Here is a 72,089-nt window from a genome sequence, read left to right on the forward strand (position 1 = left end):
ATGTAGTGGGGCCCGCCCAGCACTCCCATCGTCTTTGTCGTAGTGGGACCCGCCCAGCACTCACGACAGAATCGTTGTTACGGAGTACACTCAACGTCAACAACGGAATCTAACCAGTGTGCACACGGTAATCTCTAGCCTTAGACTCAAGATCTCAGTCATGTAGTTAATGAAAATTTCATAAATCATCTAAAAATATTAAAACATGTCTGCTTATAAATTTTATACAAAGCTCGAACTTTACTCAGCTCTTTCGTGGAAAACTGTAGTTCTTAAAACAAAACTTCTTACTAATTCATGCTTTGCTTAAAACATTGTGGTTTAAATAATTTTCAAACATTTAATAACTACGTGCTAGCATAAATTTCTTTAAGAAATCTAGTCTCGTAATGTATACTTGAAAATAGTCATGAAATTCAAATACCTTTCATAGCTTCGTAAGTAAACATTTATTGCATTCAATCATAATAACAGTTATGGAAAATATTTCAAAGTTGGTTTTGTCACTCACCGTCTTGGGCTAGATCCTTGGTCTATAAGCTCGGTTTAATTCTTCTCGGCCCGAAGACATGTAAATCTGATTCCCCGTGCATAAACTCAGATAACCCTCGAAACAGAACAACTTTCAGAATCGCGTGCACACGACCTCTTTAACTTGTCTCTACAATTTAACTGATTTCTAGTCGTTTTTGGTTCACAATTTCTTCATAAAAGTTGTAGTAAATTGAATAAGCTTTCCAACCATCCTAAATAGAGATCCTAACTTCACCGATACACTCTAAAATTCAAGAAAAACCAGAGACCTCCTGATTTCGAGTGAAAACCAACTGCCATGTTTTATTCATCAAAAAGCACCCAATGAATATCCGAATTTGCTCCAACTTTCTTCATAAAGTTTGTCTGAAAATGTGTTAAATTTCAGTAAATGTAAACCTCACCTCTTAATTCCTTTGGAAGAGTTCAAACCGAATTAAAAACCAGTAATGTGCAGAATGAACCAAAATTCAGCCATGGATACACTTTGCTTGAGTTCTCCTCGTCTTCTTCAACCTCAAAATTCTAGTAAAATTCCTCTTCTTCTTCCAAACTCTCTCTTAAATGTTCTCTGCAAATTGAAGAAGGAAAAGAATGGAAGTTGGATGAGAATTTGTCTTCAAAATGCTTGGCGGTGAAGGGAAGAGAAGAAGAAGAAGAAAAGAAAAAATGAAATTTTCTTCTCTTTTTTTTCTTTTTATCCTTTCTTTTCTTTATTTTCTTTAATTAATTTAATAAAACCATTTAATATATAAATATATATATATATATATATATATATATATATATATTTACACTTTCCATTTTCTTTTCTTTTTTTCCACATTTAAAGAAATTAAACCAAGAAAATATCGGGTTTACAGTCATGCCTTAGGGTAATCCAAGAGGTAGATCTAGATGAAGCAAAGTGGGCTCAAGTAAGGTACGAGCAATTGAATTTCATAGAAGAAAGGAGACTAACTGCACTATGTAGAGGACAGTTGTACCAAAAGAAAATAGCACGAGCGTATAACAAAAAAGTTCGACATCGCCATTTCCAAGAAGGAGATCTAGTTTTAAAAAGGATTTTGTCTTTTCAAAAGGATCACAGAGGAAAATGGACTCCTAATTACGAGGGACCATATATAGTAAAAAAGACTTTATCAGGAGGAGCTTTAATTTTGACAAATATGGACAGAGATGACTTGCCTAACCCGATAAGTGCAGACTATGTGAAGAAATACTATGCATAGAGCGACGATTAGCTTTTGGTTCTAGTATTTTCTTGTCAAGTCATTAATATTTCAAGGATATGGGCTTGTACTTGAGGTTTCAGTACTCATGTACGTTATTAGGCTATTACATGTTTCTTTTTCTTTCTTGAGAAAAGTAAACAATGATTTAAATTTTTATACCTAATTAACATGTTCATCCATATATGGCTTTTCACATTGTCTACATAGGTGCCATGGTATACATTCTTGATGTGATAATTTAATATATGACCTCTAGCTTGATTATTTATTCATTTGTCATGAGGCGCTTGTTTTATCCCTGACCCTTGACACCATATCGCTGCGATGACGCTTGTTTTATCCTTGGCCTCCAGCTTATTTATTCTTTTGTCATGAGGCGCTTGTTTTATCCCTGGTCCTTGACACCATGTTTCTGATATGATGCTTGTTTTATCCCTGGCCTCCAGCTTATTTATTCTTTTGTCATGAGGCGCTTGTTTTATCCTTGGCCCTTGACACCATGTTGCTGAGATGGTGCTTGTTTTATCCCTGGCCCTTGACATCTTGTTGCTGCAATAACGCTTGTTTTATCCATAGCCTCCAACTTATTTATTCTTTTGTCATTAGGCATTTGTTTTATCTCTGACTCTTGACACCATGTTGCTGGATGACACTTGTTTTATCCTTGGCCTCCAGTTTATTCATTCTTTTGTCACGAGGCGCTTGTTTTATCCTTTGCCCCTGACGCTGTTAATTTATTTAAAATATCTTAGTTTGATGAGTTAGTGGCTACACCTTCTAATTCTTCGTCAACCTAATTTTATCCTACATTTTTATTATTCTTTAAAATATTAATTGTAGCAATGGTTAAGATATTTTATTCATTTATTTTGTTAAAAAAAAGAAAAAGTTAAATTTTTATAATAATATAAAATCTTATAATAATTGTTATTATTATCATTATTTTTTTAAAAAATATTTTATTAATGAAAGTATCTATCTAAAAAAAATCAATTTATTATATTAAAAAAATAAAATATTTTATTAATATCATATTTGATTTATCATTTTAGGAAAAAAAAGTAAAATAATTTATTTCATACAAAATTCTTTTAATTTATCTTTATCATTTTAGGAAAAAACAAAGTATTTTATTTTATTAATATCATATTTGATTTATCATTTTAGGAAAAAAGTAAAATATATTTCATACAAAATTCTTTTAATTTATCTTTATCATTTTAGGGGAAAAAATAAAGTATTTTATTTTATACAAAATCTTTTAATATCATTTTTTTACTAATTTAGAAAAAAGAAATTCAATAAAATAACCTAATTTGATTTTATACTTATTTTTTTCCTAATTTGTGGCACACATCGGGATCTATAAATAGAGATCTTTTGTCATTTGGAAAGGAGAAAAAAAGATTATTAGAAAGAATCTCTACGAGATAAAACAATTTTTTCGATTGCTTAAAGAATCTCTGCATAAATTTTTTTTTGAAGATATATATTTCTCTACAAAAGGTGGGTTATTACTTCCTCTCGCTTTATTTTTTTATGCGTTATTTTCATTTTTATTTATTTACTTGTCTTTTTTTTCTTTACCCTAAATCTAATTCGGTAAAGGAAAAACTTAATTGAAGGTTGCATTGGGTAGGGATTTATTCCCAATGATTCGCACCTCATACAACAAGCAATTTCTTCGGGATTGGATTCTTATTTTTGTTCTTCTCTTATTTAAGCGTAGAGAGAGAAAAAAATGTATAAGGAAAATTTCTTTTTTCTTTTTGTTACCTTTTTATCGTTACTCTAAAAAAAATGGTCTTTTAACATTTTTCTTCTCTCTAAGAAATAGATAAAAAGAAAAAGTTATAAACAAAAAATTTTATATTATTATTATTATTATTATTATAATATTTATTATATATATTTTCTTTTTCTTTTTCTTTTAGGGTGGCGGCAACCTTGTCGTCACCCACTGTTTATTTTATTTTCTTTCTTTTTTTAAAATTTATTTATTCTCTTATTAAAGTTTATTTTTTTATAATCTTATTATTATTATATATACATACATACATATATATATATATATATATTCTTTTTAACCTTTTGTTTGTTTTTTTTTTAATTATATATATATATATTTTTATTTATTTATTTATTTATTTAGTCTTCTATATTTATGATTTTTTTAAAACTTGTTGTTATTTTTATTATTATATCATTATTATTATTTCCTTTCATAATTTTTTTTTATTTTTTAACTTACTATTATCCCTCCCTATGTCCTCTTTTCTTCACTTATTTATTTAATTTCTTTTTTACATATTTATTTATTATTTCATTTAGTTATTTTTTCATTTTTTCACTTATTTTATTTATCGTTATTATGTATCTTTTCTTTTCCTTTTCTTTTAACTTATTTTTTTATTACTATCGTTATATTTAGTATATGCATGCATTAATATAATAAATCATTTGCCTCATTTATTGTGTGGCATATCTGATTTGGTTTATGGTGCATTATTTATATTTGACCATCATTAAAAATTTCTTAAAGTTTTTAAATATTTTTTAACCTTAATTACATGTAATTTTGAAATCTATTTTAAAACTTTTTCTTTTTAAACCATTTAGAATTTTTTTTTTTGCTTTAAAATTATTTCTTTTAAATTCAAAATTAAATATATATTTCATAAGGTTTCCTAATCTACTTTTTTTTTTTATAATAACCCACGCCGATTTCTCTAAAACTTCCTACGATTGAATCTAGAAATTTCTGGGAGTCCATTATTTCTAGATTCTTGAGGTGAGGGATCAATATCTTTGGGAGTCCGAGATTTGATCCCATGAGAAAATATATTTAATCAATGTTTAAAAAAAAAACTTTATTAGAAGACTAGCCTATGATATAATTTGAGAAATTGTAATAATTTCTCATTCTCTTAAGGTGAGGAATTTTTCTCAATATAGTCTAATTAATGGGTGTATCCTACTTATTTTATGGGATCATTGCTCCAAATATTGGAGTAGTGAGCAATGAAATAAGACATAGTTCTTTTAAAAAAAATAAATTTTATTCAAGACATTAAATTTGGCCACCGTTTTCTAAAACGGGTGTTACGGAGTGCTAACACCTTTTTCGTACACAAATGACTCCTGAACTCAACTCTATTTTTTTTGTAGACCAGTTTTTATTTTGTTTAAAATGATTTACTTTATTTTGGTGTCCAATCACAATGTAAAAAAGATTGGTGGCGACTCCTCATTTTTCGTTTTTAAAATTAAACCCTTTTTAAGGACGTCGGCCGCTCCGCGTCGTCTCGGGTACATGGCGACAATGTGAATGAATATTAATTTCTAGATCCATTATGATCCTTGGGTGTCCGAATGACTCTTCAAGTTCCAACTCTTTATTGAAAACCGAAAATCTAGTTTGTAAACAAGCATTTAATCCATCTTGAAGTCTTTTAGCTCTAACTTTTGTCATTGAGCCTTGAACCATAATGATTGCCTCTTGATTGGTTTGACTTTGAAAGTTCTCCCATTAATTTCCAGCATGTGCTTCATTTTCCTCTTCATTTGAGTTGGTGTGAGCTTGTTGAGTCTAATTTTCTGCTTTGTTATTCAACATTTTATCATTCTCTCCCTCTTCGAAAGGATTCATCCTCGAACCAAAGTTACCATCATCAAACAAGGATAAGTTAGCGATATTAAATGTAGCACCCACATGATACTTACCCCAGAGATCAACTTTGTATGCATTATCGTTGATCTTTTCTAAAACTTGAAATGGTTCGTCTTCATTTGGATATAATTTGGACTTCCTTTGGTTTAGAAAATGCTCCTTTCGAAAATTAACCCAAACCCAATCTCCTGGTTTTAAAATGAGCGATCCTTCCTTGATTCACTCGTTTATCTACCTTGTCATTGTGCTTTTCAATTCTCTCTTTTACTTGCTTATGAAGCTTCTTAACAAATTCAACTTTTGATTTAGCATCAAGATGTACAAAAGTTGTTAGTTGGCAATGGCAATAAATCAAGAGGTGTCTTAGGGCTAAAGCCATAAACTATTTCAAAAGGGGAACATTTAGTTGTACTATGGAGAGCCCCTATTATAAGCAAACTCAACAAAAGGAAAAATTTCCTCCCACATGTGAAGATTTTTTTCGAGAATTATCCTAAGCAAAGTTATTAATGTTTGATTGACAACATCAGTTTGGTCATCAGTTTGTGGGTGACATATGGTAGAAAACAACAACTTAGTTCCCAGCTTTTCCCACAAAACTTTCCAAAAATGACTTAAGAATTTGACATTTCGATCACTAACTATTGAACTTGTAATGCCATGTAACCTCACAACTTTCCTAAAAATATAAATCAGAAACATTCTTTGCATCAATAGTTTTATGACAGGTAATGAAATGTGATATTTTGCTAAAACGATCAACAACAACAAAGATGCTATCATGTCCTTTCCTAGACGTAGGGAGACCAAGAATAAAATCCATAGACAAATTAGCCTAAGGTGCATTAGAGACAGGAAAAGGTATGTACAATCCATGTGGCCTACACTTAGATTTAGCTTCTCGACAAGTAATGCATGTATGATAAACTTTGTGAACATCATGCTGCATATGTGGCCAATAAAAATGACTCTTGAGTGCTTCATATGTTTTAAATTCAGAAAAATGACCCATTAACCATCCTCATGTGCTTCTTTTACAAGCAATTCTCTATATGAACCCTTTGGAATGCAAAGTTTATCTTTCTTAAACAAAAAATCCATCAAAAACATAAAAAAATTATTTATTGTTGTTCCATTCACACATTTGAAAATAAATTACCAAAATCATCATCATTTTCTTACATTTCTTTCAAAAACTCAAATCCCATTAATTTAGAAGATAAAGTGGATTGCAAACTATATCTCCTAGATAATGCATCAATAACAATATTTTCCTTACACTTTTATTGTAACGACCCGACTCTTTATGCTGAATCGAAGTGGTTACTGAATCTAGGATCAGTGTTTAAGTCATAAAATCTGGTGTAAATAAATGCAAAGAAATCTAGCAAATGTGTTTATGAAAGATAGTTAAGGTAACATGTAGAAATACGAGTTAAGTTTAAAATCCCTAAGCGGGCCCTATCTACAAAAATAACCAAAGTAAATATGCAGAAAGCCGAAACATGAATTTAACTGTAAAGTAAAACATGTGCGGAAGCAGGAAAACCCCTATGGCTCGCCACGGTCACTTCACGTCGCTCGCCAGCTTGCCTTTGCCCTTACCTCGTCCTCTACCTGAAAACATAAAATGAAGAGAATGAGTATAAAAATACTCAGTAAGGGACCCACTACTAGTCCCACTAGGTGCCTGTTGGCTTCCCTATCGAGTCCTGAAAACTGGTACCCAATCTCTGGCACGTTCCCGAACACGTGCAACATGCGCTCCCGTAGGAACGAAACTCTGGTCTTCGGTGCCCGGGGACACCTAGGACAGTCGGGATGCGAGGACCCCGTCGAGTCACTCGAGTCATGTCTATATCATGCTAGACTGGCGTCCCGTCGGACCACACAGTCCTCAATAGGTGGTGATCCCGAAGGACACCCATGCAGGTACGACTCTACTGGGTTGCTAACAGGGACCCTAGTCTTAACATACATATACATCTCATCATCATACAACTATGACGAAATAGTGAACACTAGCTCCCTTCCCTTCCTCAACAGTCTCTACATCGTCAGAACAATTCCAAACATTTCGGTCATATGCTACCGAGCATTCGTATCACAACGTCCTCCTACAGTCAGCAGTTCAACACAACATACGGCCACATACTACTGAGCATTAATATCATAACATCGTCATACAGTCAACAGTTCAATACACCATACGGTCAATCATCAGTATGCATATCTCACAGTATGCGAAATCTTACAATTTGTTCATGGGTCTAGTAGTAGAAATCTCTTACCTCGAGATGTTGCTAGATGAGTTCCTACTGAGGAAGTCCTAAGCTGCAGCAGCTATTTGGTCCAAGTTGCTTCTTGAGGAAAGTAATTAAATTAATTAAATTTCCAAATTAACTCATTTAATTACTGGGCAGGCTAGGGAATTTGGAAATTTACCAAAAACTAGGTGGAAGGAGCCAAAATTGTCTTGGCGGCTCGGCTGGAAGAAGGACAGAATCGGCTCGGCTCAGTCCTGGCGAAAGGGGCTTGCGCGAGCGGCTCGGCTCACGTCAGCAGGGAGGCGCGGCTCGGCTTGGAGTAGGCGCGCGCGCGGAGTTCGGGTTCGGCGGGCGGCGCGGGTCGGTTTTGGACTCGGGCCGACGGGCGGGCGCAGATCAGCCGAAACGCGGGTTCTGCTTCACGGCTGGAGGCGCGCGGCTGACGCCGTCGACTGCTGCGGGTCGGTGACTTGGCAGTGCGCGGCTTCACGCAGTGGTTGGCGGTTGCGCACGATGGGACTGGGCGGCTCGGCGACGCGGCTTCAGCTGCTCTCCCTCGGATCGATGCGGCGCGGCGCAGGCACGGGTGTAACGCGGCTTCGGGCGACGGCTGGCGTGCGACGGCTCGACTTGACCTGATCTCCGACGCGGCTGGGACGATGTGCGTCGACTCGGCGGCGGCGGCGTGGCTAGGGTTTCTCGGCTTCTTCTTCTTCTTTCTCTTTTTCTTTTTCCTTTTTCTTTTCCTTTTCTTTTCCTTTTCTTTTCCTTTCCTTTTCCTTTTATAAAATAAATTCCCCTCTTTTTCTCTTCTTTAATAAATTCCAAATTTCACTCTTCTCTCTCTAATTTACCAATATTTCCCCCAAATTCCTCCTTTCCCTCAACTTCCAAATACCAATTAAATCTTTAATTACCAAGTATAATTAAAGTTGAAATTTGCTTAATATTTTAAAAGGGGAAAAATTCACATCTTGATGACATAAGTTTCATTATTTAATTATAAACAAATAGATGAATAAAATAAAAAATAAATAATTGAATTTAAAAAAATGAACGACATGAGATCATTGGGGTGTTACATACTTCCCCCCTTAGAAAGCTTTCGTCCTCGAAAGCTCTACTCCTCGAACAGCTCTGGGTACTGGGTCTTCATGTCCTCTTCTCTCTCCCACGTGGCCTCTTCAACTCCATGGTTCTGCCAAAGGACTTTGACTAGTGGAATATCTCGACTACGAAGCTTCTTGATCTCTCTTGCCAAGATCTCGACAGGCTGCTCCTCATAGCTCAAGTTCTCACTGACCTGTAGGGGCTCGAAGTCCACGATGTGCGTCGGGTCTGCGACATACCTCCTCAACATGGAGACATGGAATACGTCATGCACTGCTGAGAGGGATGGGGGCAAGGCCAAACGATAAGCCACAGGGCCAACCCGTTCCAGTATCTCAAATGGCCCCACGAAACGTGGACTCAACTTCCCCTTCTTCTCGAACCTCAGAACGCCCTTCATCGGTGCTACCTTCAAAAAGACCATATCTCCCACTTCAAACTCGAGGTCCTTACGTCGTACATCAGCGTAACTCTTCTGTCTGCTCTGTGCGGTCAGCATACGAGCTCGGATCTTCTGTATGGCTGCATTGGTAGTCTGCACTAACTCGGGGCCTAGCATCCTCTGCTCTCCAACCTCGCCCCAGCAGACAGGGGATCTACAGCACTTGCCATACAGACCCTCAAACGGAGCCATACCAATGGTAGCCTGGTAACTGTTATTATAGGCGAACTCCATTAGATGCAGGTGGGAGTCCCAACTTCCTGAAAACTCTAGCACACAGGCCCGCAGCATATCCTCCAAAATCTGGTTCAGTCTCTCCGTCTGACCATCAGTCTGAGGGTGGAATGCCGTGCTGAAGTCCAGCCTCGTACCTAATGCAAGTTGGAGCCCTTGCCAAAATTTCGAAGTGAAACGGGCATCCCTGTCTGAAACGATGGATACTGGTACTCCGTGCAGTCTTACTATTTCCGTCATGTATAACTGCCCCCACTTGCTGGCAGTGTACGTGGATTTCCCTGGCACGAAGTGGGCTGTCTTCGTGAGTCTGTCGACCACAACCCAGATCACCGTGTAGCCCTTCAAGGTCTTGGGCAGTCCCGTGATAAAGTCCATCGACACACTCTCCCACTTCCACCCTGGCACACTCAAGGGTTGCAACAACCCTGCTGGATGCTGCCTAGGTGCCTTCACCTGCTGGCACACCAAGCACCTACTGACGAACTCTGCTACATCCCTCTTCATGCCCCTCCACCAATAGACACTCCTTAAGTCCTGGTACATCTTCGTACTCCCAGGGTGCATGGTAAACGGGGAACTGTGAGCCTCAGTCAAAAGCTCTGTCTTAACTGCGCTGTCTTCCGGCACACACAGGCGCCCCTCAAACATAAGGCCATCATCAGAGGATATAGAGAACTCTTCACCTTGCTCCGTCTCTACCATACGACGTTTCTCTGCCAAGTAAGGATCACTCAGCTGAGCAGCAATGATCTTTTGCCTCAAGGTTGGCTGAACTGTCAACTGAGCCAACTGTGCGGCAACCTCACCTACTGAGACTGCAATCTCGGCTCTCTCCAAATCCCTGAGTAAGGGGGTCTGCTTCGTGATTAGCGCTGCTGAATGTGCAACCTTCCTACTCAGCGCGTCAGCCACTACATTTGCTTTACCTGGATGGTACAGGATCTCGCAGTCGTAGTCTTTCACCAACTCGAGCCACCTCCTCTGCCTCATGTTCAACTCCTTCTGAGTGAAGAAATACTTCAGGCTCTTGTGGTCGGTGTAAATCTGAATCTTCTCACCGTACAGATAGTGCCTCCATATCTTCAGTGCAAAGACTACAGCTGCCAACTCCAAGTCGTGGGTAGGGTAGTTCTGCTCATGATTCTTCAACTGGCGTGAGGCATACGCAACTACCTTACCTTGCTGCATCAGGACACATCCCAGTCCTTTCTTAGAGGCATCACTATAGATCACAAAACTTCCCGACCCATCAGGCACTGTCAGGACTGGTGCCGTCACTAGCTTCTGCTTAAGCTCTTGGAAACTACTCTCACATGCTGGGCTCCAGACAAAAGGGGTTCCCTTCCTGGTCAACTGGGTCAAAGGGCTGGCTATGCGTGAGAAGTCTTCTACAAACCTCCTGTAGTATCCTGCCAGACCCAGAAAACTGCGAATCTCACTGACTGTAGACGGTCGAGGCCAGTTGGTCACCGCTTCGACCTTAGCTGGGTCCACCGAGACTCCCTTACTGGAAACCACGTGCCCTAAAAATGTCACCTTCTTTAACCAGAACTCACACTTGGAGAACTTGGCGTATAGCTTATGAGCTCGAAGGGTCTCCAAGACTTGGTGCAAGTGCTCTTCGTGTTCGGCCTCAGTCTTGGAATAGATCAAGATATCGTCAATGAAGACTATGACGAATTGGTCTAGAAAGTCCTTAAACACCCTGTTCATCAGGTCCATGAACACTGCAGGGGCATTAGTTAAACCAAAGGACATCACTATGAATTCGTAGTGTCCGTACCTCGAACGAAAGGCCGTCTTGGGAATATCACCGTCCCTAATCCTCAACTGGTGATAGCCTGATCGCAGGTCGATCTTGGAAAAGACGGTGGCCCCCTGTAACTGGTCAAACAAGTCCTCAATCCTGGGTAAGGGGTAGCGGTTTTTAACTGTCACCTTGTTCAACTCTCGGTAGTCAATGCAAAGGCGCATCGACCCATCCTTCTTCTTCACGAACAACACTGGGGCTCCCCACGGTGATACACTGGGCCGGATAAAGCCCTTGTCCAACAGCTCCTGTAACTGGACTTTCAACTCCTTTAATTCGGCTGGGGCCATTCTGTAAGGAGCTCTAGAGATAGGGGCGGTGCCGGGCTCTAACTCGATGGCGAAGTCTACCTCCCTAGGAGGCGGAAGTCCTGGGAGTTCGTCGGGGAAAACGTCAGGGTACTCCCTTACTACTGGTTCGGAAGATAGGAAAACTTCTGGTTCTGCCACATCTACTACGCTTGCCAAGATACCCCAAGTACCCTGGCTAAGTAGCTTACTCGCCTTCATTGCTGAGATGACCTTGGGTATACCTACCATGCCTGCTCCTCTAAATTTAAACTTATCCCCTGAAGGAGGGTTAAAGACTACTTCCTTATTGAAACAGTCTATGGTTGCATGGTTAGTGGACAACCAATCCATGCCTAAAATTACATCGAAATCTTGCATATCTAGCACCAGTAAGGTTACATCCAAGGTATGGTTTGCTATTTCTACCCAACATGCCCTTATTTTTTCCTTAGACAAAAGGGCCTCTCCAGAAGGAGTAGAGACAGACAAGGCACTACCCAACGGTTCTACTTCTAAACCCGCATGCTTGACAAAAAAAGAGGATATAAATGAATGCGATGACCCCGAGTCAAATAGTACCAAAGCATAATGCCCCAAGATTGGGAGCGTACCTGTCACCACCGTACTAGCTCGCTCGGCCTCCTGCCGGTTCGTGGCAAAGACTCTCCCCTGCTGGGGAGCAGAAGGCTGACGTGGCGTCGTCTCTAAGGGTTTCCGAGGACACGCATCAGCAGTGTGCCCCGGCTGCCTGCACCTGAAGCAGACTCCACTCCCAGCTAAACATTGTCCTCCATGGACCTTCCCACAGGTAGTACAAGTGGGTAGCTCTCTCAAAGTTCTCCCAGCTGCTGCCAGCTCCCGACGGTGTCTCTGGAAGACACCTCCTGACCTCGGAGTCCGCTGTGGTATTACGTCGGGCTGCGCCTCCGCCTTCCTCTTCTGTCCCGAGGCTGACCCTGTGCCGACAACCTTAGATTGACCAGCTCTCTCATGCAGGCTCAGATCCAGTGCTATGCGTAGAGCATCCGCATGAGTGGTTGGTCGAAGAGCTCGTACAAAACCCTGGAGGTCTAACCTGAGGCCATTAACAAATCTCTCAGTCCTGGCGGCCTCATCCCTTACCACATCAGGGGCAAAACGGGACAACAGGTCGAACTCGGCATCATACTGTTCCACGCTCAGTTTGCCTTGCTCCAAGTTTAGGAATTCTTGGAGCTTGGCGTGCTTCACGTTGGCAGAGAAGAACTTAGCATAAAAGCTCTCCCTGAATTGCTCCCATGTGATCTTGCTGGCATCTCCTCCCAGCGCCCTCTCAGCAGTCTCCCACCAGGCAGTCCCCCTATCCTCCAAACAGAAAGCTGCACATTGCACCTTCTGGTCTTCTGGGCACTTCATGTACCTGAAGATCGTCTCTATGGATGTCAACCACAGCTGGGCTCTAAAGGGGTTGTCCAAGGATCCGTCGAAAGTCTTCGGGTTGTACTTCCTAAAATCCCTCAAGTGCTTGGCCTCAGCTGACAGTTGTACTGGCACCGGCTGAGCTTCCACCGGGGCTGGAGGGATGACGGGCTGGTCCTGAACAGGGGCTGGAGGGACTACAGGCTGGTCCTGAACAGGGGCGGCCTGGTTCTGCTGAGCAGCGAGGAACGGCGCTAGAGCAGCTTGCAGCATGGCCTGGTAACGCTGCTCCATTGCGGCGAGATCCGCCTGAGTGACCGGTGCATTAGGGTTGACTGGTACGTCGGGGTTGACTGGCGGCGCGGCAGGTTGCTCCGCCGGTTGGCCACGACCGGCTCCTCTGCCTCCCCTGCCACCTCCTCGGCGTGCACCTCTACGTGGCGGCATTCTTCCTAAAATTCACCAACAAATTTTTCACCACTAGAGCTCAATATTCTCACTCTAAGTCTAATCTAATCAGGCAACATTATAATCTTAATATTTGTAAAGCTTTAGGCATACCTGGCGAGTGACGAAGGACCGTATAGCCATAGGGTGAGGTAAAAATCAAAACAAAATGACTTACATCATAAGTCAGTCTACAGGACCTAAAACACTGCGCTCTGATACCAACTGTAACGACCCGACTCTTTATGCTGAATCGAAGTGGTTACTGAATCTAGGATCAGTGTTTAAGTCATAAAATCTGGTGTAAATAAATGCAAAGAAATCTAGCAAATGTGTTTATGAAAGATAGTTAAGGTAACATGTAGAAATACGAGTTAAGTTTAAAATCCCTAAGCGGGCCCTATCTACAAAAATAACCAAAGTAAATATGCAGAAAGCCGAAACATGAATTTAACTGTAAAGTAAAACATGTGCGGAAGCAGGAAAACCCCTATGGCTCGCCACGGTCACTTCACGTCGCTCGCCAGCTTGCCTTTGCCCTTACCTCGTCCTCTACCTGAAAACATAAAATGAAGAGAATGAGTATAAAAATACTCAGTAAGGGACCCACTACTAGTCCCACTAGGTGCCTGTTGGCTTCCCTATCGAGTCCTGAAAACTGGTACCCAATCTCTGGCACGTTCCCGAACACGTGCAACATGCGCTCCCGTAGGAACGAAACTCTGGTCTTCGGTGCCCGGGGACACCTAGGACAGTCGGGATGCGAGGACCCCGTCGAGTCACTCGAGTCATGTCTATATCATGCTAGACTGGCGTCCCGTCGGACCACACAGTCCTCAATAGGTGGTGATCCCGAAGGACACCCATGCAGGTACGACTCTACTGGGTTGCTAACAGGGACCCTAGTCTTAACATACATATACATCTCATCATCATACAACTATGACGAAATAGTGAACACTAGCTCCCTTCCCTTCCTCAACAGTCTCTACATCGTCAGAACAATTCCAAACATTTCGGTCATATGCTACCGAGCATTCGTATCACAACGTCCTCCTACAGTCAGCAGTTCAACACAACATACGGCCACATACTACTGAGCATTAATATCATAACATCGTCATACAGTCAACAGTTCAATACACCATACGGTCAATCATCAGTATGCATATCTCACAGTATGCGAAATCTTACAATTTGTTCATGGGTCTAGTAGTAGAAATCTCTTACCTCGAGATGTTGCTAGATGAGTTCCTACTGAGGAAGTCCTAAGCTGCAGCAGCTATTTGGTCCAAGTTGCTTCTTGAGGAAAGTAATTAAATTAATTAAATTTCCAAATTAACTCATTTAATTACTGGGCAGGCTAGGGAATTTGGAAATTTACCAAAAACTAGGTGGAAGGAGCCAAAATTGTCTTGGCGGCTCGGCTGGAAGAAGGACAGAATCGGCTCGGCTCAGTCCTGGCGAAAGGGGCTTGCGCGAGCGGCTCGGCTCACGTCAGCAGGGAGGCGCGGCTCGGCTTGGAGTAGGCGCGCGCGCGGAGTTCGGGTTCGGCGGGCGGCGCGGGTCGGTTTTGGACTCGGGCCGACGGGCGGGCGCAGATCAGCCGAAACGCGGGTTCTGCTTCACGGCTGGAGGCGCGCGGCTGACGCCGTCGACTGCTGCGGGTCGGTGACTTGGCAGTGCGCGGCTTCACGCAGTGGTTGGCGGTTGCGCACGATGGGACTGGGCGGCTCGGCGACGCGGCTTCAGCTGCTCTCCCTCGGATCGATGCGGCGCGGCGCAGGCACGGGTGTAACGCGGCTTCGGGCGACGGCTGGCGTGCGACGGCTCGACTTGACCTGATCTCCGACGCGGCTGGGACGATGTGCGTCGACTCGGCGGCGGCGGCGTGGCTAGGGTTTCTCGGCTTCTTCTTCTTCTTTCTCTTTTTCTTTTTCCTTTTTCTTTTCCTTTTCTTTTCCTTTTCTTTTCCTTTCCTTTTCCTTTTATAAAATAAATTCCCCTCTTTTTCTCTTCTTTAATAAATTCCAAATTTCACTCTTCTCTCTCTAATTTACCAATATTTCCCCCAAATTCCTCCTTTCCCTCAACTTCCAAATACCAATTAAATCTTTAATTACCAAGTATAATTAAAGTTGAAATTTGCTTAATATTTTAAAAGGGGAAAAATTCACATCTTGATGACATAAGTTTCATTATTTAATTATAAACAAATAGATGAATAAAATAAAAAATAAATAATTGAATTTAAAAAAATGAACGACATGAGATCATTGGGGTGTTACATTTATACCTTATCACATAGGGAAATGATTCAAGGAATTCCATCCACTTAGCATGATGATGATTTAACTTATCTTGTCCTTTGAGATGCTTTAAACTTTCATGATCAATATGGATGACAAATTCCTTTGGCCATAAATAATGCTGCCAAGTTTGTAATGCTTTTACCAAAGCATACAACTCCTTGTCATAAGTTGGATAGTTCAAAGCAGCACCATTCAATTTCTCGCTAAAGTACATAATAGGTTTTTGTTCTGTAATCTTACTGATGGCTCTACAATCCATGCATATTCTCCAAGCCTCATCCTTCTTTGGAGCCAAGATGACGGGAACAAAACAAGGACTTAGACTTTTCCTCATATATCCTTTCGCAAGCAATTCATCCTTTTATCTCGATAGGGTTAGCTCGATAAGCTGGCGTATTTTGAATGACAGCATCTAGAATTAAGGAAGTCAATTTGGTGCTCAATTCCTCTAAGTGGCGGTAACCCACTTGGTATGTGTTCAGGAAAAATATCCTTAAATTCCTACAACAAACTAAGAAAAACACTGAGCAAAAAAGTATTTGAACCACTAGTGAGAAACGCACGGGACTTTGCACAAAAGTAAAAAGACTGTTTTTATGGAAAACAAAGCTTTTCTAACCTCTCTATTTCTATATATTAGACTCTCTGTTCTTTCTATTTTTTTTCTTGGATGTTTTTCTTTTTTTCCACTCCTTTCTTTTTTTTTTTTTTGCACAATTTTTTTCGCATTCTTATCAAAAAAATTATTTTCTCTTTTTCTTTTTCTACTCAAAGTATTTTTTTTCTTCTTTCTCATTTTTTTTCAAATTCCACTCTCATCTTCTCTAACTTGCATTGCACATCATACACATCATAAGTGGGTAAAGGAAGAAAAATGGTTTTTCTACCATCTTTAGTGAATCTGTAGCAGTTAAGATAACCATCATGAATAGCTTTTCTATCAAATTGCCATAGCCTTCCCAATAAAATTTCTCCAACGTGAATAGGTGCAACATCACATAAGATACTATCATTGTATCTTCCAATCGAAAAAGTCACAAGACATTGTCTATTCACTTGTACTTCCCCACTATTGTTCAGCCCTTGAAGTCTATAAGGTCTAGGATGTGGTGTTGTTGACAAACCCAATCTTTTGACAAGTAATGTACTAACAATATTAGCACAACTCCCATCATCAATGATTACACAACATGCATTTCCATTCACATGGCATTGAGTATGAAACAATGTTTCCCTTTGCTTCTCAACTAGATTGTCTTTAACTTGAGCACTTTAAGCTCTTCTAGTTACCAACACATCTCCAACTATCGGTTCTTTGAAACTTCCATCACTAGTCCCTCCGACTTCAACAATTTCTCCCTTACCCTCTTCATTTTCCTTTTCCTCACCCTCAATTACTACCTCACCATCTTGAATGGTCATTGTCCTTATTTGGACAATCTTTAGCCACATGACCTAACCCTTAACATTTCCAGCACTTAATATCTCTATTTTTCTTCTTAGACTCTTCAAATTTCAACTCTCCTTTCATAGAAGACTCACCTTTTTCTTTAACACTTCCATTCACAAACTTATATGTACTTCTATATTCACTTTTGTTCTCCTTTTTCCATGATGAGTTGAAGGAAGAAGGTTTAGAAGAGTTGTACCTTGTTCTTCTGGTACTCAATTGTTTTTCCACTTTCATGGCAAGATTCAACATCTGCTCTATGTAGAATATGACTGCAAATCAACCTTGTCAGAAATCTCCTTGTTGAGGCCATTCGTAAATCGTGCCACAAGAGTCTCCATTTTCTTATCAAGATCAAGTTGATCCATCAAAGTGTCCATCTTTTTGTAGTAGTCTTCCACCGACTTGCTGCATTGCCTCGATGCTTGAAGATTTTCTGCCATGTCTCTTTTGAAATGATTTGGAACAAACCGCTTCCTCATAAATTCTTTGAATTGATACCACGAATCAATTGGTGCTTCAAGATTCCTTCTCCTTCTGGACATTAATTTGTCCCACAAAGTTTGAGCATAATCCTTAAATTTCGCAACATATAAAATCCAACCTTCTGCTGGTCACTAACATTATGGCAAGCAAACACATTTTTTAACTCTTTTTTCCCACGGAATATACTTCTCTGGATTAGTTTTCCTGATGAAATTTGGAATTTTAAATTTGATGGCTCCCATGTTCAGCTCAAATTGAGGTGCTTCTTGTTGATCTCTCATTTGGACATTTTGATAAGCTCTTCCACGACCTCTTCTTCTAACTACTCAATGTCCTACACATCTCGGCTTCCCCAGTAATGTAACTTGGTCATCGTTTAAGCCATCAGAACCATCACCCTCATATTGGTTGTCCTTAAGGTTAATTGCCATTGGTGGTGCTAGAAGAGGTGGCACTCATTCTCTTGTCCAATTTTCAATCTCCAACCTTCAAACGATCTGTCAATGCTTCCATACTACTAATGATTCATGCAATAACTCCTTTCTGTGCCTTTCTTAATCATACTTCATTATTTTGATTGTCCATCCTGCAAAAGAAAAACAAAGTAAAGAAAAAAAAATCAATCTCACCAACATTCCCTTACTTGATTAGTCTCTAGAATGTGAAAGGTCACTCGTGTTTGCACTCACTAACACTACAAGAAATTGAGGTGTTCCCGACGCATAAAATGGCATCAGAAAAAAATACGTCGGGACAAACACCTTTCGAAGACATTTTATGCACATTGGGAAAAGCCAAACAAAATATTTAATTATTAACATTTCTCGACACCATGAATGTGTCATCAAGAAACAAGAAACCATTCTTGACGTCTTAATGTAGTGTGTCAAAAATAGTTAGCAATCAAATAATATATAGCTTGTCTCTTGATGGCTCTTGCATTGCGTGGGGAATGAGAAACCCTACTCTTGATGGCCCATGCCTAGCATTGGGAATGGACATCCTTGTTTCTGACTACACTCGTAATGCATCAGGATAGTCACCCCTATTTCGGACATCGTGCATGGGACGTCGGAAATGTTTAAAAATTAATTACGTTAGATGACGATTCCTGACGTCCCATGCATGGCATTGGGAATGGATTTAGGACTTCTCGACGCCATTAATGATTCATCGAGAATGGTTATGGTTATTCTTGATGAATCACTAATGGTATCTAAAATAGGAGGATCTCCCAACGTTTTCGTGGTACATCGGGAGTTCCCTTATAAAAACATGTTTTAGTTCTGTAATTCATAGAACTGAAATGAAGAGAAATAGAGAGCGTTCGGAGCAACGTGAAAATGAAGAGAAGGAGAAGAGGAAAGAGAGTTTGTCGTCACCGCAGTGCCTCTGTCGCTGTGCTTCTGCTGTCGTCTGCTATTACACATCCATATTTTGACAAGTTTAAAACCCTTAAATGTTAGTTTAGGTTATGTTAGTTTAATTAGTTTAGTTTTTTGTTTTTTAAAATTATTTTAAGGATTTTAATTGTGAATTAGTTTTAGAATATTGTTTTTTTAATAGATTTTGGTTTTGAAGTTGAAATTTGAATGTGTGGGTTGAAAATTTGAAGGGGGGAGTTGAATTTAAATTTTTAAGGAGGTGTGGGGGGGGGTTAGGGTTGATAATTTGAGTGAGGGGGGTGAGATTGAAAAATTAAGGGGGGAGGTCATACTGAAAACTTTACAGGGGTGAGGGCTATTATTGTTTTAAAAATAATGTAATTTGTGGTTGCGATTTGTCTTGGCTATCCTACAATTATGGTAGCTTTTAGTTCAAATTTAGTTGTTTATTTCTTAGTAGTTTGAAATCTTTTGTTAATTTGGGACGACTATCCTTTAGTTATGATAGTTTTTTTTTTTGCCAACTCAGTTTTGCATTTATTAGTATTTCTGAGGATTTGAATATGTGGTAGGTAGCTTGTAAAGTAGCGTTGTTGAAGAGGTAGGTAGCATTGCTAAAGTTTGTTTCTCTATGTCCACAAGTACAATATCATCATTCCCAAGTAGTTTTAAGGAGACAGATCAGATGTTTCTCGAGTTTAGCGAGCATCTAAATACTATAGGAGGGTCGTCCTTAGTGGGCGACAATTCGGGTGAGTCTCTCAGTACGTTATCTTATAATTATTTTAACTTGCTTCTTATATTAATTTGTTGTTTTATTCAGCAGAAACTACTAAACCATCTATGACTCCTAGGAGACCTGTGCAATCTCGACTCTTGGAGTTAGAGAGGTACGTCCACGCCAACGGTAGGATTCCAATGTCCATAGCCCCTAATGTGGAGTAGTCCATTTGTCCACACGGTGTTTAGTTTAGACAATCCATTGGTGTGTGTATAAGGCATACATTTCCAGTCCTCTACCTTAGGTGGGCCGACGTTGGAAGAGAATACATCAAGGTCATCAAGAGCGATCTACATATATGTGCAATACACAATTTTGTTTTCATTTGAAACATACTTAAGTTAACCAAGCTAATGTGTGGTGTTCTGTAATGTGTAGCACTTTTTCATGCTTGATTTCAATGATCAAGCAATTAATAGATTTCTTGAGCATAAAAAACTCACTTGTTTCAAGGAGTTTAGGGGCAACTGTCACAGACACTTCGAAAAGTACGACCCTGAACAGGCACATGCCAACCCACCGTACATATTGGTGGAACGTATGGAAGATTGACACTTCCTCTGCGATCATACATGAGTTATGCATTCCAGTTAAGACTTATATATTGTCATGGCTATCCTTCATTCAACTTTTTTTTATGTATAAGAAATAAACAATTGTTTTCATGTAGGAGCAATCACGAATGGACAAAGCTGCTAGACAAAAGCAGCCTTACAATCATAGCAACGGGTCAAAGTCATTTCTACAACGATAGCCCTAGCTCGATGAGCAACGAGGTAAGTCAGTCGACCATGTGGATTTATTCAAGCAAACACACGTTCGAGATGGCACGTTCGTTGAGGATGGACATGTAAGTTCAAACAATACTTCTGACTTATTATGTCCTTTTTATTTGTGTCTTACTAACTTAATTGCAAAATTTGTTGCATAATCAAATGTTGGAACTCCAGTCCCAACCTACCCAAAGAGTTTTCAACCACTCTTTAAGGACGAGATATGTGAGACTATTTTAGATAGACGACCGGGCTACATAAAAGATCTTGGTTGGGGACCCAAGCCCAAGTTCCGCAAGACAACGCCCAGTGCTAGCAGATCCTCAACCACGTATTCACAATCCAGGGAGTACAAATTACGGGTCGAGCTTGATGAAGATAAATGAGCAATTAAAGAACACAGAAAGACATCAAAGATGTTGGCTTCACAAGTGGAATAAGTACGGAAGCTCATAGAAGAAATGAGTTGGGCATAGCGAGGACCATGATACCTTGCGGTACGTATATATGTTTCCATTCTTAAGTTTTTTAAATTATATTATTCAATGACGATATGCATATGTACTAAATTTAATTACTTCTATATCATTGTTAGTCATGTCGGTGTAGAATGGCATACGCAGCTTGTTAAAAGACGTACGTAGTTTTTTTATTTCTATGTATTTGTTTGAACATTTACTATATTTCCCATTAGTGTATTATGTACCTTTTGGAACCATTAACATATCAAATTGATTTTGAATTTGATATTTTATATAATTATTTACTAATTTATTGTTTATTTTCTATAATTTACTTCATTTTTGTATCGTATTAGAATAAAAAATGAATAATACTATTGAATAAAAAATAATTAAAAAAAATAATAAAAAAATATATTTAAATGATTTTTCGATGCATAAGAGACATCGAGAATTAGAAACCGCTCCCGACATATTATAAAGAGCATCGAGACGACATTAATGGTATTTTCCAATGTCCTGATAATGTCAGAAATAAAGATGTCGGGGAAGGTATGTTTTCAACGTCCTGATAACATTGGAATTAAATACATCGAGAGACATACACTCCCGACATTATGTTGGTAGTGCATGAGAAATATGTCTCCTGACGCATTTCTCCCGACTCTCTTTTCGACGTCGCTTTCTGTATCAAAAAATTAGTTCCCGACATATTTTAAACCTATTCCGACGTTTTTATGCATCGGGAATATCCCGACTTATTGTAGTGTAAATTCATAGGTTTACCCTAAGACTAGAAATATCTCAAACTTCAGGAAGTCTTATGGTATTCTTATGAGAATCAGAGCAATGTCAATTTAGCTAGAATGTGAAAAGTCACGAAAATCTCAAATGTAGAAAATAAGCGTGGCTAGGAAATGGAGCAAACTTTTTAGAAGCAAACAAGTAATGAAGAGTTAAGAATATATATATATATATATAAGAACAAACAAAAAGGTGAGAATGAAAGATGGGAATTACAGAAAGATGGAAATATGAGTTTATAGAGATACAAATCACAATGCTTTGATACTTGCTTGACAAAATTTTTTTATCACCTTAAACAAGTGACATAGAATATGAAAAGTCTAAAAAAGACGATAAGTCACCCTTTTTTTTGTTTTGTTTTTTTTTTTTTTTTTTGGCAAGCACAAATAACTTATGAAGCAAGAAAATTGATAAGATAAAGAGCCACAAGAATTACGGAAAAAGATGAAATGATTTAAAGAAGAAAAGATGACATGGAAAATAAAATAAAGAAATGGTACAATCTATTTAAAGCCAAAGCTCTGATACCAAATGATAAGCGGAACTACCTTAATCACGTTTGAGAACTCCCCTTATCCTAGGTGAACCCCCACAACAGTAATAAGAATAATCCCGATTAAACAATTAGTTAAACAACTCCAAGAAAGCTAAATAGATTTTGGCTTGGAAAGATTGATCAAAGATCAAGAAGAAAAGAGAACTTGTTCCTAACTTCAAGATTTCGAACTCTCCACAATCTCATTAATCAAACTAGATTGAATATCCTGAACATGCATTCTAACACAAGAATACAAAGGAAAGCATAAAGCTTGAGAGATAACATTCTATAAGAAAATTTCATTCAAATTCAAGTTGCGTTTTCAAATGTGGAAACTACAATCCTATTTATACTAATTAAAATATTATATGAAAGGACACAACATTTAATTTTATGCCCTTTCAAATACCCTAATAAATTAAAGTACATCTCATTAAATAAGTACATATTAAAGATGTGAATGAATCTAGAAATGCATTAAAGATATGAATGAATCTAGAAATGCATTAAAGATGTGAATGAATATTAATTTCTAAATTCATTATGACCCTTGGGTGTCCAAGTGACTCTTGAAGTTCCAACTCTTTATTGAAGACCAAAAATCTACCTTGTAAACAAGCATTTAATCCATCATGAAGTCTTTTAACTCTAGCTTTTGTCATTGAGCCTTAAACCATAATAATTGCCTCTTGATTGGTTTGACTTTGAAAGTTCTCCCATGAATTTTCAACATGTGAGCTTGTTGAGTCTCATTTTCTGCTTTGTTGTTCAACATCTTATTAACCATGGACTTTTTTAGGGCCTTATTATATGTTTATCTAATAAGTCTTGAATTTCTTTCCTGCAATGTGTTAGCAAGTCCGAATTTATGTGAATCGGTCTAGCTTTTGTTGGGATATCTGATTCTTTGAATTTTTTAGAATATGGAAAATCAACTGTGTTTTTTCTTTCCCAAAATGCATTTGGTAAATTGGAATAAATTTATATTTCAATTTTTAATTGAATTTCATTTATTCTATTTTCCAAATCAACTTACCCAAAGGTGAGGTTGAAACTAATTCAACCTTGATTGGAAAAAAACTCCACAAATTTAATCTTAAGAAAATTTAGCCAATTTAACCTTCAAGGAAAAATTCCAAATTAGATCCAACATTAATTTATTTAGAGTCCAAAAATTAACATTGATGGGTATACTTAATAACCATAAAAACTCATCGCAAATGATTCAAATAGATTGCAAGAAAGGGGCTAAAAACTAAAGGGCTCTTTGGCTTACAGTAAAATACGGCTGGGAGATGGAGAAGTGGCTCGGGTCTAGGGAGCTTGATTCACGAATGAAGCTAGAAAGGAGAACACGACCCGGATTGAAGGAGAGGAGACGGGGAAGAAGACCGACGACTGGACAAAGTGGAAACGCATGGCTAGATCTGAACGGAGAGGTTCAAACGGAGAACATAGCTCGAATAGATAAATGGCAATGGATAACTTCACGAATGGACATGAAAATGGACCGCAAAGCTATATGGCTTGTGACAGGACGAAAACTGGGCGTGCATAAAGCTTGAATGGGATTGGAGATGATGATCGACTAGCGTGTGCGACGATTGACGGTAAAGAAAATCCAATGAAGTGAAGGATATTGAACGACAAGGCAATGTGACGACTGCTAAGGTTGACAGTGAAGAAGAAGATGATTCTTTGTTTTCTTGGCATGCAACCCAACCTTTAGGAGGAGGAGGAGGAGTAGCAGCAGTAGTAGTAGTAGCAGTAGCAGTAGCAGCAACAACAGCAACAGTAGCAATAGTAGCAATAGAAATTTTCTTGTTCCTTTTCCTTTCCCAACAAATAAATTCAATCTTTCTCTTTCCTCATTTAATTTTCATCTAATCAACTTTTCTCTTTTACCAAAAATATAATTATTCGTTTACTAATAATTATATTTTTTTCGAATAATTATATTTTTTTTCACTGTATAATTATTTTCCTTTTCTCCCTAAACAAAATGTTTTCTCCAAATAATTATATTTTACAAATACTTTAAATCTTTTCTATCTCTTCCATCACATCACCTCTTTCCTTCCAAAATTCAATTTTCTTTTCCTTAAATAATCATATTTTCATAAATATCAAAATTATTCACTTTCATAAATAATATAGAAATTTCTTAAAATCCACCAATTTAATTAAACCAATAACACACCACTTAAATCAATTTTTAATATCACAAAAATTTCAAATCCTTAAATTAATTAAATATTCATCTAACAAATATTTAATTAACTCTAATTTCCACAAAATAAATTATTTCTCAACTAAATAAATTCAAAATAATGCCAATAAATTAATCCTACTTAAACAAAACTAAGATAATTATTTTCAAAATTATCTTAAGTTTTGGGACGTTAGCACCACCACTCCCCTCACTATAGATATATTTGTTTCCATTTGATATAATCGTGATTAGCAAGTTAATCTTTCACAGGTTGTTCGTGATCTCGATTGGGTAAAAATTATGGTTTTACCCCCAAGATTACATCTTGTTTCTTAAGTTTCACTTATCCATTATTGAACAATTGTTGGTTTAGGGTTCAATCTATAAGTTGTATCTCTTCTGAACCAATAAGAGGGTGGGGCTCCTTATTCAAGACCTGGATCCAGTTATTTAGGGAACAACCTATCTACTAACCCTATAATGCGAAGGAATGAATTTTGTCTTCTACCCTATGTCGCCAGCTATCTACCCGATCTTACCCTTGAAATGGAAAGCTTATTGGCTCAACGTTGATGAGTTTCCCTCACCTACGTTTACATGAGTTCGATTTTATCACTATGAATACTATTTCACCATATGAGCTTGATGTTGAAAGCATGTTATGGATCATGGTTTACAAACAACTTGTTATCTATTTTAATATGATTTGATGAAATCATGTTTGTAGAGCGTTTTAGTACCCCATGTGACAATGATACCTTGCACATGTGTGATCTAGTGTAAGGTGCCTTACACTTGCTTTGTGATCTAGTATAAGATGTCATTTGTTTGCTTTGTGATTTGGTATTGGAAGACGCATTATGGGTACATGAAATTGATGATGTTTGCTGAATGTGTTGAGATTACTCCATACAACCGTAACTTGGTGATGAAAATATAAATGACGTTTCAGTTGAGGGATGGGTACAACTGTGGAAATGACTTTTGATAATATATCTTTTGTAAATTATGCGATATAAATTTCTATAAATGTTTGATGCGATGAAAGGCTTTCCATTTTAAATGTATATTTGGAAAGCTAATTGTTGTACTTCATGAAAAGATCTTATGCGATGAGTTTTGAAATTCTATTATAAATTAAATGGATGTGTGTAAATGAAAATTCTCATTCACTAGATGTTTTTATCTAATCTTTCAAATGTTTTGTTTTCTCTCCCTCTCCCCACTCCAGGTAGTAAAGGACCTCCAATGTTTGACTTGCCATCTTGATCACCTGTTGTTCCCTTAATTACATCACATTTCCCTTGTTAGAATAACCCTTTTGTCTTTTGCTTAGCATGTAGAGTTATCTAGGCGATAATATAATCTTTGGTCAACAACCTCTACCGCCCTTCATTTTAATGCACCACTATATATTCAACACTAAGTCAAAATGCCTCACTTGGTCAGACCGTAAGAAACACTTCCACCTCGTGTTTCATATTGTCACGTCGCATTCTTTACCAAGCAATTAGAGCCTCACAAAAATTGTGTCACATGTCTTGGTCATAACCATTACTTAATTGATATATGCCTATTTTGTCCAATTAGGTTATGTTGTTTGGATATAGTTTAATTAAATCTTAAAGTAATCTCATTAATTTGTTTGGGAGTGATTTTGAGATGGTCAAAACCATTTTTTTCTTATCAAAATCATTTTTCTTTCAAATTGTGCTTTTTGGCGTGAACTAAAATTGATTTTAGAAAAATATAAAATCATTTCAAATTGATTTTGAAGAAATTAGTGATAGGTGATTTTTGTTAGGTGATTCTGGTCAATCACTACCAAAATAGTTATCTAATTCAATTTTTTGTGTAAAATAATAGTGTTGGTCGAAAATTTATGATTTTTTTTTTAATTTTAAATATTGGAACAAAAGATGACATGTATTGTCTGTCATTAAATTGTTAATAAAAAAAATAATTATATGTTTTTTGAATTTTCTTCTAATATCTATGTATAAAAGTTACTTTTCATAATTATAACAAAACACCAAAATATTTACGATCCGTATACCAAAATAAAAAATCCATGAAACCGATCATTTTTTAAATATTCAAAGTTTGCCCTTGCCACTTTTGAATTTTACATGGCTTCCATTTCCTCCTTCTTTTCTTTTTGTGCAATTTTTCTTTTACATTTTTTTGAAATCACGATCATTGTTGATCTACAACTATTATTATTCTTTTTTTATTATACTTCCGCTATTATTATCTTTGTTTTTAATCAATCATTAATTTTGTATTATTGTTTTTCAAGTGTTGTGGACAGAGATGAACTACATGATTGTTTACCATAAGTCTTTTCAAAGCCATCGTTTATCATGAACTACATAATTGTGTATCATGAACTACACGATCACATGCATCATGATATACACGATCATTTATTAGGAATTTTTCAAAACATCGTTTATCATGAATTAACAATGGTGTATCATTTCCTACGCGATCGTGTATCATTTTCTACATGATCTCATATAATGATTGTTTTAAACAAATAATTAATTATATGTGTTTTTAAATTTTCTTTTAATAACACGGTTGTGTAGGAAATGGTACACATTATATATCATGATCATTTAGAAGAAGAATTATATGCACATGTGTGACTGATGTTCATACTACCTACACAATCGTGCATCATGTCGTCCTACATGATTGTGTATCATGATTGTTTAGAAGAAGAACTATATGAGCGCGTGTCGGCCAATTAGTTGTGTGTTGACTGGGGCATTTTTTGTAGTTCTCATTGTGTGCCTGTGAGCCTTTTTAGTTTTCGAAATTGTTCTACAGTGTAATATTTTATCAGTTTGTTGTATTTAAAAAAACCTGTACATAAACATATCAACCATGCATATAATAATTTTTAAAAATAAAATAAATAGAAATAGATCTTTACCAAACTACCATTACTAATTAAGTAATTATACATTCACTTTTGGAACCAAACATACGGATTATAAATTCTAAATATACAGAAAATGACTTTTAAGATTTTGGTTACCAAATAAATTTGATGGTTTAAAATAAATTTTAAAATTATCTATACCTAAATATCTTATTCTAAAATCAATAATCTAAAGGGACGACAAGAAGAATAGCAAAATCTAAGTTTTACTTTGGGTAAATGACAAATTTATTTTTAAATTGTCAAAATAGCAAAACAGTTAATTTCCACATAATAAATGGGATAACTATGCCTTAAATGCCCCTACCTACTTTACAATATAGACTCCTAAATACAATAGTAAGAAAAACCACAAATACCCTGTAATTAATACATACTATCCACTCCCTTCAATTTTCTAATTTTCCCACCCAAAAAAATAAACCATCTTCTGTAAAGGCTTTCCGGCGCATTTCCACCATAGCTTTCTCTTCCATTTTTCCACCGCCACTTTCTCTTCCGTTGCTTTTCCACCCTCGGTTTCTCTTCCGTCGCTTTTCCACCGTTTGCACGTCCTTCCTTTTTAATCGGTTTGCACCACCCAAAGTATGGGTGAGTTGTTTCATTTCACGCTTCTGTTCCTTCTTCAACCTTTGGATTTTTCCTCTGTTTTCTGCATGTATCAGTAAAAAATACTGAGTTCTCAAAATTTTCTTCAAAATTTTCTTCAAATTTTCTCCGGTTCTAACATTCTTCAAATTTTCAAATGGCTTTCCACCCGCACCGTCGCTTTCCACTTCTTCTTTTAGTACAAATTTTCGTTTCCCTTAATTCCAGTTGATTGTCTTCCGCTGAATCTTCTATTTTTGTTTCCCTTAATTCCGGTTGGTTGGTAAAATTAAAGATAGATCACATTTTATTTGCCATGATTGTAGGGAGGGTTGGGATTTGATTCTAAACTTAAGTATTTCTATTATATTTGCCATAATAAAATCACATTTTATTTAGCATGATTTTAGGGAGGGTTGAGATTTGATTCTAAACTTAATAACTAAAGTTTGAATATATAATTATTGGAGGTAAAAATCAGAATAATTAGGGGATATTTAAACCAATTGAATATATTTAGGGATCTTTGAAATAATATAATAATTTTTTGATTTAATTAATAATTATCATAAGTGGGTGTGTTCACAAATACACTGTAATCGAATATGTGATATTTGATTTGATTTTTGGATCTCTTTATTTGAATCTGGACAGTTCTCATCCGTTGAGGGATAAAGATGTTAAAATTTCAAAAAGAACATGCTTTGCTCCGTTCTTCGTTGAAATTTATGTTTTAATGGTCATGAATGTTCCGGTGAATTATGTATTTTCCTAATATATTCAAATTTGAGATTGTCTTTCGGTGAATCTTGTGTTTTCGTTTCCATTAATTCTGGTTTGTTGGCAATATTAAAGATAATCACAATTTATTTGGCATGATTTTAGGGATAGTTGGGATTTGAATCTAAACTTAAGTATTCCCATTATATATGCCATAATCTTTGGGAATGGTTGGAATTTAAATTTGAATTTTAGAGATTTGAATTTTGAATGTTTTAAATGCTTTTCCGTTACTTTTTTTTTTATGTTTTTGTATATGGTTAATTATTGCATCATGTTTATCATTATTTTAGGAAGGAAGAATTCATTGCATTAAAATTTTAGAACCTATTCAATGCGTTAATAGCTATTGAAGGAAAAAATCAGTAGTTAAAGTTTGAATATATAATTATTGATAAGAAAAATGAGAATAATTAGGGGATATTGAAATCAAGTGAATATAGTTGGGGATCTTTGAAATAATATAATAATTATCATAAGTGGGTGTGTTTACAGATACACCGTAATCGACTATGTGATAATATTTTGTTTGATTTTCCGGGTTCCTTAAATATACTGTATTTGATTATGGACAGTTCTCATCCGTTAAGGGGCATTTTTTGTCGAAAAAAGTTGAAAATTATTCCAGACAGTTAGTTTTGTCATAAATAAAAAAAAAAATAACAGTTTGCTATTTTGACAATTTCCTTTCTTATATTTGTCATTTCAATGGATTCCTCTAATCTAAATAGTTAGGCCCAAATGCCATTCAAACGAAAATCTCACTTCTCTAAGAGAACTCCATACAAAAATAGTGGACTATCTTATTTTTTGAGTTCAAAATTGGGAAAACCGTGGAAATAGCAAATATGAGGATAGAGAAAAGAAAAATAGCAAACTGTTATATTATTTTGATTTATGAAAAAACTAACTGCCATAAATATTTTTCCATTTTTTTCCCCAAATTACCCCTCCACAGATGACAATTGTCCAAATACAAATACAGTATATTTGTTGAAATCAAAAAATCAAACAAAATTTCACATATCATAAATACAGTGTGTTTGTAAACACACTCACTTATGATAATTATTAACTAAATCAAAAAATTATTATATTGTTCCAACAATCCCTAAACATATGTCATTAGTTTCAACATCTCCTAACTATCACGATAAAAATCAACAAATTAACGAAAAATAACTTCAAATATTTAATTTTTTATTTTTCGAATTATAGATTCAAAATTGAATCCCTCCCTAAAATCATGCCAAAGATAATTCAATAATTAATTATTAGGATAAAAATTAAGAAATTAACGAAAAAGAATTTCAAAGATTCGATTTTTTATTTTTCGAATTATAGATTCCAAATTGAATCTCTCCCTAAAATCATGTCAAAACTAATGCAATATCCATTAATTTCATATTTTTTTAAAAAAAAATTAAAAAAACATACATAAATTAAGTAATTTTAGATTCAAAAGTAACCTTTTGTATTTTTTTAAAGTATTTAAGGAAAAATTATCATAAATTAGTTAAATTTAAATTCAAAATTCAATCTCTCCCTAAAATCATGTCAAAGATAATGCAATAATTAATTATTAAAATAAAAATTAAGAAATTAAGGAAAAATAAATTAAAAGATTCAATTTGAAGCAACGGTGGAAAGTGATCTTAACAATCAACCGAAACAGAGGAAAGAACGGAGATGGCCACGCGGACGAAAATTTGAAGGATATTGATTTGAGGAAAGAACGGAGGAAAGGATATTGATTTGAGGAAAGAACGGAGGAAAGGATATTGATTTGAGGAAAGAACGGAGGAAAGGATATTGATTTGAAGAAAAAACGGAGGAAAGAACCAACATCATTTTTTATTTTCTAAATTATTTACCAAAAAAACACACACAATAAATTAAGTTTACATTCTCTTAATTTTAACATTTTCATTTTCTGAATTATTTATGAAAAATCATTAATTTTACATTCCTAAGATTAGATTTCTAAGATTATGCCATATACATCTTCCTTCGCCCTAGTCTACCTATCTTCTTAATACTCAACTGCTACATCAAACTAAAACTCGAGGGCTACAAAAAACGCATAGCAGAGTAAAAAGAAAAATAGATAACCATTATTGAACTCATGGAGTTCGTATATTTAGTTTGTATAATATATAAAACAATAATTTAATTTAATATACATCCCTCATATATAGAATCTAACAGTTTTTGGACTACTTAATAAACGTGTTCCCTTTGAATTTTTTCAATGGCTTTACAATGAGTGAAGACTGTATTCGATGGTAGATGGATTGAATCATCCCAATATATTGACTACGTGTCCTGTATGTATATGTTCCAGTTTCATCGTCGTTTCAAGAATTTGTAAACTGCATCCAATGTAGACTTCTTCCAACTTTAAAACTTTTTGTTTCTCAGTTGACCGTTTATTGGACTGGTTGCAACAATTTGAACCTCAGTCGGATTGTTGATGATAAGGATATGTCTTGGATTATGTTAGTCATGTTGAAATTCCCCGACAATGATTTACTTGTTGTCGTTGACACTGTATCTGCTACTAATATTGGAAATACCCCGTATTTAAGTAGTAAATTACCTAGAACTGAAGACTCGCGTAATGAAAATAGAATTATTGACCTTGATGCATTTGAAGCGTCTCATACTGGTATATCCATTAAAGTTGGATCAATATTTAGGAAAAAAATCAGTTTTGAAGAAAGCTATTTACATGCTTGCTTTGAATAATAGCTTTGAACTAGTTACTGTTAGGTTCAATCGTACATTGTTCGATATTAGATAAAAAGATTCGTCTTGTCCTTGGTATCTACGTGCTTCGGTATTAAAAAAAAGTGATATTTGGATAGTTCATAAATTCACAGATACACATCAGTGTTCTGTTGACGTTGTAAAGAATGATCACAAACAAGCAACATCCTGGATTGTATTTGAGTGTACGAAATCAATATTTAAAATGAATGACAAGGCTCCATGTCATCCTTCGGATGTTATAAATTATATGAAGATTCACCACGGAGTGAACGTAAGCTATCATAATAGCTTGGAGAGGACGTGAAATTGCTTTGAATTCCATTTGGGGTACTCCGGAGGACTCGTATGCCATGTTGTCTGCATTTTCGGATGCATTGATTCGAAATAACCTAGGTATAAAAACTACAAATATACTGTATTTTAACAAATAACACATGATCAATCTAGAAATACACTGTAATCCTAAATTATTTTATTTTTTACTGTTTTTAGTTACATATACGACTGAAGAAGCAGATGATGACGGTCGGTTTAAATTCTATTTCATAGCACTAGCTGCTTCAATTGATGCATGGAATTATTACGTACCAGTTATTTCAGTCGATGGTGCAGTCATAAAGAACAAATATCTTGGTACGCTCATTTCTGCTTGTACTGTTGATGGCAATTCTCAAATTGTGCCACTAGTTTTTGATGTTGTTGATTCAGAGAATGATTTGTCATGGGCATGGTTTTTCGAAATCTTAAGGCCGTTTTTGGGGAACATAATGAAATGGTAATTGTGTCTGATGCTCACAAAAGTATAGAAAATGGGTTTAATGTCGTTTACGAAATAACTGAACATGGATTATGTGCATTCCATTTGTTGAAAAACTTGAAAAAGAACCATAAATCACTTCCCATGGAGGACTCGTTCAATAAATGTGCTAGAACTTATACACCATTGGAATTTGAGTACTACATGAGATAGCTCAAACAACTATCTTCATCAATTAGGCATGAGTTGGAAGCTGTTTGAAGACACAGGTGGGCTAGGGCATTTTTTAAGAGAAAAAGATACTAGGTTATTACAACCAACATCCATGAAAGTATGAATTCTACTTTGAATGAACAGCGAGAATTACTTGTAATTGGACTTCTAGAATCAATTTGTAGTTTGGTTCCAAAATGGTTCTACGAACGTCGTACCAAATAGAGTTTCCAAGCGTGAAACCAAGCGTGAAACTTTCAATATATGCAGAAGATATGTATGATTCGAGAATCTTTAAGGGAAGGTCGCTCAATTAACGCAAGTTATTTAATATTTGAAAAATAAATGCAATAAGTATGTATTCACTTTTTTGTAAATGACATTTTTTTATTGTTTTGATAGATATATCCTGTAACGACCCAACTCCTTATACTGAGTCGAAGTCATTACTAAATGTAGAACAAGTGGTTTAAGTCATACAATTTAACAAAAACGCATAAGGTTTGAGGAATTTATTTATGGAAATCCAACAAAATAATATGCAGAAATGAAATTTCGTTCTAAGTCCTACTCGGGCCCTATCTGTTTAAAAAATGGTAAATAGTGAAAAATACTCAAACTCAGGTACTAAAGTCAAAACAAGAATAAGCGGAAGCAGGAGTCCCTATGGCTCGCCACGGTCACTTCGGGTCGCTCGCCAGCTTTCCTTTGCCCTTGCCTCGTCCTCTACCTGAAAACATGACATGAAGAGGGTGAGTATAAAATACTCAGTAAGGGACCTACTACTAGTCCCACTAGGTGCCTGTTAGCTTCCTATAAGAGTCCTGTAACTGGTACCCAATCTCTGGCACGTTCCCGAACACGTGCAATCATGCGCTCCCGTAGGAACGTAACTCTGGTCTTCGGTGTCCCGGGGGACACCTAGGACAATCGGGATGCGAGGACCCCGTCGAGTCACTCGAATCATATCTATATACATGCTAGACTGGTGTCCCGTCGGACCACACAGTCCTAAATAGGTGGTGATCCCGAAGGACACCCATGCAGGTACGACTCTAATAGGTTAAGCTAACAGGTACCCTAATCACAGCATACATACACATGGCATCATCATATAATCATAACAGATTAATCATCGTTTCACTTTCCATCTCAACATCCATCGTACAGCCATAACAGTTCTCGTCATCACAACATCATGCTATAATATAGTCATATCATCAATGGCATCATACTATCATTAATTTTATGCATCGTACAGTCTAGCCCTCAACATGCACCATTGGAGGTATACGTGACCTCATAACTCTAAACGTGGAGCTAATAGTAGAAATCTCTTACTTGGAGATTTACTTGACGAGTCCTAACCGCGAGGCAGTATGCTTTCCAAGCGACGAGGTCCTAACTATTTAATACACCAAAATTCGTAATTAGGTCACCAACGACTAACGGTTCAAAACTCATTTGAAATGACTTACCCTAGAAAGAGGTTGCAGTGCTCGAGCCCCTACTGAAGAAATCCCACGCTGCAGCAGTTACTTGGTCCAAGACGTCCCTTAAGGAAAATAATTTAATTTAGTTCCAAATTAAATTAATTAGTGTCCACAACATTGAGTCTTACTGGGTAATGCCAAAATAATTAATTTAATTACCAAAAATTAGGTGGAAGGAGCCAAATTAGGCTTGGCGTCTCGGCTGGAAAGAGAACAGGGATCGGCTCGGCTCGGCTTGGCGTAGGGATCTTGCGCGTGCGGCTCGGCTTGCGACAGCAAAGAGGCGCGACTCGGCTTGCAGTGCAGGCGGCGCGACGCGGCTTGCACGCGGAGAGGGCTGGGCACGTGTGGGCACGGACGCGGGTTCGGTTTCGGGTTCGGGCGAGCGAGCGTGGAGCGGTTCCGGGTTCGGGTTCGACGGCTGGAGGCGCGCGAGGCGTTGGCTGCTGGATTTCAGTCGGCGCGACGGCGCGACGGCTGGCTGACGGACGTTCCGGATGCGCTGCATCGGATCTAAGCGGCGCGACGTGGCTGGGCGTGTGAACGACGGCGTTGCAGACACGGCTAGCTGACGGATCGGCTGCGGCTCCTCAGCGCTTGATCGGAACGACGCGACGCGGCTCGGTTGCTCTACCTCAGATCGAAGCGGCGCGACGAGTTCTGGCTGCAGACACGGCGCGGCGTGCGTAGCTATTCCTAGGCGTGCGGTGGCTTGACTCGGTTTGAAATCTCCGGCGCGGCTGGGCGTGTGGTGTTGGCTATGGCGGCGGCGGCTATGGTGAGAGCAAATTTCTTTGGGGCTAGGGTTTTTTTTTTCTTGGGATGGTGATGAGTTCCACGCCTTCCAATGCCCCTTTTTAAAAGAACCAATAATAAAATAACAACCCACACAATTATTACTTTCTTTTCTTCTTTTATTAATTTTTTTTTCTACTTTAAATCCAATAACAACTCTCCTCTCTCTCTCTTCATTAAAGCCACCTTTGACCCTTTCCAAGGCATTAATTTATTTGTTGCTTCACAATTAAATAATTCATTTCACCCTTAAACCTCAACAATTGAAATAATCAACCAAGGAAAATTTTAACCTTAATTAAGTGTAAGTCAAAAATAATCTCATTCCATAACCACTCTTGAATTAAAAAAAAAAAAAAAAACTCTTGAGATGAACAATGGAACTCCAATCTACTAGGGTGTTACATATCCTGTAGACCAACATGAATTTGAAGTCCACCATCGTAAGGATCAATTTTTCGTCAACATTTTAAATCGTACATGCTCATGTTGTCAATGGGACCTTGAACTGATCCCTTGTTCACATGCATGTATTGCATTGTCCACAAGGAATCTTAATCTCCACTTGTAGACTGATAAGTTCTACTATGTCTCAAATTTGATAAACCTATACAAGAAGGGAACACGTCCTATTGGTAGTGTAGACCAAATTAAGAATACAGACGAAGGTGGCAATGATGGAATACTTCTACCATAGGTTAAACGTCCAGCTAGAAGCCCGAAAAAAGAAAAGGTTTACTTCATTTTTAGAGAAAAAAGCGATTGTTCGTTGTAGTAAGTGTGGTAAAAAATGTCACAATTATAGGTATTGTAAAGAACCCATTCAACGTTAAGTTATTGTTTTAGTAATTTTCATATTTAATAATTTAAAGTTGTAAGTACCTTATATTTCCTTTCTAATTGTCTATATTCATAGTTGTAGTTATTATCAAGTGGGCTGAATGATTCGCTCAAATAAGATTGATCTTTTGTTCATAGAAATACAAAGTATTTCTTATATTTTACAGCGAATTAGGTATGTTGAATAAATACATTATATTGTATTAACCTATTTTAAATTCAAGTATAATTATTTTCAAACTAGATACATTGAGGTTGTCCTAATATGAAAGTAATGATTACCACATAGGGGCAAGATACATTATGTATAGTTTCTAATCGTATTTGACATGTATAGTCTTTTGTAATTATACTATATTGGTTATTTTGAATAGGTAGATTATATGATGTTGATTATCGCAACTATAAGTTGTAGATATAAGTTGTATTATTATATTGCGTTCAAGTTGTATAAACATCAGTATCCAAATACAATGTATCTCAATTTACTTAATTTACAACTTATAAGCATGAATTTGGGAATCACTTTATAAATAAATTGATAAATATTTTAGTTGAACAAAAAATTTATAGATTTAATGTAATTAATCCAATAAAACAATAAATATTACCATAAATTGTAGACCCCTAACAAAAAAGTTTAAAATGAATCTATCAAGCTTGACTTAGATGCAAATCAAACGATGGTCATTTTCGGGATGAATTTTCTTTATTCTTGGTTGATATAGCTACTTTTCCTTTTAAAGCATCTATCCATATTCCTATTGAAACTGGTGTAACCTCTCTATACTGTTTAGTATTTGATATTTTCATTCTATGTTCCCCGCCTTCTGTCATATTTACCAATCCTTCTTTTGTGGTGTTCAACTAAAAAAAAGGAAGTCCATTAATACGATAATAAGTTATAAATTACGTATAAATTATGAGATATGCTTACGTGTTTTAGAATAACCCTCATTGCTGGACTAATTTCCTTGATATTTGAAAGCCTATAATTACTTGGCATTTTTCCTGTAATCTATAAGTTATTGGCAAACAAGAGTTTATATTAAGTATGTTATTACCATTTTCGAAATTTTGAACCCAGATTCATATTAAATATGTTATTACCTTGGTCATATGTGGTCTATCTTTAATTTTGCCAAATGTTGGTTGCACATTCTTCAACATTCTTTTGAATTCAATGAACATTGACCCTGTGCATTCTTTAATATTTCTCAAGTATTAGTTAAAGAAAATATATCATTCATATACAACCATTCAGATCCTTGTAAGGAATAGGAAGTCAAACCACAAATACAGTCATTCACATCCTTATAAGCCAAATTTCAAATACCCTGTAATTGTGATACACACATAAAACTGATAGACGTCCATTATAACAATCACGTACGATAACAACAACAAAAAAAATACATGTCACCACTGATCACAGCAACCCTTTTTCACTTGGTCACGGTTTTAAATATCCTGTAATTTATGATGAGAGCTACACTTGATTCGAACTACATTTCTTATTATCAGAAATGACAACTTATGATCACACCAACTTATCTCACGCAATCAGAGGTTATATACCCTATAATTGTGATCCAAATTTTTTAAATATAATAGGCATCCATTCATTCAGTATTACACTAATCCATTCATTCAGTATTACGCTAATCCATTCATTCAATGATACTCATAATGATAAATGATGAAATTGCAACCCATTTTTAATTAGCTAGAATAACAAATACATTGTAATCAACATATACTCTGTAATGACCATCATTCATTACAACAAATAGTGTCAACTTGTAAATAATCTAAAGAAATATTCATATCATCGATTGTCACACACTTCCTAATATGGCCAGCCTACTCCACACAATTAAAGGTACAGATTCAATGTATTTGATATACAAATATTCTTAAACTAATAGTCATTTAATATAAGAAACATACATACATCCACAACTATATCGTTTTTCTTCTGTCTTCTTTTTTCTTAATTTCGTTATATATAACACTTCATTGATTGACCGTATCGGCCTGTTTATCTCCTCCTCTGTTTCCTCCGTGGCCTATTACAATTATGTACATATGTTAGTTTATAATATGTATTATACACAGCTTCAACAATTTGATTTTTTTTTCCTTATACGGCGAACAATCTCTATTTTCGGCTGTTAGTGGTGTGCCTGATTTTGCCATTTTAGGTTACCCACCATCTTGCCCTCTAGAAATTTCTGTTCGACTTTTATCCATGAGCCCTTTTTCGTCTTTGTCTTCATCGTCATCCCTTTTTCCAAGCACCATTGGATTGCTTGAATCCAAGTTCAAATCTTCAACGTCATCTTCTTCTTGGTCCTCCACCTTGTCAAGGTGCTCTTCAAATGCCCTTGCTCCCTGCGTAACAAATACATACATAAAGAGGTCTAAGAAAATCTAGTGGAACCGGACCGCTCCGTTAGGAGTCATGAAATTCCATATGAACCTAGAAGGATGAAAGTACGGACAGAAATTTTGGAATGAATGAGTCACCTGGACCTTTCTTTTTGGTTCTACGTAGCTTAATTAGTCCTCTCCTTTCAATCGAGTCCTCTTCCATCTTTTCTACATCTACATTGTTCAAAGAAAGCCTATCAAAAGGACCAGTCTCGCTATTTCATCCCATATTGTAATTACCACAAATGAATCTTAGACGGTCTATATAGTTGAATACACCGTCAATACATTCAATGTAACAGAACATGGTTTACATTCATAATAAACAAATACAATTTAATTAACTACACCACATACATGAGGATTCAAAACATATAGTGTTGACTTCATAAAACATACATTCAAAAACATAACATGAGTTACATTCAACATACAAAGTACATAAAACTCCAACATACAAATACACTCAACATAAATAACATACCACACATTCAGAACATTATTTACATTCACAATTCATAAATACAGTGTAATTAATTACACCATATACAACCAAATACACTAAACATATAAACTCCGCATACGATGCCTTATGGAATTCAAAAGATAAATTCAAAACATACGTTCAAAAACATAACATGATTTACATTCACAATATCGTACTTCACATTAAGAACATGAGTTACATTCAGAACACGAGTTACATTCACAATACACAAATACATAGTATCTGAATGAATCACATACAACAGAAGTACCATAAAATACATACCTTAGATTTTTCCGGTTTCTTTGGTGCTTTTCCGTTCCTCCTTTGATCTTCTCTTGCCTTTTCTTTTTTTTAGCAGCCTTCACCTATTTTATAAAACCAAAATTTATAGCCAATACATGAAATAATAAACACTTCAAATTATATAATTACTTTCTTTCTCTTTTCCCCAGCCTTTTTTCTCTTCTTAGTATCCGTTGGTTTTTCATCTTGTTCACTCGTCGATGAACTCGAATCTTCATTTACTGTTGTTTCACCTTCCCCTTCTTCATCGTGTTCTTCTACTTGTTTATCTTCTTTTTGTTGTTCATCTTCTTCTACTTGTTCCTCCTCTTCGCTTTTGCTTTCAGTATCTTCCTATTTGTCAAAGTTATAATCAGTTTATATAATACATAATTCAAGTACAACAAAGGGGAACACATACCTTTCCTTTAATCTTTTTTTGTTTCTTTCCTTCACCCTTCCTTCTGTAAACTCGCCTTCTTGAAACCTACACAGGCAACAACATAAAAAGCTTTATTGAAACCTAACAAACTACAAGTCATTGGAAAATAAATCTGCAGTTTACCAAGCTTTTTATCCTTTGTTTCTTCTGTACATTAACGTCTTCTTTTAGCGGTCAGTCTCCCCCCCCCCCCTCTTTTTTGAAGTTCCTGGACCATCTCACTTGCTCCCCGATCCCCCTCCCATTATATTTTCTGTTCTCTGATAGGCATAGAAAAAGCTATAAACATCTACAACTTCTGTATAATTCTTAAAAACATACATTTGTACCTCCTCAGAAGAACTCAATAGAGCTTGAATTCCAGTTGGCAACCGTTTCTTAGAACCAGTGATCCTCGCGGCTCTTAATCGATCACTTGTTCTTGTTTTGACCACTTTCTTCCCCTTTTTCATCTTTATATTCTCTAAAATTTATAAGAACAATATATATTTATAAGTACGCAACAAATCCCACTTAATCTTCCTAAAATAAAGGGCATATTTGTTCACATTTTATGCCCTTTATTTTAGGATGATTAACATAAACAAATAAAATATAAAATATCCGTTCAATTGTATCTATAAATTTGACATTTAAGTTTAGAAAAAAAAGTTAGTACTATATTTTCAAAATAGAAGAATACCAGTCAAGAAGAACATCGAAAACAGATGCAGAGAATGTTAGAACACGAGACAAATCTTAAGAAGAAAATTTGAGAACGGGGTATTTTTTATCTACCTGTAGAAAATGTGAGAATAGAGAAAAAATCCAAAGAATAACTCACCAATTTGTAAACGAATAGAAGATTGAAGATTGAAGGTATTGAAAACGGCGAAGCAAATCTGAAGATAAAAAGCGTGAAGATTGAAGATTCAGATGAACATTCGGAAACTCGAAATAATATAGCAAACCTAAAGATTGAATGTTGAATTTGAAGCGAATTATGCTGAAGGGAAACAAAAGGAAACTAACGGTTGAATACAAACGTTTGCATACCTGAACGGAGGCCAAAAGGAAATGGTAGAAAGCGATCCTAAAAGTCACCGAAACAAAGAAAAGAACGAAGATAATGGCCACGCAAGCGAAAGTTTATGAAACAACAGAGATGCTAATCGAATATTTGAAGGAACGAAGATATGAAGGAAATGAGATGACACAAAAAAAAAATCTAGGGTTTTCAAAAGTGAAGAAGTAAATGTAGAAGATGTGAAGTGGTTGCATGTAGAAGATGTGAAGTGGTTGCGTGCAGAAGATGTGATATGTTGCAAAAGATAGTTTATTTTCTTTTGGGGGGAAATTTGAATATTCAAGTATGGGTGCATAGTTTTTATTAATTATAGGATTTTTGTTGTATCTCTTACAATTGTATTTAGAAATCAGATTTGTCAATTAGGTAGAGACATTTAATTGTTCTCTCATTTATTATTTAAAAATTATATGTTTTACTATTTTGTCAATTTAAAAATAAAATTGTCATTTATCCAAAGTAAACCTCTAATTTTACTATTCTTCCTATCCGTGCTTCAAAATTTGAGAACCTATGAGACATTTATTTAGCATTTAAAATTCTTAAATAAATTTAGAAAACTCTTAAAAACGCCCTCTAACTTTTGAAGATTATATTGAAGATCTTTCAACACACAAAAACACTCGGAGATATAGAGAATTACAAATTGGTGAACCTAAGAGTCGATATATAACTTACAAAGTCAACAAGTTAAATGTTGATCGTCCAACAAACAAAATCCAACTACTTACGTTTGTGAGAGAATAAGTGCTTCCATCCTCAAATCAAAAATACATTTGAGAGAAAAGTAGTAATGCATCGCACAAAATATATGATAAAAATTCATTTGCTCCACTGTTTAAATAATTTGTTTGTTCAACAAAATCCCTTATGTGAATAACAATATATTACTTTCAAAATCAACTCTAAAAAACAAAAAGGTTTACTGAGTAAGATATATTTTCCTAAATCTTGTACGTTCATCACAGATAATGATTTGGGTTTTTAATTCTCTGCTTAATCTATAATAAAGCGTACACATTGCAAGGAAAGTTAATTTTTATTATTTTAAGATGAAATCAGAAAGAAAGAGGAAGAGAGGGTTTCATGTTAGAGAGTGGAAGAAAATGTGTGCACTTCACCTAAACAAAATATAGGACCAACTAAGCTTCTTTATAAAACACTAATAAACACCGATAGAAATGAAATGGTAAATAAGATCCATTTACTCTACCCAAAAGGATTGTAAATCGATCAGATCAGTTTTTATTTGTAGCTAGATTTTAGGATTTATACTTTTTATCCAAACTTTTTATTAAATACTTGGTATCTATTAATTGGTTGAAAAATTAAGAAGTCATATTCTAAAATTAATTTCAATAATAATGAAATAGAGCAGTGAAACCTAATTAATTTTAATTCTTTTTCATATTAAAATTAAGTTTAAGCTTTTAACATTAAATGAAAAATGAAGGGTATTGAGAAATTTGAAAACAAAAAATCAAAAGTTATAGTTGAAAAATCTTGAAATCTATAAATTAAATTGAATTAAACCGGAGCGAATCTGTGAAAGAATCAATGGAGTACGTGTTTCTTTCACATTATCAGTTTTTGTATTTTAATATTAATTTTGAAATGTAAAATTACAATATATACTAAATTAACGTTTTATTTTAAATAAAACATCGTTCTAACTTAGTAATTGTGTCCTACTTCTATAACCAATCTTTTTGGGACGACAAGAAAAATAGCAAAATCTAACGTTTACTTTGTATAAATGGCAAAAAGAAATTTTAATTGTCAGAATAGCAAAACAGTTAATTTCCACATAATAAATGGGACAACTATGCCTTAAATGCCCCTACCTAATTTACAATATGGACTCTTAAATACAATAGTAAACAGAATCGCAAATACCCTGTACTTAATACACACTGCCTTCAAATTTCTATTTTCCCTCCCAAATAAATAAATCATCTTTTGCAAAACATCACATCTTCTGCATGCAACCACTCCACATATCAAATAAAATCCTAGTTTTTCCTTCCCTTTTACTTCTTAAAAGCTTTCTAGGAACTTCCGTTTTTTAAAGGATTCCCGGAGCATTTTCACCCTCGCATCCTCTCCCGTTTTTCCACTATAGCTTCCTCCTTCGTTTGTCTTCCATAGTCGGTTTTCCATTGTCGCTTTTCCGCCGTCTGCACGCCCTTCGTTTTTCGATCGTAGCTTCCTCTTTAGTTTTTCCACAGTCGATTTGTCTTCCACCGTCGTTTTTCCATCGTCTGCACGCCCTTCGTTTTTTAATCGATTTGCACCGCCCATTTGCAAATTCTTGAAACGAGGATGAAACTGGAACATATACATCAAGGAGGCGATAGTCAATATATCGGCTGGACTCAATCCATCTACCACCGAATACGATCTTCACTCGTTGTAAAGCCATGGAAAAAATTCAAAGGGAACACATTTATCGAATAAAGTATTCACTAGTAGATTGTATATAGGAGGGATGAATATTAAATTAAATTATTGTTTCATATATTATACGGGTATATGTTTCATTTGTAGGGATCACGTTTTAATTTGATGTAATGGTCAGATATTACGAAAATATGGTAGACAAGGGCAAAGAAATAAAACGTATATAGCATAATCTTATTAATATAATGTCGGAAGACAATATTAGTTCTTTTTCTAAAGTAGTTTAGAATATAAAGATGTTAAAATTTCAAAAAGAATATGCTTTGCTCCGTTCTTCGTTGAAATTTATGTTTTAATGGCCATGAACGTTTCGGTGAATTTTGTATTTTTGTAATATATTCAATTTTGAGATTGTCTTTCGGTGAATCTTGTGCTTTGGTTTCCATTAATTCCGATTTGTTGGTAACATTAAAGATAGATCACAATTTATTTGGCATGATTTTAGGAATAGTTGGGATTTGAATCTAAATTTAAGTATTCCCATTATATTTTCCATAATGTTAGGGAATGGTTGGAATTTAAATTTGAATTTTAGAGATTTGAATTTTGAATGTTTTAAATACTTTTCCGTTACTTTTTTGTTTTTGTTTTTGTATATGGTTAATTATTGCATCATGTTTATCATTATTTTACAAAGAAAGAATTCATTGCATTAAAATTTTAAAACTTATTCATTGCGTTAATAGCTATTAAAGGAAAAAATCGGTAGCTAAAGTTTGAATATATAATTATTGACGGACAAAATGGGAATAATTAGAGGATATTGAAATCAATTGAATATGGTTAGAGATCTTTGAAATAATATAATAATTATTTGATTTTGTTAATAATTATCACAAGTGGGTGTATTTACATATGCACTGTAATCGGCTATGTGATGTTTTGTTTGATTTTCCAGATTTCTTAAATATACTGTATTTGATTATGGACAGTTCTCGTCTGTTGAGGGGCATTTTCGGTCGAAAAAGGTTGAAAATTATTCCAGGCAGTTAGTTTTGCCATAAATATAAAAAAAATAATAGTATGCTATTTTGACATTTTCCTATTTCGACAATTTCCATTCTTATATTTGGGTTCAAACCGCTGGATCTGCCATGGAATTAAAATCCAATATTTAAAGAGTAAAATTTAAAAAAACTAATTTAAGAACATGTTTGAAATAAAAAGTAAAAATCACTCATATTTCTCCAAACTTAATTCAAATATGACTTCAATAGTTCAACATCAATAATAATAAAATAAAAATTATATTTAATAGTAAATCAAAGAAAAAACGTTTTTGAGGAAATATAATCAAATGAGGACTAATAGGTAACTTTAATCAAACTTAAAAGATAGAATAGAAGTAAATTAAAAATGTAATTTCTTTTAATAAAAAAAAAATCTCTATTTACCGCATGAGCAACCATTTTTCTTTCACGTTTGGTTTTACTATCCACGTGGCTAAACTTCACAAACAACACGGCAACGTGTCATCCACGTGTCTTCTCCACCGGTTCGTGTAAATTTCTTTTAACAATATAGGTTATCTAATTAAACGAGCAATTAAACTAAAATCACCACCCCGCCTATTCTTTCAAACACTAAAAACGACGTGTCATCATGCCCCCGAGGCGATCCCGTAGAGTCGTCGGTTCTGTCGTCCGGACAACCACAAGAGTAGTTGAAGAAACCGTACAAGTAGCGGTTGTGGAGAAAGAGAGCCAAGATTTAACTCAAGAACCTGACACCGCAGAAACCGCCGACGGTGGCGGTGAAATGTTTCGGAGGCCTGTCCCGGTGGAAGAGATTAAGTCTCCTCCACCGGAACAGCCGATAACTCATCCTGTGTCTGAAAATTTCGAGGTGAGAAGGGCAACAGATTCGACTTCGCAGCTAACTGAGGACACCGCGGTGACTCCGGAGATGGAACCCGAGGTCCAGAAAGGTAAGAGACTTAAGAGTATCGATATAATTTAACATGATATTATTTAATTAAATCAAATTTTGCAATGAACTTGTCAGTGACACATGAATTTGAACTCTTTTAGCTTTCATCCCACTAATTTTATAACAAAAAAAAAAAAAATTCACTCATTAATGCATGTAGTTTCATATTGTATATGTTTTATAATTAACTGAACACATAAAGGTGTAGCAGACAGAGCCATCATGTGCAAATATATAGAACAACGAATGTGCAGATATAATTGTGTTTGAGTTGAATGAATAGGAAAAAAAGGTGGGAGGAGGAAGAAGAAGAAGGAGAAGAAAAGGGAAATTAAGGAAGGAAAAAGGAGAAGCAAAAATAGTAGTGGTAGTGGAAGAGAGGGATATAAGAGGTATGTGTTCAAGGTGTTGAAGCAAGTTCATCCAGAGATAGGAATTTCAGGACAAGCTATGCTTATTTTGAATAATTTCATGAATGATATGTTTCAAAGACTTGCAGAAGAGGCAACTAAACTCTCCAAATACACAGGTGTGTGTATATATATATATATTCAAATTATTATATAATCATTTTTATTATTATTTTATTGATATATAATAATTAATGTGTTTGGAAATTGGTGGGGCGATAATTGATAGGTGGAATGACCCTGTCGTCAAGGGAAATACAGGGGGCGGTGAGGTTGGTGTTACCGGGAGAGCTGGGGAAGCACGCCATTGCTGAGGGAACTAAAGCCGTGTCTAATTATGTATCTTATGGTAACAGAACAACAAAATCCAAGTTACTTTAACTAATTATCTTTATAGCCCCTCTTTGGTTGTCTTTTTTTTCTTTGTATCTTTTGTAAAGTCTAGGATGTTATGTAAAATATCTCTTCTGCTATCTCTCTTCTCTCTTGCTCTTTGGCTAAACCTTTATTAAGTAAATAACAAAGGATTATCCACCTCAAATTGGAGATTCTCTCTTTCTGGAGAGAGAAAAAAGAAATTTTAAGAAAAAAGAAGAGGACGGTGTCGAACTATTAAGTTAAATGGAAAGTTGATGTAGGTGTGTCTTTCGGTTTCTGGGCTTGTGGATATTTGATTTTGGTAAGAAAAGGTGGTGCATGCATGCAGTCAAAATACGAAATTGTAATTCTGTAGTTCTGTATGATAGAGTGAAATAATTAGTTTTTTTTTTTTTTTTTTGTAAAATATATGGAAGAGACAAATATTTTACAAATGATTCCATTGGAGTCTCGTTTTTTTTTTCTATTGATTATTATTATTTAATTTGCATGGTGACAGCTCAAAATTCTATTGTTTTGGGGCTTGACTGAATGAGATATATGAAAGTGGAGATGACAATCTGACCGGATGCAAAATTTACTCATTTGCATAATAGTATTAGAATATACTCATTTCCATATAGTACGGAGCCTTTCATGAAATTAGTGTTCTCCGTATACAAAACATGAAATTACTCGTTTCCTACTGAATTAGGCAATGAGGTCCCTATCCATAAACAAATTGATCACTGGTACTTAGAAAAATAGAAAGTGAAATTTTTTACTCAAATTGTGTTAACGAAATTTCGCTCGAACTTTATTAACAAATAACAAAATAACGTGTAAAGAATCGCCTTGTTTAAATTTGTATACTAATCTAATTAATCTTAACTGTATCTCAATCTCAAATCAGTAATCTTAATTATCTTAGTTAATTGATAAGGTCATGTTTACAGTGTTAAACAGGGTTCTTTAAGACACTTGAATAAAAACTGCTGCGATATGTCTACAACAGCACATGAGAGATCATGAGTATTGTTGCAAGACTATTAGTAATATTTTTATAAACTGATCGATTAATGATTCCTTTAATATCGGTTCTATACCATGAGGAACCATGTGGTCTGTTAATGGAAATAACTATTCCTTTAACATCGGTTCTATACCATGAGGAACCATGAGAGACCATTTTATGAACTGATCGATCAGGAAATTCGATATCAAGAGAGACCATATCAGGAGAGACCACATTGCAGCATTTATGAGTATTGTTGTGAGAACTATTAGTAATATTTTATGAACGGGTCGATCAATAGAAATAACCTTCCTTTTAATATTGGTGCTATATCATGAGAGACTACATTGCATCATATATGAGTATTTTTGTACGCCTATCAGTAACATTTTTATGAACTGATCGATTAGGAAATGACCATCCCTTTAGTATCGGTTTTATACCAGGAGAGACCACGCTGCAGCATTTATGAGTATTGTTGTAAGACTATTAGTAACATTTCTGTGAGCCGATTGATCAATGGAAATAACTATCCCCTTAATATCAGTTTTATACCAGCATTTCAAGGAGCAATTGTACATATAAAGTGATAATGATAGCATCAAAACAAGTGCTATCTTGTTCTGTTTAGTTCTTTTATATTATCATGTCCATTCAGAGCTTTAACGAATTATTTATACTAAAGGATCAAAAAACTACGAAACTAACTCAAAAAAAATGCAAAATTTGCCTTTTCTTTGTGCAAATGTGTCGTCGCGTTGTAATATGGTACAAGTTTTTAGGTCATATCTTCGATCCTAACGTTCGAATGTATGATTAGTCTTTTTCTTTTTATTTTTATAACTATTACTCATTGACAACATTAGTCTTTTTCTCTATAATCAAGCAGAAACATGGATTCAAGATTGTAATACGTTTTTCTAACGTTGGTTTTTAGAACGATTCTTTCACTATTTTTTTGTTTGTATGTTTTTGAACTATGTTTCATATTTTTAGAATTTTTTTCACTAATTCCTTTGTTTGTGGATGTTTGTTTATTACTTGAATAAATATACAATATCATGATGCTAGGTTTTGTATTTTTCTAGAATCAAATGGTCGAGTTAATTCACAATTCTTTAAGTAGAAGAGTATTGATCTATCCAATTTTTAATCAAATCAATAGAATAACTAGCTAGGTGCTAGAGCCTTTAGATCTTAATGCAATTAGTATTAACTGAATTTTGTATGCGTTATCAGTTTGATTAGTATTATAATTTAGCTGCTTATGATAATTTGGTCAGTGTTTCTAGTCAAATTGGTTGGGATTTAACATTAGATTTAGTGATGAAATTGAACAAATTGAAATAGGGAGCCCCGTTTAGATCTAAGCTAGGATCTTTTATTCATTGAATTTAATAAAAATTCAATTTCATTTCATGCAATTAGATTTCTTGCAACCAAGTAGAATCTCAAAACCCCTTTTAGTTACCTCAATTGGAAATTGTTTTGTTTAAAAAATTGGTGTGCTCCTTGGGTTCAACCCGAACTTACTAGTGTTTGGTGTGTATATTTCAGTAACATATTTGGCCGGCCCGGATTTTGGCAACAAAATCTATCGATCAAATTGTCGTTTTTCTTTCTTTGTATGACTCGATCCTTTCAAGATCAAAATTCATTGTTATATTTTGCAGATCTTGGTCGGGAGGAAAGACAAAGAAGAGAAGTTAGGGAGAGAGCTTGACATGAGGATATTTGTGTTGAAGGCACATTTAAGGAAGAACTTCCAAAGTGGGAACTTGAAAGCATGGTGGATCCTACGCCCCCAAGGGATTTAGCTGCCCTTGACTTTACCCAGTAACTTCTCTATGTTACCTATCTCGAGACAACAAGTAATTTTGAGCTTAAAACGGAGTTAATTCACTTACTACCTATTTTTCATGGACTTTCAAGTGAGGACTCACAAATTTATCAAGGAGATCCATGTAGTATGCTGCAGCGTGAGGACACATGGAGTGACTGAAGAGCAATTGAACCTATAGTCTTCCCTTTGCTCTTAAGGATGATGTTAATGATTGATTGTAACTAAATTCTCCTGCATGATTTGTGATTACTTGGGCCCAGATTAAAAGACTTTTCTTGGAAAAGTTTTTTCCCGCCTCCCGCGCTGCTAAGGTCAGAAAAGAGATTTATAGCATCACACAGGCGAACAACAAGACACTATACAAGTATTGGTAGCATCTCAAGCCCCTTTACAATAGTTTTCCACATCATTAGATTTCTAAGGTGCTCCTGATTTAGTACTTCTACGAGGGACATGTATCCAATGATAGAAGTACGATAGATGCAACTATGGGAGGAGCATTGGTGAACAAAACTCCTTCAGGAGCTCGAGCATTGGTTTCCACCATGGCTGTTGATGCCCATCAATTTGAGATTAGAGATTGATTTCCCCTATTTAATATCCAAATCTTCTATTCCTTTTGCGTGCCAAGAGTTGAGGAAAAGTTAAATGTTGCCCAAAGAGACTCGAACTAGGCCAAAGTATCTCAGGACAACATCACAAAGTTATTTCATGTTTGTGGGAAGTAATTCAATAACTCCCTTATATCTTTTATATATTAAGGTATAAAGGAGTTGGAAATGTGTGTGACAATTGTGTGATCTCAATTTCTCTTTTTGTATTTCATATTCATTCTCTGGACTTTTCTCGAAAATACAAATTTTTCCTTTTCACTAAAATTAACCAAAGAAGCCCACGACTTTTCTTAGTTCAACTCTTCTTAGTTCTTACCTTTACGCCATAAAGAAGGAGACTCTTGTAGTGACACTAGGAAATTTATTGTTCTATTTTACATGTTTGGATTTTTGTAGGAAAAACAAAGTGTTCGTGGCCACAGAGGATTCATCATGAATTTTTAGTCTTCAAGGGTTAGAATTTGTTATCCCTTTCTTATATAAAATTGTGTAGAAAAGCATGCTTAAGGGCATATGTTTATCCATGTTTTAGTTTTTCTTTGTTAATTTAATTTTACAAATGAAATTCTGACTCAAGGCATTTTGTATGCTTCCCTTGTATGAATTTCAATCCCATCAAATAGTTGTTTTATTTGAGAAAAACATACAACATTGCGGTGCACAGAGTTCAAAACACACGATGATCATATTTGTCAATGCCACGATGCCATATCGATTTTTATAAATATTTGGTCCGTCACCTAGGGTCAAAGGACATTCGATTATTTACTCTGCTTTTCGACGTCTTTCTCACTATTTTCTAAGTTCTTTTAGCTTATTTGTGTTTCCTATCTCTTCCCCATCACTCAACATGTTAAAGATGGGCTAAGGTACTTTCATCTAGCTTGGGTTCTAAATATTTTATTCTGTATCAATGAATTTGTGAGGATTTGAATTGTATTATTTCATTTGTCAGTTTCAATTATGTTTTCAATTAAATTATTCACATTGTCAGACGAATGTCAACTATGTGATGTATGCCTTCAACTGATATGTACTTTGCTTGATAGGTTGCACATCAATTCAATGAAACAATAGGTTAATTTAATTAGCTTGCTAATCCTATTAGATGAGTATTGCTCTAACTCGACTTAGAATTGAATCAATTGGATAATTAATTAGGTACTTGAAAGTTAACAATTCCACCCAAGTGACCTCTAAATCTTAATGCAATTAGAAAATTTTAAATGTGTTTTTCATCTTATCAAATTGGAATAATTTGTTAATTATGACAATTTACTTAGCTTCGGTGGATGGTAAAAAACTAAATTCAGTGACAAGAATCCACTGAACGTATATTTTGGGTAGAATACAATTGTGTGACACAAGCTATTCTCTTATAAGTTCTCAACTTTTATTCTCAACTCTTTATTTCATGCAATTGTACCTTCTTGCAATAAAACCATCTTAAACCCTCCCCTTAATTATCTTAGAATGTCAACTATTTTACTAAGAAATTATTTGTGCTCCTTGCGTTTGACACATACTTACAACTAAGACTAGCTTTTGTGGAATATTTAAGTTAACCATTTGAATTTGGTTGACAAAATGCGTCCAACCAAAACCTAGGAATTGAACAAAATAGAATGATGATTTAGTCGAAATTTCTTGGTTGAGTTCATGATAAAGGAATAACCTCAAATATTAAAAGAGATAAATTTGTATGTCTATATCAATAGAGAGAGAGTCTTTTGCCATGTTTAACTAAACGAATCTTTAAAGACTCAGTTAGACATCCATAGCATGATAAATGTTTTAAGAACAATCTCAAAGGGTTAAGTTCAATATGATTATACTAGCAGCAGAAAAGCAAGTCCATCATAAAAATAGGATATAGACCCGTTAAAATGTAATAAACTATGATCATACGCAACATATTAGTATATTTGGCCAAACTTAAAGTGAAACGCATCATTTCTAATTTGGGAGTGAGAGCTAATCTTATAGATGATTGATATAACCGAAAATGTGCTACTAGTTTCGCTTAATTTGAGGTTGCTCTTATATTTTATATGTTTATTTGTTTATTTTATAGGTTTCAAGCATCGAAGAAAGAATCGAGCATTACAAAGAAAATGAAACCGAAGCAGATCAATTAGGAGCCCTAATGAAGTATTTAGCCAAAAGACCCTTAAATTACAAAATATTACTAAAATGAATGTAGAATCTGCTTTTTTTTTTATAGTGTCACAGTGCCATTGTACGAATACAAATCCGTAGCTTTGATTTTTAAGTCATATCTTTTGATTTATGTGGCCATTTTATGACCACTTGCTTCCTTCGTTTTTCTGTTCTCTATCCATCTACAACATTAGTTTTTAGGTTTGATTTCATCTAATCTCTATAGCAAACAAAAATCATTTGAATGAGGAGCTAAGGTATTCTTTTCTAGCTTAGGTCGTTAGGATTTTTTTCTCTATTTCATTGTTCGTGAGCTTTTAAACTTGATCTGATGTATTAGGTGATTTGATTTCAGTTTTAATTTTTAGCAAAACATATTATCGAACGCTTGTGGATGTGTGTTTATGTTGTTGCACTTCGGTGGAGCTAAGCATCGTAGTAGAAAAACATGCAAAATAGAAACACGTTAACAAAACGGCTGAATCGTGGATCTCGCTCTCTTTAAGATGTTTCGCGGCTATGCTCGGATGTGCAAACAAATGTGAAGTGCCCCATTCTCTCTAGAATAAAACAGCCTCTAATTCGTCGGTAGGAACATCACTAGAACCAACCGATATATCAACACTCATAGATACTTAGCTGCTCAAAAAAATTACAACGAAAAATAGGAGAGAATGAAACGTAGAAAGTGAGAGGAGATGAATGTGTATTTCGTTTTGATATGTTGAAACGAGAGGGAGGTGTGCTATATATAGCGGAGGTTCAACGTGATAAATGGTGTAAAATTAATTAAGAAACGTTTGTAACATTCACAATGGTTGATAATGGTAAAAATTTAATTTAAAAATAAACGTTTCAAAGTTTTAGCAAAAATATAAATTTATCATTATTTTTATTCCACACTATGACACACCATTCCTTTAATTAATTTTTCATTAACAATCCCCCACTAGAATTTTTTTTTACTAACAATCCCTCAATTAAAAATTTTAAAACATTTTCATCAAGCAATATCTATTTATGTAATACTATGCTTAAGCAAAGGTGTCTTAGGACTTGAACCTTTACATAGTAACAATGATTTAGAATATTGTAAAGTAACCATTAGTTTTAATCTTTATGTAACGTCCCAAATTAAGGTAATTTTAAATCTTAATTATCTTAAACTTAATTTTGGACTAATGTGTAAATTATCTTGGGTGTTATTTGATTTAATTGTTGAAATCTTTGATTGTAGAAATTAGAATTTATTAAATATTTTGGAAAAATATCTAATTAATTGAAATTTGGAATTTATCATTGAAATTGGTTGTTTTAAGTGAATTGTATTTGAAGGAATTATGATTAATTATATATGTGATTATATAATTAATTGAATTTGAAGTTAAAATAATTATATTGTGTAGATAATATAATTATGTAAGGATATTTATTTATTTTGAAAATATAAAGTGATGTGATTGGAGAGAGAGAATATTTGAGTTTTAAAAGGGGTTTTGGTTGGTTTTAAATGAAGAGAGAGAAGAAGTTATTTTATTTGGAAAAGAATAAGGAAAAAGGAAAAGAAGATAATCATAATTTTATTATTATTTTTCTTTTAAATAGGGCTTCGGTTTCCATGCACCACCATTCATCATCTTCTTCCTCAACACAAAAGAAACCCTAGCCTTTCAATCAGCCGCTGCCTCCATCACCTCCGTTCGACAACCACCACAACGTCGTCATCGCCAAGTCTCCGTAGTGGTCTGTCGTTCGCGTAGCGTCGCCTCCGTCGCACCGTTATCGATCAAAGTCTGGCTGCGCTCGTTGATCGTCGATCGTCGTAAGCTGCAACATCTCCTCTATCGTCAGTCATCAGGCGTCGTTCGGGTTTCATCTGCACCGTCAAGCTTCGCATTTCATCAGCCATCGTCGAACAGCCACGTCCTCACGTGAGTTGAGCGTGACTTAGCTGAGCCCAACTCGAGTCGCACGCAACTCCAGTGGTAAGCCACACGTCCTCTGGATTCAAGCTGCACCGAGCCTCCCCTGTATGCGTCAAGCCTCCCTTGTCATCCAAGCCGTCATGCACCCTTATCCTTCAGCAGCTGAGTCGCCTATCCGATTCCCCTCTAGCCAAGCCACCAAGCTTATTTTTTGCCCTTTTTCTCCTATTTTTTTTGTAAGTTTGATTAGGTTTTGGTTAATGTCCAACAAAGATTTAGTTCTGACCTTAAATAATTTAATTTTGGATTAGTTGGTTAGATTTTAACTGGAAGTTTGAGCTATGAAATTTTTCCTAACCAAGGATAAGTTGGATTCGACCTCAACTTTGGATAAGTTGAATTAAATGAAATTTTAGGTCTTTAAGCAACCATTAAATTTATCATCTTAGTATTTTACCCTTATTGTTTAGGATTTTTCTTGGGAAGCTTGACCTTTGCTGTCAAGATTATATTTTTGGATTAAGCTAATCTCCAGATAAGAGATTCTCCTACTAAACCTTCAAACTGAAGTAAGAGCTTGCATGTAATTTTTTCCCATTATGCATTGATGTAGCTAAGATGCATAATGAGTTTATGTTCATAATGACTGATAGTTATGACTGAGATATGTGGACGATGATATTTGATGATGTTGATGTTTATGCATGAAATGTTAATCTCATGATTAAGAATGCTATGACTAATATTCATGTGTCATGCTGATGATGTTATGTTATGCTACATGCTATGGATAGGATGTACTGTTAGCTTTATCTATTAGAGTCCTACCTACATGGACATCTCTCGAGATCACCACCTTTTTATGACTGTGTAGTCTAACGGGATCACCAGTCCAATATAAGATGATATGTATATGAGTGACTCGACGGGATTATTCATAGCCCGATTGTCTTAGTGTTTCTTTCGAGTTCACTAAAGACCAGTTTTGTCCTAGATGTTCTTTTGGGTTCACCAAAGATCAGGTGCCAGTTTAAGGGTACTACTTTACAGGACTCTAATAGAAAGTTAACAGACACCTAGCGGGACTAGGAGTAGATCCCTTACTGAGTATATTTTTATACTCACTCTTTAATGTTTAATTTTTCAGGCAAAGGATTTTTCAGGCAAAGGTAAATGTAAGGATAGAGGGAAGCTGGCGAATGACAAGAAGTGACCGTGATGTGTTATAGGAAAACATTTTGCTTCTGTCTTTGTGTATTTAGTTTGATTTCAGTATTCATGCATTTTCATTATTACATTTTAAAACTAGATAGGGCCCGAACTAAGATTTTATTTTGAGATTTATTTCTATTTACTTTGGTTTATTTATGGCTTTTAATGAGTACTTAAGGTTTTAATTATGAACATTTATTTTATTTTCCATTTTGATTTAAGAAAGTTTCATTTTCCTTTAAGTGGTAATGATCTCATCTTAGTATAAAAAGTTGGGTCATTACACTTTACCTCTAACAACATAGCACACACAGTATTATTCGAGTGATGTTCTAAATGGTCATGCTTTAAGACCTTGTACGTCTATCCAAGTTTAGTGGACGCTCTAGAGAATTTTCCTAGAATTCCATACGAAGCAGCCCTCACTTCTACATCCACAAAGGCGAATCTATCAAGACGTACTCCTGTAGCTAGGTACCCTACATGACATCAAGTATCGAATTCATTAAGAACTAATTTTAGTTTTTTTATTCGCTTCAGGTTGTCATGTTAATCATTGAATCATAAGAATGGAAGTCCTACATGTTTTAGCATGATTCTCTTCATATCACTTGCAATGAGTTATTATCCATTGAACTTGTTTCTTGGGATCTCCAGTCTTTCAAGTTTAGTTTACCTCACAAGCGATTCAATTTTCTATAGGGTTGAGTCTGATTCTTTTTTAGGTTTTGAAAACCTTCTCTCTAACTATTCCTTTCATCAAAAGATCAACCAAGTTATCATCAGTCCATATGTGATTCACAATTACTGCACAAGTAGTGAGAAACTCTCTAATGATACTCTGTTTACGACGTGTCTATCATCTCTTGCCATTGTAATAACGGTTCTAAACTTTTGTGATAGTTGTAGTACTACCGTAAGGATTAGTATGGCTAGTACTAGTCTTATTTATCATGTGGGAACCTTTGGTAGCAAGCTTCGAAGTCAGCTTGCTTTTTCACTTGCAGTAGCTAGTGATATCATTTATGACTTCATCGTTGATTGGACTAAAATAGTCTGTTTCTTAGATTTCCATGCAACAGCCCCTCTTGCTATATTAAAAATATAGCCACTTGTAGCCTTTGAGTCATCGAATAGGATTTCCAATTAGCATCGTCGTAACCTTCTAGGGCAGTGAGAAACTTTTGGTAGTGTAATCCTAGGTTTTGGGTTTTCTTAAGGTATCTCATTACTCGTTCTACAGCATTCTAGTGTTCTATGCTAGATCTACTAGTAAACCTACATAATAATCCTACAGCATAAGGTATATCTAGCCTAATGCAGTCAACAACATAACTCAGACTGCTTATGATGCTTGCATACTCAGATTGGTTAACACTATCACCAATGTTCTTGAACAACTTAACACTAGGATCATAGAGTGTACATGTTGGTTTACTATCAAAGTAGTTATATTTCTTTAGAATCTTCTCTACGTAATGGGATTGATCCAAAGAAATTCCCTTTTTATTTTGATACCTAGGATTACACTAACTTCTCCTATGTCTTTCATGTCAAAGTTTGCACTCAACATTGATTTTACAATATTTATGATGTGCAAATTTGATCCAAAGATTAACATGTCATCTACATATAAGCATATGATGGTGCATAAGCCATTCTCAGACTTATAGCAGCTGCATTTATAACCCTTATTTACTTTAAACCCTTTAGACATGATTAGATTATCAAAATTTTCATGTCATTGCTTAAGAGCTTATTTTAGATTATAAAGGAATTTATCTAGCTTATTACAGACTTTAGATTCTTGACCATGAACTATCAAACCTTCAAGTTGTTCCATATAGATCTCATCCATCTGATGTACTAAGAAATTGTTCATGACAACTATATAAATTAATACTCTAATTGAGGTGATTCTAGTCACTGAGAAGAAGGTGTCAAAAAAATCTATGTTTTCCCTCTATCTAAAATATTTTCTACTAGTCTAGCTTTATACTTATCTAGTAATCCATCAAGTTTGAGTTTCTTCCTCAAAATCCATTTACAGACTATTGCTTTACAGTCAGGGGGTGGTCAACTAGGTCTCAAGTCCTATTTGATTCAAGAGAATCCATTTCATCATTGATAGCTTCTTGCCATAATTTAACATCTACTGAGGATAAGGCTTCTGTTAGACCTTTAGGATCTTCTTCTACATTGTACATTTCGAACTCTTCTACAAAATCGTTTGTGGTTCTCACTCTCTTGCTTCTTCTAGGTTAAGAATCTACTTTCTTATCTTGGGTTTGGATCCTAACTGAAGGTAAGCTACTAGAACTTGAGCCCTCGCTATTTTGACTATTCAAGCCCCCACTATTTCTAGATTCAAGCCTCCACTATTTTGACTACTTAGTTGCTTGAAAAACTTAAAACGAAAAACAGGAGAGAATATGAGATAAAAAGTGAGAGGAGAGGAATGTGTACTTTGTTTTGATATGTTGAAATGAGAGGGAGTTGTGCTATATATATTATTGGTGGTTCAACATGATAAATGGTAAAATTAATTAAGAAATGTTTGTAACTATCGAAACGATCATAACGGTCGTAGTGGTCGTTAACGGTTGAAACGATCGAAACGGTCGAAACATATGATAACGATAAAAAATTAACTAAAAGAATAAACATTTCAAAATTAATTTTAGAAAAAATATAAATTTATCATTATTTTTATTCCACACCACACCTTTCCTTGAATTCATATACAATATCGTGAAACTAGGTTGCATATTTTTCTAGAAGAAAATGGTTGATTTAGCTTACAATTCTAATTAATTAGAAGAGCATTGATCTAACCAACATAGGATCAAAATCAATAGAATAATTAGTTAGGCACTTGAAAGTTAATTGTTCGCCCAACTTGTCATAGATCTTAATGTGATTGGTATAGATTTGAATTTGATAAGTGCCAAAGATTCAATTAGTGTCGGTTAGTTTCTTAAAACAATTTGGTTGCCATTTCTAAATCAAATTGGTTGGGATTAACATTCAGGATCTAGAGATGAAAATGTTATGATCGAAAAAATCGAAATAGGTAGTTCCATTTAGACCCAAGCTAGGATCTTTTAGTTTATTCATTGCATTTTACAATTCTCTTTTGTTTCATGCAATTTAGTTTTCGTGCAATTTTAAACAACTTCAAAACCCGTCTTCCGTTACTTCAGCTGAAGATTAGTTTGTTTGAAAAATTAATGTGCTCTCCAAGTTCGACCCCTACTTACCACTAAAACTAGTACTTGGGTGTGTGATTCGATAATTTATTTGACATGGATTTAGATGACAAAATTCGTTTGTCAGTAATTTTGAAATAAAGAATTTAATCAATATCAAGCAAAAAATAGAAACGATAAAGCTAATAAACTAACAAGGTTTGAGATTATCAAAGTGGCACCGTAGAATCAAAGTGCGCCTAGAAATTAAAGTGGGGCTAAGCTAGGGCCTTGGCCTAACCCAATGTGCTTAATGCCTAAGGCAAGGTTGAACCTAACAAAGTACCTAAAGGAGATGCTTGAGGCCCACACAAGCTTTAACCAAAGGACAAACATAGTCTAAGGGAAGTTGATCGACTTCAATCAGCCTTTTTTCCTGAGACCGACCATAGTAAAAATGTCAAGCATACATGTCTCGACCCAATAAGTTAAATGGTAATGTGAATGAAAATTTATAACTCTATTGGAAACGAATTAGTTCAACTACACCTATAAAAATAGGTCATGATAACTAAATTCTTTCTAACACTCAAACTCTCGATTTGTCACTTTTATCCAAATGGGCCTAAAGAGTGTTTTTCCTCCCTATTTTATTCTTGTGATAATAAAATCCATTTGGTTGATTGCTTAATTATAAGAGATAACCATGGAAATAACAAATTTTTAAATAGCAACTTGAAAAATGACAAAAATAAAAAAATAAGAAAAATGGCAAAATCGTCACCTGCCCCTTTTTTAATTATATTAAACCTGAATATACACCCGGTATAGGATAATCCATATATTTCAGATGCAATGTATTTGAATAGCTCCAAAAATAAAGCAGGATATCGCAGATTTCACAAAAACAGTATATTTTGCAAACATCATTTAAATTTGGTAAATCTTAACTACAGCTAAAATAATGTCAAATATATATACAAACCGTCCCCCTAAAATAATGTCAAATATATATACAAGATTTTCTACTTTGTTATATGTAACGACCCAACTCTTTATACTAAGCTGAGGTCGTTACTAAAAAAAACAATGACAAGAGACACTTTTTGAAACGAGGGAAGAATAAATTTTCATTAAAAACGGAATATTAAAACACTGAAACATAAACGCGGAAGCAAAACTGAGTCCCCATATGACATGTCACGGATCCTTCTTTGTCGCTCGCCAGCTTTCCTCTACCTTTACCTTCGCCTGAAATGTTAAACATAGAAAGAGTGAGTATAAACATATACTCAGTAAGGGACCTACTACTAGTCCTACTAGGTGTCTGTTAACTTCCCATTAGAGTCCTGAAAATGGTACCCAATCTCTGGCACGTTCCCGAACACGTGCAACATGCGCTCCCGTAGGAACGAAAATCTGGTCTTCGGTGTCCCGGGGGAGCACCTAGGACATGCTGGTCTGTAGTGAACCCGGGGTAACACTAAGACAATCGGGATGCGAGGACCCCGTCGAATCACTCGAATCATATTTATATACATGCTAGACTGGCGTCCCGTCGGACCACACAGTCCTAAATAGGTGGTGATCCCGAAGGACACCCATGCAGGTACGACTCTAATAGACAAAGTTAACAGAACACCCTATCCATAGCATGTAGCATAACATAACATCATAACATGGCATGAATATTAATCTTAACGTCCTTAATCATGTGATTAATATATCATGCATTAACAATCATCAACAGTCATCAACAACATACTATCGGTCATTAACATAACATCAGTCATCATCATCAATCATCAACATAATAATCTCAGTCATCATCATCAACATCAATACAATGACAGTCATTATCAGTAGCATCAAGTTATGCATTTTAGCTACCATCAATGCATAATCATAATTACATGCGGTCTCTTAACTTCAGTTCGAAGGTCTAGTAGGAGAATCTCTTACCTGGAGATTTTAGCCAAACAAGGTACTCCCTAGTTGACAGTAAAAATTCTCCAATTAACTTGATCCTAATCATAAAAGGAACACTTAGTATCTTAATTAATGAAATTAGCAATTGACTAACATCCAAAAATTCTCCCGAATTAATTAACTTTCTAAAAATTGGGGTTGAAACCAATTCAACCTTGATTGGGAAAAATCCAAGATTTAGATCTTAAAAAGTTTAGCCAATTGAACCTTTAAAGAAACCTCAAATATATCCAAAATTAAATTAGTAAAATATTAATTTAATTTCATTTGCTTACCAAGGTTACTCAAATGGAGGTTGGAAAATCCTCTTATCCTTGATGAAAAATTCATCACTTTAAATCCTCAAGCTTCCAAAGAGACCAATCTTAACTTCAACTGAGGCGGCGACAACAGAGGGTTATCTTAGAGAAGAAGATAAAGAACCTTTTTCTTTTTCCTTTATTTCCATCTTAAGCATTCCAATGCTATTTATAGACCTAAATAATAACAATTATTATTATTATTATTATTATTATTATTTCCTTTTCCTTTTCCTTTTCCTTCTAGGATATATATATAAAATACCAAAAAAATATACATATATCTTTATTCCCATTATCTTTCCTAAATAAATGCCTTAATTTTAGGCATTTATAACTATTAGTAATAATAATAATACTTCTTTATTATTATTATTTTTCTCTCACCAAAATCTACAATAAATATATATATTTAAACCATTATTCTCTCTTATAAATATATATCTTTTTCGTCCAATCAAAATCAACCATCTCTCTCTTCATGGATTATTTTCTTTTCCAAATAAATATAATTATATTCCATCATATAATTAACTTCACTTTTCCAAATTATTAATTAAATATATATATCCATATATATATACTCAATTAATTACAATTCCACCAAAACTAACTTTTCCCTCCAAAATCTCAAATTAACTTAAGTCCTCAATTAATTTAATCAATCAAATCTTTTCCAATAAATCACTTATAACTTCCAACATGAATTATCTTAACTCAACCATAACAACTTCACTCCATAAACAATATTTATCTTTCTACATAATAATTAATTATCTTCCACAATAACTAATTATTATTTATCTTTCTCCAAAATAATTATTAATTATCTTCCACAATAATTAATTATTATTTATCTTTCTCCAAAATAATTATCCTTTTACAAATAATTATATTTTCCTAAAATATGATTATTTTACTTTTTCTCCTTTAATAAATATCCTTTCTCCAAAATACAACTATCTTTTCCTTAAATAATTATATTTCAACAAATATAATTATCTTTTCCTTTAACATAATAATTATATATATATTTCCACGTATACATATAATTATCAAATCTCCAACAAACTTTCCACCCTACGATTTAATTAAATAGCGTCCATAATTATTTAATTAAATTCAACTTCAACAACACTAAAAATCCACAACTTTACTTAATCCTCTTAACCTACCATTTAATAAAACTCAACAACACCACATGCCAAAACCTCTAATTAATTAAATATTCATCCAAGAAAAATTTAATTAATTTCAATTCCCACCTAAATCAAATAATTCTCATTAGATGGATTCAAAATAAGCCCAATAAATTATCTAAATTTTTGGGGCGTTACATTATATTTTAAACAATTTATGAAATAATACATTACATATATATATATATATATATATATATATATATATATATATATATTATATTTAATAACAATTTGAATTTGAATTTTAGATCCTCCCCTAAAATAATGTCAAATATATATACAAGATTTTCGCTTTGTTGTACTTTAAATAATTTATTAATATTTTATTAAATAATACATAATATATATTTTTAAGGAAAATTTTCATATATATTACAAACGACTAAAATATTTACAGCCCGTGTAACAAAATGAAAAAATCCATGAAGTTGGCCATTTTTTTAAATATTATAGGTTTTCCCTTCCCTTTTATCATCTTTCTTCTCTCTTCCTCTGTGATTTTTTTTCTTTCCATTGTATTTCGTCTCTTCTTCTTCTTCTTCTTCTTTTTAAACTGTTATTTGGTTGTTCAAGATCATGTACTAAATATAAAAGATCTTGAAAACGACGTTGTTTAGATTTAGATAGCCAAATCTAAACGATCGTGTACTAAAGAATCTTAAAAAAAAAAATCGTTTAGATTTTGGTAACTAAATCTAAATGATCGTGGATAAAAAGTAAATGATTGTCTAGCCAAATCTAAATGATCTTGTATCAAAAGAATCTTGAAAAAAATCATTTAGCCAAATAAAAATGATTATGTACCAAAGAATCTTGAAAACAATCGTTTAGATTTGGCTATCCAAGTCTAAACGATCAAATCTAAACGATTGTATACCAAATCTAAATGATCGTATACAAAATCTAAACGATCGTATACCAAATCTAAACAATTATCTAACCAAATTAAACGATCGTGTACAGAGAATCTTGAAAAAAAATTGTTTAGATTTGGCTATCCAAATATAAACAATCAAATCTAAACGATCGTGTACAAAGATTCTTGAAAAAAAATCGTTTAGATTTGGCTATCCAAATCTAAACAATCAAATCTAAATGATCATGTACAAAGAATCTTAAAAAAAATCGTTTAAATTTAGATAGTCAAATGTAAATGATCGTATACCAAATATATAGCGCGCATTGTTGATGGCGTGATTGACGAGACATTTTTGGTATTTTTCATCGTGGGCTTGTGGCGTGTGGGCTTTTTCCGTTTTAAAAAAAATTAGAATAAATCTATAAACATATTAGGTTAATTATTTTTAAATTTTCTAGAAAAATATTGTGAAGATGTGCATTTTTTAAATTTGTTTGAAATACCAATATTCATGTTATTTGCATTTTTTACACTAAATGTTTTGTTTTTTGTTTAACAATTTTTGTTGATTAATTTCAATCTTTATAGTACATCATTTAAAATTAGTTGTTGAAGACCATAGTAGGATCATAACAACTTTTTGTTATGGCTCTACAGCGAGTAAAGACTCTGTTGGATGGTAGATGGATTGAATCTTTCTGGTATCTTGATTATCATGTTGTTGATATATACGTTTCATTTTCATCTTTATTTCAAGAATTTGTAGAATGCATTTAAGGTAGATTTTTCCCATCTTCAGATCTTTCTATGTCTCTTTTAACTATTTATTGGGATGGTTGCAACAATTCAAACCTCAATCGGATTGTTGAGGATAAGGACGTATCTTAGCTTATGTTAGTTTTGTCAAACTTTCCTGATAATGATTTACTTGTGGCTATTGACTCTGTATCGACTGGTGTGGCTGAAAATACCTCGTATTTGAACCGTGAAGTACCCAGATCTCAAGATTCACATCATGACACAGAGACTATTGAAGTTGATGCATGTTAATCTCCCGCATGCTGAATTACCTATTGGTACCCCTGGTTATAGAATAATTCATATATTCCAAGTACAATGTACTTGAATGGCTCCAAGATGAGGCAGGATATCGTAGATTTCACAAAGACAATGTATTTTGCAAAAAGCCTTCAAGTCTGGTAAATCCTAACTAAATCTGCTATTTTGTTGCTAGACAAGATTGCAGTAACCTTCCCTATAATAATGCCAAATATATCTACAAGATTTTCGAGTTTTTTATATTAAATAATTTATTAACAATATGAGTAATTATTATTAAATAACACATAAAATATATATTTTTAATCACAATTTAAAATTATATTTTAGATTAGATTTCTTAATTTTAGCGCAAATTACGTATATCCATATTTTCTATTGCTTTTTATTTTAAAAAATTCTATTTTGGTGGCAACGCATGTTACATTTTGATGAAGAAGCTACTCGACAAGAAGAAAATCCTTTGCTTTGCACCGAATGTATGAAGACTTTGAAGGATTTGAAGGGGATGAGGCTAGAAAGCTCCAATCGTTTCTACAACTACTGAAAGACTTTGAAGGTTTAAAAGACTTTATTAAAGGTTTGAAGGGGACGATGCTTTGATGGTGATGATTTTTGGCTTTTGAGAGGAAATTAGGATTTTGATAGGTGTTAATTGATTTTAGTGCAAATTACGTTTACTTGTATTTTTTATTGCTTTTTATTTTTAAAAAAATTATTTTGGTGGCAGCGCAAATTACATTTTGACGAAGAAGCTACTTGCAATAAGTAGAAAATTCTTTGCTTTGCACCGAATGTATGAAGACTTTGAAGGATTTTAAGGGGATGAAGCTGGAAGCTCCAATCATTTCTGTAACTACTGAAAGACTTTGAAGGTTTGAAGGGGATGAAGGGGACGAAGTTTTGATGGTGATGATTTTAGGCTTTTTTTTTGGGGGGGGGGGAGGAATTAGGATTTTGATAGGTGTTAATTGATTTGATTGTGTTTATATATATGTAAAAGTTAAGGGATAGATGTAATCATTGTTTTTTAGGAGTTTTAGTTAATTATAGGATATTTGTGGTTTGTTGAATAATTGTATTTGATATGCAAGTTTTTCACTTAGGTAGGGGTATTTAAGACATTATCGCAATAATTTTTTTTCATATTTTTCGATTTCTCTATTTTATCAATTCAAATTAAAATTTATCATTTATCCAGAGTAAATTTTCTATTTTACTATTTTTCTTGTCGGTCCTAATTTTAACCCGTATTGGGTACAAAATAATAGTCCAAAACCAATCTAGGACATACAAAAGGATACACAATAATACATTCTTCTCCACCCAATCTCTCCCCCTTTTTCAAAAAGAAACTATCAATAAATTTATTCTGCCAACGCGAATATTTAATTGGGCAAAATAGGTTTTAGCGTAACATCCAAACGCGGCCCGTTCCTAATCCAATCGCACGGCTGGAATCCCACTTGACCTACCATCTCCCAATCCTGACCGTCTATTTAAAATCCAAATAAACTCATGATAACTTTGCCTTTCATATATTCAGATATTTGGTCCATGAGAAGCAAAGCAAAGAGAGAGAGAAGAATGGGTGCAATCCCAAGATGGCTTGAATGTCTACTGTCTACAACATTTTTCAATGCTTGTCCTTCACACAAACAAGCTCCAAGAAGTGAATGCAATATGTTTTGCCTTGATTGCTCCCATTCTTCCTCTTTTTGCTTCTATTGTAGATCCAACAAACACCATCATCATCATGTCATTCAGGTCCTTTCTTCTTTCTTAATTCCTTCCTTCCTTCTTCTTTCTTCCTTTTCAATTCATTACTGGTCGAAAACTTTTTCACTGAAATCGGCATACTATTCCAAGAAATAATGATGAGGGTGCTCCATTACCAATATGTGTGTATAGGAGGTTTGATTTAAAATAAAAATATTTGTTATCTCAGGATGTAAAAACTATATAACAGGATCTATAACTTTGTTTAAAAGTAAAACTGTCGCTATTATTAATATATTTGTCGAATTGAAGTCATGTTTAAGTTTTCGTAAGTTGAATTATGTTAATGTGTAAAAAAAGAAGAAATTAGGATTTTAATGTTTTTTCGTCTCTTCAATTGGTTGGTAGTGTACTTTCTTGGTGGCTTTCTATTCTTCTTTGTTTTGATATCATTTTCTGTTGTTTGGGAAAGTGGGGTTGTGCAAATGTCATTCTAGCTTTTGGATACAAGTTTAAAATATGTTTTATCATATAGGATTAATGCATGGTTATAAGGATTAACTTTCTTTACAACAATAAAATGTGAAATACATTTTACAAAAATAGTTCAACGGTATAAAATTGTCGAACATATATTTGGAGTATTAAAAGAGTATTTGTTTTGATTTTGCATGTGTAGATTCGAAGATCTTCATACCACGACGTTGTAAGAGTGGCCGAGATAGAGAATGTTTTGGATATAAGTGAAGTTCAAACTTATGTGATAAACAGTGCAAGAGTTTTGTTTCTAAATGAGAGACCTCAACCAAAGAGCTCAACAAGTAAAGGAGGCTCTCATGTGTGTGAGATTTGTAGTAGAAGTCTCTTGGATCCCTTTCGTTTTTGTTCTCTTGGTTGCAAGGTAATAGGTTTCTACCTCCATCTTCTCGTTATTCTATTTAGGTTCGAAATATTTACATATAAAAAAGCATTCTTCACGTCTCCATTAATATGAGTTACGTTTCAATTACTGAGACTTCAGCTTCTTAAAATTATTTATAAGTTAAAATGAGTAGGTAACAACAAAGTGTTATCAACTTGTTGGTCACGTGGCTATATATTTTTTTTCCTTCTAAAAACATTTGTGTAATTATAATAAATGTGATATTTTGTTGGCAATTAATCAAGTTTGTTGCTATCATAAAATATATTATTTGATATTCATATAGAAGGGTTATGCTAATATTAAAATATATAGTTTCATAATTGAGATGAAAATATACTCTCATATATGTTTTGATTTTATTTCAATGAAATAGACATGTTACTCATAAAATCGAAATTTACCTACTTTTATATATGTGACCTAATATTGGAGGGTGTAACTTACCTAACCCACAAAATGCCTTCTATATATTAGAAAAAACAATACACATTCAAAATAATAATATATAATAACCACCCCTATTATCTCTTTTTTTCACTAAAACCAATTCTTTCTTTTAATATTCAACAACCAGCAACCCTTTCATTGTGAATAATAAAATATCAAACACATACAAAAGAATAAATATGAAATTGAAATATAGAAACCAAGTTTGTTTAACATCTTTTTCATCTTGAAAAGGTTATATATAAGTTTAACGGGCTATATAATTATTAAAATTAAGTATTCTATCATTTCTTTTTCGATTAATTATTTTGTATAAGTTAAAACTTCATATACTTTATTATTATTGTTTCGACAATATAGGAGAGAATAAAACATATGTAACGTACTTTAAAAATTGATATTACAAATATTAAGTTAGATGAATTTACATATTTTCCTTAGTCAATATTCTCTTATTAAACCAACTATTTGGATGAATGAACTAGGTCATCGGAATAAAGACGAACAACAATTCGAGGTTTTACTCAAGAGGAAAGAATAATGAGGAAGTTTTAGGAAGAAGATTGGGATCAAAGGAAGAGGATGAAGAAGAAGAAGAAGACGAAGAAGGATTGCGTGTAGGGAGAAATGAAGAAGAAGGTGAGATATACCAAAATCACACGCTTTCTTCACATTCCAATTCAAGGAGGAGGAAAGGCATCCCTCAAAGAGCACCTTTTTAATTAACTTAATTTAATTAATTTTTTTCCATTTCATTTTTAATTTATTATGTACCAACTCATTTTTCCTTTAAATTGTTTTTCTAAAATATGTAATAATTCATAATTGTAATAATTCATTGCACTGCACATGATCTCCACGTGTAATTATTAATTGATATCTCACCATACACAATTATTTTTTTTTTTTTAACAAACCCCACATTTGATTCTTAATTATTATAACAAACCCTTCATTGGATTTATATATGTGTTTGTGTCTTTGTTGTTTATTCGATCTATTTATTTGATGGGAAAATTGCGCATTGATAAATTGTAATTAATCTAATCATTGAGTTTTTACTTTTGGTAATGTTATAGTTAAATGATGAATGAACATTTGACGGTCGAGACTAAAATATTTTTAATTTTTATATTTAGAAGTTTGGAGTATAATAAAATATCTTAAAATTAAATAACTAAAAGGGTATCATATATGCTCCAAACATTACTACAAAATCAATTAAATTTAATTCAAATGTTGAAATCTAACTTTATCATTAAGATTTTTATACGAACGATCATATTTTAGGGGCTAAATGAAAAATGTATTGAAGTTTATGTTGGAATGGCTGTTATAGAAGAGAAATTGAACACATGATGCAATGATGAATTTCCTTAATAGTTATGTGGTCCTTGAAATTGAACACCCAAGTTTTAAAGCAGAATTTCCATAATAATTATATTTGACGCTTAAAAACTGTCAAGTAAATCTCCCTTATTCTTGACACTGGATTACTTGACATATTGAAAAGCGTCAAGTAAACAAATACTTGGCAGGTAAAAATCGTCAAGTAAACTTAGTTTTGTAGTAGTGGTAGCTCCAAAGAAAACCTGCCAGATAAAAGCTCGTAGAAAGATGGTTGAACTGCAGATCTCGCTTTCTTTAAGATCTTTACGCCTCACCTAATGTATAAAGTGGTTCAAAAATTGTCGGTGTCTCCATGTTAGAATTGTCCTGATCTTGTTTGTCTCGATCGAATCTATACCAAAAACCTATCTAAATGCTAATAGCTTTTTGATTGTGCTAAACAATGGAATCAAAGTTGATAGAAAAACATAATGTGGACAAGAAAAGCATGAAAACAAAGAAGAAAAGAATGAAGAAGCTACATATTTTTCATACTGAATATGAATATTGAGGGAGTCCAATTATAAAGGTTGGTTTGCAAAACAGTTCACACAAGGATTCGTGATGGTTCAACTTTAATGGTGAAAAATGGATATGTAATGGTTCAATAAATAAATATTATTTTATTCCTCATCTCACCACGCAGACCTGCTCGCTCAAGCGGCAACATTCAGTCTAGAGAGATCATCGAGTCCACATTTGTCTATCTCCTCACCCGCTTTAAAACTTTTGTATCGATCTCTTTGTACCACTATTGACTGGTAAGATATTAATATTTCAAACGATGACCATATGTAACTCAACCTCAATCCTAAGTGAGATTGTTAGGGTTTATGTCTGATAGCGTTGAAAATTAGCTATCTTATCCTGCTTAACTCAGGGTCGTTCTAGTACTTTATATCTCTATTTCGTTGTTTTGTGGGTGTTGTGCTTAATTCAAGCCATTTTGGGCCTTAATGCCCATTTCAGAACTAATTGAGCTTAATTGGAGGTTTAGAATGTCATCGAGCAAGAAAACGCAAAGAAATGGAGTTCGACACGAAGGAGGCTCGGCTCGCAACACTCCACAGTTCTTTGAGCGATGTCGAAAAGCAGTAACGTGCCTTTTTCAGGAAAGCCTCGAGCATCATGGCGCAATCCATAAGCATCGTAGTGCTTTGAACATAGATAGAACTTGTAAGGCGCATGCGGCATTAAGTGTTGGAGAAAATGCAAGAATTAAATAATAATTTAACTTCCCCCGACGTCTTGAACCACGACGTCGAGAGTGCTCGTCTCTACCGACATATATTTTTAAGCGTCAGAGATGAGCCTTTGTTCTAACAATGCCTTCTTTGACGCTTATTTCTACGTCGAGAGAGCCTCGATTTCTTGTAGTGATATTTGTTTCATTTATTTCGGTTGCATTTGTTGTATAAACTTCATGGTCAAAAGGCCTAAAACTTTTATTATAAATGTAATGTCATTTCGATTCCATTCTCTCATGTTACACCCTACCCTAAAGCCCCTCTTCCCTAGGCCCAAAATGACGACATAAAGCTGACTGACATCATTCTCCATCGATTGAAAATTGTCGACCCTAATTGTAACGAACTTAAAACAATCTCTAAACAAAAGTACAAAGTAGGGAAAGACATTTAAAACTTGAAAAGAATAAAACTTCAAATAAAACAACTTCATATCCATCCAACCTATGGACAACCTATTTAAACAAGTTTTACATAAACATAAATAGAATCAGAGTCCAACAAGACAACAATTAAACTCAGAGTCAACTCAAGAGTCCCTCAATAGTCTATTACAGATACAACAACTAAGTTCTTTACTAACTTAATTGCAGACCATCATACATGCATAGAAATTAGTTGTACTAATATTAATCCAACTTCTAGTCGAGCGGACGGATTTACAATTAGGTGTCGGAACTACGATCTCTACCTATAAGAAAAATAAAACATTGAAGGGTGAGCTATAAATCCCTGTAAGTGACTGCTTTTAAAATATAAAACATGTTTATCGAAAACTATGAGCAATAAATAAGCTAGCTTAGCAAAGCAACACATCTTCTCAAGTTTAACTAAAAAACTTTTCTCGTTTCTTAATTTCTTGTTATACCTTGACTTTCATATATCTATGAGACGAAACTCTAGGCATCATTAGTACCATATCTCATTATATCCACTATGAGATGGAAAATCTAGGCATCTATAGAGGCCCTCATCTCTGTCTAGTCTCTGTGATGGAAACTCTAGGCATCCACTTGATACCTTAATCATTACATGACCTCTGTGCACAGGAAAATCCCTTGTAGGGTTGCTATCAACTCAGGAAATCTCAGGTATAGTCTAAAACACATTCATCAATCTCATGTTAAAACTTTAACTCAACTAAAGTAGCATGCTCATACTGAATCTCTTGCATTAGGCAAAACTCAAAACTAGCTTTGCATGCTTAAATAATTTCTTTGCTCTAATACTTTCAAAAACTCAGTATTCAAATACATATTCATAAATCTTATGTTTACAGAAACATTTCTCAGTTTGAATGCTTTAGAAATTCAGCTCACACATACTTGCTCATAACTCATTTCTATACTTGAAACTTATTTTTTGTAGAACAATTATAAATATAGCATATTCAAATACCTTTACTCAAAGCATGCTTTAAATAAAATTTTGTAAATCAAGATTAGAAATTCATTTTTGCCACTCACAAACTTTCAGCTAATACCTTAGTCTATATATTTCCCTATTTCCTTTTGCCTTGAAACAACAAGAAATACGCAAGTCAACTTAGGTTCTAAACTAAAGAAATTACCTTGAACCTCTTCCCTTTTTCTTTCAAAACAAAAAGGTAGCACTTCTTCTAGCTAACCTTGTTTCTCTTGACGGCTTTGGCTTTCTCAAAATCACTTTTACAAGCTTGTCCTAGCTTAAATCGAGATCTTGAATAGATTTAGAGTCTAAATCAAAAACCCCCTAACTTAGCAAAACTTGGTCTTAAGCTTTTTAAACAAAGTAGAGGAAGCTTGAACTTACTTAGATGTAACCCTTAAGCTTTAACTCTTTCCTTGTAGCTAAACTTGCTAAAAATCCCAACTTTTCGGTTGCTGCTTGAAGAAAACCCAAATCTTGTGTTTGATAAACTTCCTTTACTTGCTTTGGCTCAAAACCCTCAAGAAAGCTCACTCTCCTCAAGCTCTTCTCTTCTCTCTTTTCTTTGGAGTAAAATGGTGAGAAATGAGGGAAAGTGTGTAAGACTCGTAATTTGAATAGAAGTATTTTTTAAAAAGGCATTTTGAAGTATTAGGCGTTTTGAAGGATAAGACATGTTGAAGCTAGGCGATGGGCTAAGGAAGTACGCGTTCAAGCTCAGTGAAACAAAGAGAAGGCGTTTTGGTGTGTCAACGCGAGAAAAGCAGGCGAAAAGAGTTTAAAAAAATCTGAGAAAATTTATTAAGTATGATTAGTCAATGGACCAAGTGTTTGGTTAAAGTTAAGTATGGTTTGGAAAGGTGTTAGACCTACACGTGTAACACTTCAAGTAAGAGTTGGCGAGCTTAGGGAGAGCTTAAGAGGTGACTAATCCAACTTTAGGACTAGTATAAATAGGAGGAGAGGACATAAGGAAGGAGGATTACGCTAAAATCTCTTACAATCATTCTGCTGAAAAAGGTCATTAGGCAAGAAGGGTTTTGGGCTAAGCATTTAGAAGGAGAATTACGCTAAAATCTCTTACAATCATTCTGTTGAAAAAGGTCATTAGGCATGAAGAAGGGTTCTAGGCTAAGCATTCAGAAGGAGGAAACTTAGTTTACGAGTGACTTTCTTTAAAGAATGAACATAGCTTTCTAAAGTGTCCTTCTAGAGTCTCATGTTTCCTTAGTAATGTTGTAATACATGTTAATCTTTATGAGATAACATGATTTCTAAAGAAAGTTTCTAACTTATGTTTTCAAGCTAAAGTTTCTATGTGATGTTAGCATGCATGAAATACATGTATATGAGAGTAAACCATTAGCATTATTTTTATCATAAGCTAGCTATTATGTGCACATAATGAGTCAAGGCAACCATGGGTGAAAGAACCACAAAAGGGTAAGAAGTTTGCCAATGCGTTGAAATGAGTGTATTGAGTTAATAGCCTGAGCAATGGAAAATGAATCAGGAAATTTCCAAGGAATGCTAATGATGAGAGCAATCACAGTAGTTTATGCGTGGAAATGGTTCATGTTCTTGGCAAAAGGAATAAATAGAACTAAATGTGTGTTTTATGTTTTGAGTGAGATGTTGAGAGCCTGTTTATGAAAATAATTTTACATATATGCCCAAAAATGATTTCTAAAACCTCACTCACTAAGTATTTGACTTGCATTTTAAGTTTTCCTTCCCCAGATATCAAGGCGTTGGGTCAAGTTAAAAAGGGTGAGGCAAGTAGCTACGTGTTGAGCCATTAGCCAGGCATTCTAAGTTTGATTTTAAAGAAGTTGTGCTAGGCGTTGAAGACCTAAAGTCTTGTTTTAAGTCTTTGTTGTAAAGAAAT

The 72,089-nt window shown here is 34.5% G+C and overlaps 2 protein-coding genes across 2 annotated transcripts; both read left to right on the forward strand.

Moving 5' to 3' along the window:
* The first annotated feature begins 44,568 nt into the window (after positions 1 to 44,568).
* LOC103500693 (uncharacterized) lies at positions 44,569 to 46,160 on the forward strand. Its single transcript, XM_008464091.3, has 3 exons — positions 44,569 to 44,933; positions 45,219 to 45,464; positions 45,575 to 46,160. Exons 1-3 carry the CDS (start codon positions 44,609 to 44,611, stop codon positions 45,724 to 45,726), a joined length of 723 nt encoding a protein of 240 aa, XP_008462313.2. The 5' UTR covers positions 44,569 to 44,608; the 3' UTR covers positions 45,727 to 46,160.
* Positions 46,161 to 64,611: 18,451 nt separating this feature from the next.
* On the forward strand, positions 64,612 to 67,098 carry LOC103500687 (protein RGF1 INDUCIBLE TRANSCRIPTION FACTOR 1). The gene is made up of 3 exons (XM_008464078.3): positions 64,612 to 64,834; positions 65,466 to 65,687; positions 66,644 to 67,098. Exons 1-3 carry the CDS (start codon positions 64,625 to 64,627, stop codon positions 66,878 to 66,880), a joined length of 669 nt encoding a protein of 222 aa, XP_008462300.2. The 5' UTR covers positions 64,612 to 64,624; the 3' UTR covers positions 66,881 to 67,098.
* The last annotated feature ends 4,991 nt before the right edge of the window (positions 67,099 to 72,089 follow it).

This window comes from Cucumis melo, chromosome 12 (assembly GCF_025177605.1).
Source record: "Cucumis melo cultivar AY chromosome 12, USDA_Cmelo_AY_1.0, whole genome shotgun sequence".
Lineage (NCBI taxonomy): Eukaryota > Viridiplantae > Streptophyta > Magnoliopsida > Cucurbitales > Cucurbitaceae > Cucumis > Cucumis melo.

Coding starts and splice junctions, on each gene's coding strand:
- LOC103500693 (XM_008464091.3), top strand. CDS start 44,609: ATGCCCCCGAGGCGATCCCGTAGAGTCGTCGGTTCTGTCGTCCGGACA. Junction 44,934..45,218: donor GGAACCCGAGGTCCAGAAAG/GTAAGAGACTTA, acceptor TTGAATGAATAG/GAAAAAAAGGTGGGAGGAGG. Junction 45,465..45,574: donor TAAACTCTCCAAATACACAG/GTGTGTGTATAT, acceptor GATAATTGATAG/GTGGAATGACCCTGTCGTCA.
- LOC103500687 (XM_008464078.3), top strand. CDS start 64,625: ATGAGAAGCAAAGCAAAGAGAGAGAGAAGAATGGGTGCAATCCCAAGA. Junction 64,835..65,465: donor ATCATCATCATGTCATTCAG/GTCCTTTCTTCT, acceptor TTGCATGTGTAG/ATTCGAAGATCTTCATACCA. Junction 65,688..66,643: donor TTTGTTCTCTTGGTTGCAAG/GTAATAGGTTTC, acceptor TGAATGAACTAG/GTCATCGGAATAAAGACGAA.